General features: G+C 39.7%; 1 protein-coding gene across 2 annotated transcripts; it reads left to right on the top strand.

The window, feature by feature from the left end:
• The first annotated feature begins 23,888 nt into the window (after positions 1–23,888).
• LOC149172321 (putative prefoldin subunit 4) lies at positions 23,889–66,782 on the top strand. 2 transcript variants are annotated; one of them, XM_089424306.1, is made up of 4 exons: positions 23,889–24,024; positions 24,139–24,238; positions 24,410–24,520; positions 66,406–66,782. In XM_089424306.1, exons 2-4 carry the CDS (start codon positions 24,230–24,232, stop codon positions 66,664–66,666), a joined length of 381 nt encoding a protein of 126 aa, XP_089280432.1. In that variant the 5' UTR covers positions 23,889–24,024; positions 24,139–24,229; the 3' UTR covers positions 66,667–66,782. The 2 variants fall into 2 exon arrangements, with proteins under 2 accessions (XP_089280432.1, XP_089280431.1); XM_089424305.1 differs by having other exon boundaries at positions 23,913–24,238.
• Positions 66,783–72,089: the final 5,307 nt, after the last annotated feature.

Below are 72,089 nucleotides of genomic sequence, written 5' to 3'. Positions count from 1 at the left end.
TTGGCCTGCACCCAATGTTTAATGCGGACCACTTTCGACCATACTTTCCATCATTACTAAACACATATGACATTGCAGAACAACTCACACCAATGGATTTAAACCTAGACTGCATGGAACAGGCCACTACTGATCAACTCATGGACACGTAGATCAAGAACATTAGCCAATAGAGGATCCAGCTATATCGAGTCATCAAAGCAAGCCAAATCCTTCACCAGGGCAAGTAGTTCACCAAGGACCAGGTTCAACAGAAATTTCCTCACCTCATGGAGGATTTTCATGCAATGGGGATCATTGCTTCCTAAGGAGGGAGGACCAATCCAAGTGGATATTGGTGGCCACCCACCTATTCCATCTAAACCTCTAGTCGGTTTCATCAGTTTCCTTGTTTATAGCAGCATTTACTATTTTTAGTAGTTTTTGAGTCAATTTTTCGGGTCCTGAACTTTCAGAGTAGTTTTGACTTTGTAAATGACATTTTTTTGAGTTCTGCAACAAGCCCATAGCCATAGGCTAGGGCTTGTGACGAATTCTATAGTACTTAGATATATCTTTCCAACGAGGTATCGTACATGCCAAACAAAGATAATATGACTAAGTTACAACCCCGAGAAGTTGGTTGCCCAACTAACACCAATGGGGCCCACAAACTCTTGGCATTCGATCTCCAGGGGTTAGGGTTTTGGTTATTTAGTGTTTTCACTTATTATTTAATAATGAAAAGGCCCTTGAGCCTCATTTTATCATAGTTCAGAGGCACATATCCACCACATCTCTTCTCAGAGATAAGCTAGCATTGCCCGAGTTGGTTTGTTTCCATTCTGTATGTAAGCATCTTTCAGTTCTTTGATATTAAGGAAATTCAGTGTTATTTCTACCGCATCTTTGTATTTATGGTTATATCTTTATTTTTTTGTGTTTTTGTTTAAGTTCAAATCAACCTTCTTCTTGCATTGTTTCCAAAGACATCATGTTGAGTGCCACCTTAAAAAAACATCATGCTTTAAGGCTAATGGAATAAAGAACACTTGGATTCCACATGTAAGAAAATTGTAGTAGAGACCCAAAAGCAAGACCATAAATCAACAAAAAAATTGTGCATGAATCCTTTGCAAAGTATAAAACCCAATTTGAAATTAGCCACGGGCCTATGGGAGCATTCACAATACCTTCTTTTATAGAGTTTTCAAACACCACCACCTTCTAGACTTAATGAACTTGAATCATAGTATGAAGATTGAATGTGAGACTACAAGTCACAAACATTGAGACTAGGATAATAGATGTAAAAAGGTGGCCAAAATGGGTCATTGGCACACAACACTAATGACAAGAAAAGATTAATGGAGAACAAAGGGCATAGTAACCAACATTTCCAATGTTAAGATGCATTGCAACAAATGCAACTCATAGATTGTAGATCACCTTAGGAAAAATACAATCATGCTTTCAAAATCAATTAATAAAATTCATAGTATCAATGCCACATGTGAATCCGTGATCCGGACTTAAACAGGAATGCAGCAAACTACAGAGATAACCATAAACACAGTTATGCAGCGGAAATAATACTTCATTTCATTAATGTAAAATACTGAAATATGCTTACAAATATTAATGGAAATAAACCAACTAGGGCGATGGTAGCTTATCTCTGAGAAGAGATGTGGTGGCTACATGCCTCTGAACTTTGTTACAATGAGGCTCGAAGGTCTATTTATTGTTGAGAAACAATGGAAAACCCTTCACATTCTAAAACCTAACCCTAGAAGATGAAACGCCAAACTGTGGGCCCCGTTTGGGTAAATTAGTACATCAACTTCCCGGGGTCGTAACTTTGGCATACGATCTCCATTTGACGCGTACAATAGCTCGTTAGAAAGATCTATTTGAGCGGTACAATTTTGGGAAGGGAAACATCGGTCCATGGACCCATGTTGCCCCCAGATTTCCCAAAAAACGTCGTTTAGGGCCTCAAAATGGCTCCGGAAGTTCAGGACCTGAAAAACTGCTAAAAATAGTAAGTTGTGCTACAATTAAGGAAACTGAAAAATGTTGAGAGAAACAATGGTGGGGGTCCAGGTGGACTTGGCAGGTGGCCACCAATATCCACCTGGATCATTCCTCACCCCTTAGGAAGCAATGGTCCTCATTGCGTTGAGTTCCTCCATGAGATGAGGAAACTTTTGTTGAACTTGGTCCCTAGTGAGCCACTTGCCCTGGTGAAGGAGTTGTCCTGCTTTGACAACTCGATATAGTTGGATATTCTGTTGGCAAGTGTTCTTGATCTGTGTGTCCATGATCTGATCATTTGCAGCTTGTTCCATGGAATCTGGATTTAATTCTGTGGGTGTGAGTTGTTCTGCAATGTCGGATGTCTCTAGCAATGGTGGAAAGTATGGCCGAAAGCGGTCCACATTGAACACTGGGTGCAGGACAAGGAATGGGGGAATGCTGAGCTCAAATGCATTGTCTCCCACAGCCTTAGTAATGGTGTAAGGACCATAGTGGATTGGTCTCAGTTTCCGATAGGCTCCGGTAAGGCGTTCCTTTTGCAAATGCAACTAGACTTTGTCGCTCACCTAAAACTTGTGTGGCACCCGCTGTTGATCATGTCACTGCTTGTACTTGGCATTTGATTTCTCCAGAATGTCATGGACCTGCTGGTGAATATGTTGGATGTGCTCAATGAAGCTAGTTGCCTTGTCTGTTTCGGACTGGACATGAGCTGAATCTGTGTGAGTAGATGCAAGTGGCATGGCCACATCAATGGGGCACAGTGGCTGGAATCCCAAGCCCACCTGAAAAGGGCTATGGCCAGTCGAGCTGTGAAGAGCTCGGTTGTAGCTGTGCTGAACATAGGGGAGGCTCTCGTCCCATGTGCGTGGATGCTTTAAGTTGTACATGCGCAGAATGTGTACAATCATCCTATTAACAACCTCTTTCTGGCCATCAGTTTGAGGATGGAAGGTTGTGGACTTAGTGAGTTTGGTGTCCAGCATTGACCAGAGACTGGACCAAAATGTACTGAGGAACCGACTGTCCCAATCTGAGATGATAGACTGTGGGATCCCAAAGTGCATCGACACTCATTTAAAGAAGAGTTTAGCAGTGGCTTCTGTTATGATATTCTTCTTGCAGGCCGCCATAATGGCCATCTTCGAGAACCTGTCGACGACCACAAAAACACAGTCATTTCCATGCTCAGTGGAAGGAAGGCCTAACATGTAATCCATGGAGATGGATTCCCAAGGTCGACTAGGGGTAGGCAACGGGGTATAGAGGCCTTGCTTCTTGATGGTCGGTTTGGCAATGGCATAGGCAGTACATGTTCTGATGTACTTCCCAACATCCTGTCAAAGATTTGGCCAATAGAAATACTTTTGCAGTACTGCCACTGTTTTCTCAACCCCGAAATGCCCAGCAGCCCGACTGTAGTGTGCTTTCCAAATCATCTTGGCACACTCACTTGAAGGAACACAAAGGTGACCTAGGTGGCATAACAGGGCATCCTCGAGGTGAAATCTGGAACATGCCAACCATCCAAGAGTGTCTGGTATGTGTGGCTGAATTCTGGGTCGCTTTTGTAGAGAAGTGGCCAATCAGAAGTCTCGTGCCCACAAGAGTTGAGCACGGTGGTTAACACCATGATCGGTGGTCGACTGAGGCAATCAGCAACATTATTGGTGTTGCCCTTCTTATACTTGATATTCAAATGGAACTGTTGCAGGTATGTAGACCACTTCTGATGGCGATCATTCTGCAATTTCCCTTGGGTCTGTATGAACTGCAGGGGTCGGTGGTTTGTGTGGATGACCATTTCCTTCCCCAAAATGTAATGCTTCCATTGTCTGCAGGCCTGCACAATGGAATACATCTCTTTATCATAAATGGGATACTTCCGAACTGTGTCTGAAAGTGTTTCACTGTGATATGCCACTGGATGCATGTGTTGAGTAAGGACTGCCCCAATAGCATAGTCAGAGGCATCTGTCTCGACCTCAAATGGTTGTTGTAAATCTGGTAACGTGAGCACTAGTGCCATGTAGAGTCGATCTTTCAACTCTATGAATGCCTTCTGTTGAGATTCAGACCAAAATAATTTTGCTTTCGCTCCTCCCTTGGTGACTTGACTCAAAGGCCAAGTGATATGAGAAAACCCCAACATGAACCTGCGGTAGAAGTTGGCAAGACCTAGAAAGCTGCGGAGCTCTGTCAAAGTGGTTGGAGATGGCCAATCCCAAATGAATTGGATCTTGGCTGGATCCACATGCACCCCCTGTTCTTCAATAATGTATCCCAGATATTGAACCTAGGTCATGCCAAAAGTGCATTTCTCCAAATTAGCACATAGCTTGTGTTGCCGTAGTGTTTGGAGAACCTGTCGGATGTGGTGGAGGTGCTCTTCCCAACTCTGGCTGAAGATCAGAATGTCATCTAAGTATACCACTACAAATGAGTTGGTGAATGGCCGCAAGATGTCATCCATTAGCCTCATGAAGGTTTCAGGAGCATTCGTCAATCCGAAAGGCATAACCAACCATTCGAAAAGGCCCTCCTTGGCTTTGAAGGCAGTGTTCCACACATCATAGGGTTCGATTGGTACCTGGTGATATCCTAACTTTAGATCGATCTTGCTGAAATATTTTGCCCCCTTTAGTTGGTCCAGGAGGTCATCAATCCGCGAGATCGGGTACCTATTACAGACAGTGATCTTATTCAGCACCGGATAGTCAATACAGAGTCTCCAAGTCCCATCCTTCTTCTGTACCAACACGATCGGGCTCCCACAAGGCGTTGAACTTGGATGGATGTGACCTTTCTGCAGCAGCTCCTGAATCTGCCTCTTGATTTCATCGTTCTCTAGAACGGAGCGGCCATAAATTGGTCCATTGGGTAGTGGCGCACCTGGGGTCAGATCAATGGAGTGCTTGACCTGACAGTGCAGAGGAACCCCTGTGGGGGAGGTGAAGATGTCCACGACCTTGTCCATCTATATTTGTCATGCGGAGGGGCCCTGTCTAGAGGCCGTGGCCACCGTCTTCTTCTTTCCTTGAGGGCGTATCACCAGGAAAACAAATTTCTCAGTTTTGGAAATGATATTACTACATTGTTTTGCAGTAATCAAAGAGATGGCAGTAGGCGATGCTACCTCTGGTATCCTGTACAACTTATTTCCCAATGTAATAATAACAGCACGGGGCCTTGATTCATACATAGCATGTCGCTTCCACAAGTATGGTTGTCCTAATAATACATCACAAACTTCAAGGGGAGCAATGTCACACAATACCTCATTCGTGAAGGGCTTGATGTTGTATGGAAGGTGACACTGCTGGCTCACGCGAAGATCCCGTCCTTGGTGAAGCCACCCGATGGTGTACAGTTGTGGATGTGTTGTGGTCGGTAAGCCCAACCGCTTCACGACCTTTGCCGAAATGAGGTTCTTTTGGCTCCCACTATCGACAATGAACTGTAGTGGGGAACCCTTTACCCACATCTGGGAGTGGAAGAGACGCTCCTCCTCCTCTGATCTTCGAGTTCATTTTTCTGGATCTTGGCAGTAGCAATAGTGGCGTTGGGATCCACATCAATGATCTGCTTCCCTTTGTCATTTCCCTTGTCAGGTTCTGACTCAGAGTCAGAACATGCATCTGATTCTGAAACCTTTATCTCAGCCACTAGTGACTGCTTGGCCTGACACTCACTTGTGTTGTGAGTGGAGCTTTTATGGAACTCAAACCATTTCCCCGTGTCCTTTTTAGGCTTCACAACGCTGTTCTTTGCTTGCAACTTTGGCGGGTTGTCTTGGGCTGCCCGCCTTGGCTTTGTCCTTTGTTCTGTGGTTTAGTGGCACCTTTCCCTTGCTTCCGATTCGCAGATCCAAAGTCTCGCTTCTTTTGTTTAAACTTCTGCTTGACCTTGACGGAATATCGGTATGTTGTGCCGAGCAAGGAGATGTTTAGGAATTCTATTTCTTCCTGGATGTACTTGTGCAGGCAGCCACGGTATTTGAGTATCAAATGCTGCTCCAAATCCTTGATACCCAACTTTGTGCGAAGGGTATGGAAAAGATTGGTGAAGTCTGGCACGTCTTGGTCCCTTCCCTGCCACAGCGTGGTCCACTTTATGTATTCATCCTCATAGCTTCCGATAGGGTAGTACTGCTCCTTAATGGCATCCCAGAAAGAATTCCAGGTGGGTGCGGCTGAAAATAGTGAGCGAGCTGGTAGTTTCATCCTTCTGCTCGCAGTAGGTTTCCCACCAGTCCTTAACGTGGGGGGCTGCTTTGAGAAGAGTGAAAACAATCTTTTCCCGACTGAAAATTCATGAACAAAAAAATAACTCTCTAGCATATTTAACCATTTATCTACGGCACATGTGTCTATCTGACCCTCGAATATGGGGATTTCAAAATTAACTTGTACCTTAAAGGGCGTGGCATTTCCAGAGTAGCTGCTAGAAGCCGATGCGTCACTTCTGGGTAGCCGCTAAAGGATCTGGGCAAAGTTGTCCATCATCGCGTTCCGTTGTCACTCGAGAGCTTCTTCGAGCAAGATTTTCATAGGATCTCCTGCCCCCTCGTCTTTCTTCTCATGTGCCATGGGAGGCCGTCGGGATTTGCGAGGTTGTTCTTGCAAAGGTTCGACCAGTTCAAGCCCTAACTCCTTATATCTCGACCTCGTTGGAGACATGCAAAGAAAAACAGAGAAAAAGCAGACCGCTTTGATTCCACTAATCCGGACTTAAACAAGAACGCAACAAATTACAGAGATAACCATAAACACAGATATGCAGCGGAAATAATACTTCATTTCATTAATGTAAAATACTAAAATATGCTTACAAACAGTAATGGAATTAAACCAGCTAGGGCGATGGTAGCTTATCTCTGAGAAGAGATGTGGTCGCTACATGCCTCTGAACTATGTTACAATGAGGCTCGAAGGCCTATTTATTGTTGAGAAACAATAAAAAACCCTTCACATTCCAAAACCTAACCCTAGAAGATGAAACGCCAAACTGTGGGCCCCGTTTGGGTAAATTGGTACATCAACTTCCCGGGGTCGTAACTTTGGCATACGATCTCCGTTTGATGTGTACAATAGCTCGTTAGAAAAATCTATCCAAGCAATACCACTTTAATTTCCCAAAAAACGTCGTTTAGGGCCTCAAAACGGCTCCGGAAGTTCAGGACCCGAAAAACTGCTAAAAATAGTAAGTTGTGCTACAATTAAGGAAACTGAAAATGCTGAGAGAAAAAATGGTGGGGGTCCAGGTGGACTTGGCAGGTGGCCACCAATATCCACCTGGATCAACCCGTATATTGACAATGTTTAGATTAGGAAGTCTCTTTTAGCACTTGAAGCCATGAAACATTGCCTTGCCTTGGCCACAGGGGCTTCGCTGACTTGTGCCTACTATAATGAGACTATGCATCTCCACTTAAGTTTTGCCCACAACTTTTCCTTAGGATATAATATGTATTGTAACTAAGTCCTACTCAACCAAGTTCATTCAATAATAGGGCCTTTAAAACATCCCTATAATATGTATACTTAAGCCAATATTTCAATACTTAGCCAACAACAAAAAAAGCAAGGAATATTAACATCCAACATTTATAAGATTCCATAATGCCCATGTACAGGTGGGCACCTTAACTTTATTTCAATGAATAATGTTATAGATATGCAATAATGAAGTTGCATCCTTTCCCCTGAAACTATATTATAGATGTATAATGACTCTAAGGCAATATTCCCTTTTTCTTACTTCCCAATTGACTTACACAATCCAACCCTTGAAGCAATAGAAGGTCGACCTCGTACAAGTCTTGTATTCTTGTTCTTCTCACTTAGCTAGTGTTATTTGCCCTATTGTTCCTAACATTGGACTTAAAATAATTAGAAAACTCCTCTACACTCCTTATCCATGCCCAATCACTTAAGCCTTAACACTTTTGAGATGCACTCCTTTTATATGAAACTTTCCTTGCACTTGCAAAACCCTTCACTATAAGGTGGGGTACCCAAGTGCCATATGTCAACTTGCTTCCATTTGATTTCTTGTCCATTGGGCATTTGCATCCAACAAGAGTAGCCAATTGTGCCTAGAAGTGACACATGTATGTCCAAGTGTTTTCAAATGCACTTAAGTGTGTCTAAGTTTACTCAACATAAATGCACCAAATAAGTGCATCTTGCTATTATGCTTTGTAGATACTCGTGTTTGAAGGCACCTCTTTTTTCAATTGAAACAACCAAATGTAGATTATACAACTCCTTAGGTTGGTACTTAGCCCAGGAACTCAAGTCATTTAGGTTCTCTAAGCCAGTCTCATCTGTCATGCATCATGCTTGAAAATCAACGCAGTCATCTATCATGATCCATAAACTTTGGTGGATATTGCATCAGAATAATGTGTTAGAATAGATCCGATGAAATTACTATAATCTCTACTATGTTGGTTAATTTTCCCTTTAGATTTTAGATTCTATAATTAACTAATTTTCTGCTTAAATAAATAAAATAATTTAAATATGGAAATAGAGAATACAAATAAATATAGACACACCATCCACAATGGACACATTTTTTTCCAAGGGAAACTTTTATGGGAGAAAATCCAGTTAGAAGGTGAGGTTATTATGCTTTCTTTCCTTGGTATGGAAAATGTACAAGTACAAAGAAAGAGGTACTCTTTATGGAATTACTTGAGATTTGTAACCTATAAGAATGCTAGAGAATCTTGACCTCCTCAGTTTTTCTTTCTAATTTACCACTTCCAGTTGCTTTACTCAACTATGGAACAAAATACAATAGCATAAAAAGGAACCCTTGCATGTATTGGTGGCCTTGTATTTAACATATCATGATCGCCAACTAGGGGTAAGGTTTGACCCCCTCAACCCTCAAATAGAATTATGGGTAACCTTCTAGAGGCTTTTGCAATCTCCACACGTGGTTAGAGTTAGGTCCCTATACTACTAGTGTAACCCATTATTATTATTAGTGTAATCCCCTTACTATATTATTATGCCCATATAGTCCCCATGTTGTTATTATTATGCCGCATAGAAGCCCACTATTGTTATTGTTGTGCCCCTACAATATTATTGCTATGTAGGCTCTGATTATATTGGGACCCCTTAGAATCCTATATATAGAAAGGAGGCCTTGTCAATTGTATCATCCAAGAATTGTTCATTTGTGTAATGTAAAGGAGGTTGCCCCCTCGAAGAGGCTGATTTTTAAGTCGTTGATCTATCTTTTCTATATTTTTGTGAGCTAGTTTCATAATATTTGGTATCAGAGCTTTGGGTTCTAGGGTTTCGCTGCTCCAAATAGCATCGTGGCATTTTCGATATAACTTTTTCTGTACAAAGTTTCAAAATCTAAAAAAAAAATCCATTTGAGCCGAAATTGTTATGAACCTCAGGTTTGAATTTTAGATCTTCTCTCGCTATATTTTCGGAGATATGATCTGAGGAAGTTAGGTTTTTTACAAGCTCCATAATTTCGTCGCAAACATGTCATCGTGGAATTTTCGCTATAATTTGTTTTCTACGAAGGTTCAGACTCTGAAATTAAAACCCATTTGAGCCGAAATCTTGATGAAGCTCGGATCCAAATTTCAGATCTTGTTTCGCTATATTTTCGGAGATATGGTCCAAGACATTTAGGGTTTTTGCAGGCTCCCGAATTACATGCCAAATAGGTGACATGGGAAAAATCATCATAACTTTCTCTCTGAGCATCAAATTTAAATTTCGTCAAAAGTTACAGAAAGAGGACGACCTGTAGTTTTCTGTGTATCGGTTTCAGGTCCTAAGGTCGAAACAATGACACGTGACCTTCGTACAAGTTCGCTCTACTGAACCAGTCTATAATCAGGTCATCGTGGGAGATTTAGCATAACTCTTCCTTGGAGTATCCAAAATCAGACTTGCGGGGTTGGAAAGAGGACTCAGAGGGCTACCACAGGACGTAATTTTAGACCTTGAAGATCCAAAATTATAGAGATACAACATATTCAATATCGAGCTCCTACAAAGTGAAAAAAGGTGTGTAGTTTTTTAAAGTTTTGCATAATTTTGGTTGAAAAATTAGTTTGAAGGAATTCAAAGGGCGTGGAAGCTAAGATGGCTGGTATAGAAGAAAAAATTAAAGGCAACATGGAAGATTTGAAGAAATTGACAAATTTTCTACAAGAAATGCTTACTAATGGTGAAAGGGTAGTAAAGGAATGATCCAGGTGGATATTGGTGGCCACCCGCCAATTCCACTTGGACCCCCACCATTGTTTCTTTCAGTTTTTTAGTTTCCTTAATTGTAGCACAATTTACTATTTTTAGCATTTTTTCGGGTCCTAAACTTTCGGAGTCGTTTTGAGGCCCTAAACGACGTTTTTGGCAATCTACCACTAGCAACATCTGCTAAGTCATTTTTTTGGTTGTAGTCCTTGGAGAGATCTTTCTAATGAGATATCATGCGTGTCAAATAGAGATAATATGACCAAGTCACAACCCCGGGAAGTTGGCTGCCCAACTAACCCCAATGGGGCCCATAAACTCTTGGTGTTACATCTCCTTAGGTTAGGGTTTTGGTTGTTTAGAGTTTGCTCTTATTGTTCAATAATAAAAAGGCCCTTGAGCCTCATTGTAACACAGTTCAGAGGCATGTAGCCACCACATCTCTTCTCATAGATAAGCTACCATTGTCGAGCTAGTCTCATTTCCATACTGTTTGTAAGCATATTTCATTATTTGATATTAATCAAAGGAAGTGTTGTTTCTGTTGCATCCCTGTATTTATGGTTATATCTGTAATTAATTGCGTTCCTGTTTCAATCCGGATCAGTGGTATCAGAGCAGTCTGCTCTTTCTCTGATTTTCTTTGTATGTCCCCAATGAGGTCGAGATATAAGGAGTTAGGGCTTGAACTAGTCGAACCTTTGCAAGACCAACCTTGCAAATCTCAACGACCTCCCATGGTGGATGAAAAGAAAGACGAGGGGGCAAGAGATCCTATCAAAATCTTGCTCGAAGAAGCCCTTGAGCAACAAAGGAACACGATGATGGACAACTTTGCCCAGATCCTTTAGCGGCTACCCAGGGGCGACGCATCTAATAGCTACTCTGGGAACGCTACACCCTTTAAGGTACAAGTTAACTTTGAAATCCCCATATTTGAGGGTCAAATATATGAAAATGTCGTAGATAAATTGTTAAATCTGCCAGAAGGGTATTTTTTTGTTCATGATTTTTCTAGCCGGGAAAAGATTACTTTCACTCTTCTCAAAGCAACCCCCCACATCAAGGACTGGTGGGAAATCTACTGCGAGCAGAAGGATGAAAGTACAAACTCATTGTTTTCAGCTGCTTCCACTTGGAATTCATTACGGGACACCATCAAGGAGCAGTACTACACTTTCGGGAGCTATGAGGACAAATACATAAAGTGGACCACGATGTGGCAGGGAAGGGACCAAGATGTGCCAGAGTTTACCAATGTTTTTCATACCCTGCGCATGAAGTTGGGCATCAAGGATTTTGAGAAACATTTGGTACTCAAGTACTGCAGCTACCTACATAGATACATCTAGGATGAGATGGAGTTCATGGACATCTCCTCGCTCGGCACAGCATACCGATATGTTGTCAAGATCGAGCAGAATTTTAAACAAAAAAAGCGAGACTTTGGATCTGCGAATTCGAAGAACAAAGGACAAAGCCAAGGCAGGGTGACCCAAGACAACTCGTTGAAGTCGCAAGAAAAGAACAACACCACTAATTCAAAGAAGGACATAGGAAAGTGGTGTGAGTTCCACAAGAGCCCCACTCACAGCACAAGTGAGTGTTGGGCCAAGCAGTCGTTGGTGGCCGAGTTGAAGGCTTCAGAATCAGATGCATGTTCCGACCCTGAGTTAGAACCCGACAAGAGGAATGACAAAGGGAAGCAAATCATTGATGCGGAGCCCAATGCCACTATTTCCACCGCTAAGATCCAGAAGAATGAGCCTAAAGGTCCACAGGAGGGGGAGCATCTTTTCCACTCACAAATGTGGGTGAAGGATTCGCCGCTGCAATTCATTGTTGACAGTGGGAGCCAAAAGAACCTCATTTTAGCAGAGGCCGTGAAGCAGTTGGGACTACTGGCCATACCACACTCGCAATTGTACAACATCAGGTGGCTTCACCAAGGACAAGATCTCTGAGTCCGCCAACAGTGTTGCCTTCCCTACAGCATCAAGCCCTTCACATATGAGGTATTGTGTGATGTTGCACCTCTTGATGTTTGTGATGTATTATTAGGCCAACCATACTTGTGGAAGCGACATGCTGTGTATGAGTCAAGGCCTAACGATGTTATTATTTGTTTGTGTAATACATTATATAGGATACTGGAGCTAGCCCCACCTACCGCCACTTCTTTTATCTCTACTAAGAAAGGCAATAAGATCATCTCCCATACTAGGAAATTTATTTTCCTTCTAGTTCGCTCTCAAAGCAAGGGGAAGATCGCAGCCACATCCATGGCCCCCGGGAAGGGTTCCTTCACACAGCAGAAGCAGGTGGATACGATCATGAAAGGATACAGGGACATCTTCGCCTCATCGACAGGGGTATCGTTACACTGTTAGGTCAAGCATTCATTTGATCTAACTCCCGGAGCACCTCCACCCAACGGGCCAATATATCGTTGCTCCATTCTGGAAAATGCCAAGTACAAGCAACGACATGATCAACATCAGGTGTCACACAAGTTTCAGGTGAGCGACAAGGTTTGGTTGCGTTTGCAAAAAGAATGCCTTACCAAATCCCATCAGAAGCTCAGACCACTCTGATATGGTCCTTACACTATTAACAAAGATGTGGGAAACAATGATTTGCAACACAACATTTCCCCATTCCTTGGCTTGCACCGAGTGTTCGATGTGGATCGCCCTCGACCATGCTTCCCACCATTACTGGACACATCAGTGATTGCAGAACACCAGGGACCAAGTTCAGCAGAAGTTTCCCCATCTCATGGAGGCGCTCAACGCAATGGGGAACATTGCTTCCTAAGGGGGGAGGAATGATCCAGGTGGATATTGGTGGCCACCTACCAATTCCACTTGGAACCCCACCATTGTTTCTTTCAAGTTTCTAGTTTTCTTAATTGTAACACAATTTACTATTTTTAGCAGTTTTTCAGGTCCTAAACTTCTGGAGCCATTTTGAGGCCCTAAATAATGTTTTTTGGCAATCTACCGCCAACGACTTTTGTTAAGTCATATTTTTTGTCATAGTCCTCAAAGAGATCTTTCCAACGAGATATCATGCGCATCAAACAAATATAATATGACCAATTCACAACCTCGGGAAGTTGGCTCCCAACTAACCCCAACAAGGCCCATAAACTCTTAGTGTTACATCTCCCCGGGTTAGGGTTTTGGTTGTTTAGGGTTTGATCTTATTGTTCAATAATAAAAATGCCCTTGAGCCTCATTGTAACGCAGTTCAGAGGCATGTATCAACCACATCTCTTCTCAGAGATATGCTACCATTGCCAAGCTAGTCTCATTTCCATACTGTTTGTAAGCATATTTCATCATTTGATATTAATCAAAGGAAGTGTTATTTCTACCGCATCTATGTATTTATGGTTATATTTGTAATTTTTTGCGTTCATGTTTCAATCCGGATCAAGGAAACTCATGATGAGAAAAAAAGAAATGTTAATCATGATTTCATAGACTCTAACATTAGATTGAAGACCCACCATGTTCCAAAGATCGATATGAGGAAGTTTGATGGCAAGGATCCCATAACATGGATACTACAGATGGAACAATATTTCGATCTCCATAATGTGCAAAACACACAAAAGGTATGCATTGTAACTTTATATTTGGAACCAAATCAGTTTATATGGTATCGACAGCTTTTCTCTTGTAAACAATTTGTCACTTGGGCAATTTTTACGGAAGAAATGATAACACATTATGAAGATACAAAAAGCAACACCTTTTTTAGCCAATTGATAAATCTCAAACAAAAGGGTTCAATGATGGAGCACATTGAGGACTTCCAAAAATTGAATATAAGGGTAAGAGATATTCCAAAGGAGCATAAGATTGATTTGTTCATAGGGACTTCAAAGGAACATCCAACATGAGGTTCGCCTTTGCGAACCTGGATCATTGGAGAAGGCATTCAGGTTGGCAAGAAAAATGGAAAGCAGAATTATGGCAACAAGGAAGCCTACCACTCACAACTATAAATATGGAAGTGTTGTTTCTCCTAACCTTTCACAACCTACAAGGTTGACACCACAACAATTGGAAGAAAAAAAAGAAAAAGGGCTTTGTTACAATTGTGATAGAAAATACACTAGAGGTCATCAGTGTGTTGAGAAGAAAATAATTTACATAGATGGGAAAGAGGAGCAAGAAAAGGAACTAGAAACATCAAAATAAGAGGATATATACCAGGAACCAATCCCAGAGGAAGAAGAAATGAATATGACCATATATTGTAATGCATTGACAGGAATTACCACTCCTCAAAATCTCAAGATAAAATGGCATATCAAGAAGAAAAAGGTAATAGTGTTGATTGACTCGGGTAGTACCCATAATTTTATTCATTGCAAGATAGCTAAGGAATTGAATTGCTTCCTATATCCAACACCAGAGTGTCAAGTAATGGTTGCAATGGAGGAACCATAAATTGCTCTGGAAAGTGCCATAATATCAAGCTATCCATGGGATAATATGTTTTGAATATTCCAATGCTTTCCATTCCAATGGGTGGTGCAGATGTTTTTCTAGGATTCCAATGGCTACAATCTTTGGGTATGATAACTTTTAATTTTCAAGAACTTTTCTTTCAATTTTTTTGGAAAGGAAAGGAAGTTGAATTAAGGAGTATTGAAGGGAAACCGGGAAAGATAATCAACTCTAACAGCATGACAAAGCTTCTAAAGAAAGAACAACGGGGTGTAATTGCACAATTATGTTCACTAGAGGTTCCCACATTGAAATAATCTATTTCTCCATATCTCTAAAACGTTTTGGACAATCATTCCAAGGTATTTGAGAATCCTAAAGGCCTCCCACCTATTCGTGATCATGATCATGTTATTCATTTGATTCCAGGAAGTGTTCCCACAAACATCAGGCCTTACAGATATCCATATGCCCAAAAGAGTGAAATTGAACGTATGGTTACAGAAATGCTAGAGGTTGGTATAATTCAACCTAGTCAAAGTTCTTTCTCTGCTCCTGTGGTATTGGTACACAAGAAGGACGGATCATGGAGCATGTGTCCAGATTATAGGGAGCTCAACATGCTTACTATTAAAGATAAATTTCCCATTCTTGTCATTGATGAATTATTGGATGAATTACATGGAGCAACTTACTTCACCAAGTTAGATCTTCATTCAGGATATCATTAAATCAGAATGAAGACTGAAGACATTCCAAAAACAATATTTAGAACTCATGAGGGTCATTATGAATTTTTGGTCATTCCTTTTGGCCTTACCAATGCACCTTCTACATTTCAGGGTTTGATGAATTCCATTTTCAAACCCTTCCTTAGAAAAATTGTGTTAGTAATTTTTTGATTATATACTAATCTACAACAAGTCTTGGAAGGATCATGTTCAACATGTTGAGAGCGTGCTCAAACTATTGGAGGAGAAACAATTATATGCAAAAAACTCCAAATGTTTCTTTGGAATACAAGAGGTGGAATATTTGGGTACCCAGTTAGCTCATAGCTCATCTTATCATCCTCAATCTGATGGGAAAACTGAGATAGTGAACAAATGTTTGGAAGGATATCTTCGTTGCTTTGTATATGATAAACAGACACAATGGGTCAAGTGGTTGCCTTTGGATTAATGGTGGTATAAAACTTCCTTCCATACTGCAACAAAAATGGCCCCATTTATGGCACTTTATGGATATCATCCACCATCCATCACATCATCTATAGAAAATTCTAAGGTTCAAGCAATGGAAGATCACATCGAGCATCAATAACAAGTTCTGAAACTCTTAAAGGATAACCTCACTTTGGCGCAAAATAGAATGAAACAACAAGCAGATCAACATCGCAGTGAAAGAAATTTTGATGTAGGTGACTGGGTATTCCTACGACTACAACCATACAAACAAATGTCCCTCAAGCAAGCTAAGAAGGATAATAAATTATCACTAAAGTATTATGGTTCGTACAAGGTGTTACAAAAAATTGGTACTATGGCATACAAATTGGAGTTTCCTGCATCTTCTTGAGTGCACCTAGTTTCCCATGTTTCATACTTAAAGAAGGTTATAGGTGAGAATATCCCATTTCAAACAATATTGCTAGAACTTGACAAGGAAGGAAAAATCATATTGGAACCGGAAGCAGTCACAAAAACAAGAAATCAACAACTACAAAATCGATCAATTTTAGAGTATCTCATCAAGTGGAAGAACTTACCCATTGAAGATTCCACATGGGAGGATGAGAATTTTATACAGAAGCAACCAAAATTACTCAAGCGTTGAGGACAACACTTTTTGAAGAAGAGGGGCATTTTAGGTCCCTATACTACTAGTGTAACCCCTTATTGTTATTAGTGCAACCCCCTTATTATATTATTGTGCCCATATAGTCCCCATGTTGTTATTATTATGCCCCATAGAAGCCCACTACTGTTATTGTTGTGCCCCTACAATATTATTGTTATGTAGGCTCTGATTGTATTGGGACCCCTTAGACTCCTATATATAGAAAGGAGGTCTTGTCATTTGTATCATCCAAGAATTGTTCATTTGTGTAATGTAAAGGAGGTTTCCCCTTCGAAGAGGCTGACTTTTAAGTTGTTGATCTATCTTTTCTATCTTTTGTGAGTTGGTTTCATAACAGTTAGCCCCATATGCATCAGTAACGAGCACTAATGTCACATCCAATCATACCTTGGTGGTCAACACAATAGGTCAACTTGTTGGAGGGATAACTTTTATAAACTTTGTTTGAAATGATTCTTGCACCATTCGAAAGTTATTTGAATGTAGAATAGTGCTTGGGGATATTACACGAGTTAGAGTGTTTTGGCACAAAAAACGCTATTTAAAGCCTTAATTAGATCCATAAGGTTTCAGATCCCAACTCTCCAAACTAGAACCCACTAGTAAAAATGACCCTACACATTGATTTCTTGAGTTTTTCCACTCTAAAAGCATCGAGATATATGACAAATAATATAGTGATCTAATCTAGATCGTACTTCCCCATTTAGGAGGGATTTTGGTCCCCAAAATTTTTACTAAATGAGGTGAGGTAAAATTTCTTCTACCTTCTCCTTAGAGTACCATTTTTCTCTGCCTAGAAGTTGTCCTTTCAACCCAAAATTCCCAAGGTCACGCTACCTCTTTTGTGGTTCTATATCTCCTCTCAAAAATTGTGTCCTCTACCAACTTTACCTAGGCATCTAGTGTTAAGTCTTCTATGGAAGATAGGACTTGTCCCTCTTCCTAATCCAACATGGGAGCCTCATAGAGTTTGAGGTTCCCCACATTCACTACTAAGTAAATGTGCATGTATGGGGGTAGATTGAGTTTGTAGGTATTATCTTCCACCTTTACCAATATCTCAAAAGGATCATACAACAAAGCCTTAATCTTCTTGTTGGTACCTTGCAGTCTTTCATTGTTTAATTGTAACCATACTATGTCTCCACTCTGAATGAGTTCTCTATTATGTGTTGATCATTCCTAGCCTTATATTTTTCATGTGACGTCTTCAATGTCTTTGATACTTGACAAAAGAATTTTCCTAATATTATCAACAATTTTTTCCTAAATATCTGAAACATATTTCAAAAGGGGACTTACCAATTGAAGTGTGGGCTAGTTTGTTACAAGAGTGTTGTATATGGATTAAAAATTCATCCTAGGTCTTTGGATGCTTCTAATTGTAACCACTCAAGAGTTACACCAATGTCTTGTTGACTAATTTTGCCTACCCATGTGTTTAAGGATGGAATGTTGTTGACCTCTTCAACTTTGTGTCCATCTTCTCCCGCAATGTAGTCCAAAATGCACTGAGAAATATGTTGTCCCTATCTGAAATGATGCTCCTTAGTATCCTAGAGTGTAACAAAACTTGTTCAGATAACAAGTTTAGTGTTTCTCACCCTTTGATAGTCTTTTTACAAGACATAAGAATGCATATCTTGTTGAACTTATCAACTAGCACAAATAGGTAGTCATTTCCTTTCTTGGTTGCTGATAAACCTCCCACAAAATCCACGAAATGTTTTCCCAAGGATGAGTGGGTATAGGTAAGGGATGGTATAGACCTTGCTTCCTGTTACTAGGTTTGTTGATACAACGAAGTACACATCTTTTAATGCACCTTGCTACATCTTCTTGCATTATGGTCCAATACACATGCCTCTGTAAGTTGGCAATTGTCTTCCCAATACCAAAATTCCCTGCAACCTTAGAGGTGTGAACCTCTCTAATAAGCCACAATTGATCATCTTTAGGAACACAAAGCTTGTCCAACTTATAGTATAGCCCATTCTAGGGATGATAGTCAACTTTGTTGTTACCATCTTCTACATGACTCTAGCCCTATAGTTGTTGAAACACCTCCTTGAAATTCCTCATATTCTATGTATGCTTCTCTATATGCATCATGGGTGAAAGGCCCCATGTGCATTAGAGTCCCCAAATCTATAATTTTTTATGCGGGTGGCCTTGATAACATGTTTGCCAATATGTTTATGTCGTCCTTCTTACACTCGATGACTAAATGAAACTACTATAAGAAACCCATCCACTTGTAGCATTTGGTATATTGTAGCTTACTCTAGGTTGATAAGTGATGTAGTGAACAATGATTTGTGGGGATGATGGTTGTCCTTCCCATCAAATAGTGTTTCCACTTTTTGACAACTTGTATTGTGGCATAGAACTCCTTTTGGTAGGGAGGGTAGTTGAGAACTATTCCATGAAATAGTTCATAGTGATAACATATAGGCCTTCCTCCTCGCATCAAGATTGCTCTCGTGGCATACCCACTTGCATCTGTCTCCATTTCAAAGGACTTGTACAAGTTTGGTAATGCGAGAATTGGTGCTTGGCTAATTTTTTCTTTAAGCTCTTCAAAGGCCTTTTGGTAGTTCTTCCCTTATTGGAAACCCTTTCCACACAACATTATGACATGGAGTGGTGCAACTACTACTGAAAATGAAGCTATGAACTTCCACAAGTACCACTGAAAATGAAGCTATGAACTTCCACAAGTACCACTGAAAATGAAGCTATGAACTTCCACAAGTACTGTGCTACCTTAAAACTGCTCCTAACTTCGAAGTATTTTGTAGGTTTCAACCACTTTATGTTGATCTCCATCTTTGTGGGATTCATATTAAGTTCCCCTCCACTTATCACATGTCCTAAATAAACTAAAAACTATAGGGAAAACTCACATTTCTTAAGGTTTTCCAGTATTTGGTGCTTTTTCAAAGTCTCTAGCACTTGCATCAAGTGTGAGATGTGCTCCTCCCAAGTAGCATTATAAACTAGTACATCATCCAAATAAACTATAACAAATCTCATTTACATAGTTAGTGCATTCCATAAACCAAATGGCATGCCCAACCATTCATACAAATCTTGTCTAGTTTTGAAGGTTGTTTTCCAGGTGTCTTCCTATACTTTTGATATCTTGATTTTAAATCCAACTTGGTGAACTGTTTTACATGTTGCAACTGATATAGTAAATCATTAATCTTGGGTAGAGGGTATCAATTATCACGTGTAATCTTGTTTGACACTCTATAATTAATGCACTTTCGCCAAGTTCCATTCTTTTTTTGTACACTTATGATGGGTGGCCCAGAAAGTGAGGTATTTGGTTGAATCATGCCTTGCTTCAACAACTATTGCAAATACTACTTCACTTCATTAGCTTCAAGAATAAACTATATATACAACCCAATATTCTACAAATGGAGAGTCTGGAAATAACTAGATTTCATGCTCCACTTCTCTCTTGGGCAGTAACCCTTTAGGCTCTTGGAAGAATCCCTTGTATGCCCACAACGACCCTTCTAGTCAACATCTATGTTCTTTAGAACACCCCTCCAAGGATGCCCTTACTTTTATTGAATCATCATTGAACTGATTTCTCTTAAGAAAGGTAAAACATATGTCTTACTGGAGCTAATAAGCTTCTTGGCTTGCATGGTACTTACCAGTGAAATCTTTGACTTGCCTCTATGTGTGTTAATGATGAAGGATTTCCCATGCTTGATGAGGTGGTATTGGTTGGATCTTTGCATGAATATTTCATCCCTCATATACATGTAGGTACTCCCAAACATGACTCTACATACATCAAGCGATACTACGTCCAATTCCACTTCATCAATATAATCAACACTTACAACAAATTTTATCTTGCACTGTTTTGGTACCCTGATTTTTGCACCGTTATTTACCCATCTCAATGGATATGGGATAGGATGATCATGAACCTTCAATCCATGTTTGTTGACCATATTTGCTACTATGAGATTAACTTGTGAACCCAAGTTGAGCAGAGCATCTTCCTTAGTCTTCTTGATTTGGATATTGATGTGGAAGCATTTACTCATATTTTTTTTCTCCCTAGTGATGAAGGTTACTCAAATTCACCTCCTTTTGCACTATTATGCAAATAATATTCTCATCCTAGCTAAGCTACTTTCAACTTGATTGCTTGAATATGTGGTTAGAAGACTCTTTTTCTTTTCATCCTTTTTATGTTTCTTTGGGTTTATCTCTAGATGTAGTTACCAATTTCTTGTATTTATGGTTAGAAGGTTGTTTTTCTTTTCATCCTTTTTGTGTTTCTTTGAGTTTATCTCTAGATGTAGTTCTCAACACTTTTCCTTAGTATGACCATCAATGTTGTAATGGTTTGAATGGTTGTTAGGATCCTTCCATTAATGTGCAATGGTTATTGTCCTCTTATCCTTTCCCTCTTTCCACTTCTTTTTCCCCTCCTTGGAAGCTTCACGGTTCTCTTTTTTGCTTCAAACCACTTGATTTCCCTTTCTCTCGGCCTTTGCTTTCCATATGATGTGCTTTTGCACATGCCTCATTCACGATCCTCAACTTGAAAAGCATGACTTCCTTTCATAAATGGCTATGTAGACCCCCTAGATACTTAAGGAGTACATATGGGTTATAGGGAGAGATACTTACAATGATGGCCATATTTTTGAAATTAGTGGTGTGCTCCTATATACTCTGCCCCTGCCTTTGCATGAAGTAGAGCAATTAGATCCATTGGTTCTCTGCATACCCAATACGGTAGAAATGGGACTTAATGGAAGTTTTGAAGTCCTCCCACCTAGTTAATGGTGGATGACTTTCCAACCTAAGTGTTTTTGTATAGCTTTCCCACTAGGTTAGAGCATGGTCCTATAACTTCAAACTAGCAAATGATATGCCATGCTCTTCATCTATATGGTGAATGCTATAATAAACTTCTATTTATTGCAACCAATGATTTAGTTTTAATGCATCACTCTCACCTTGGTATGGCTTTATGGCCACCTCTTACTCCATCTTGAATAGGGATTATGAATGGTCGATGGCACTCAAACTTGGCTACTCTTTCTTGAGTTCTTTCCTTGGCTATTTTTAGGTGTCTTCCTAATATTGCGATTTCCCCTCCAATCCGACCCTTGAGTTAGAGTCTCCATCTTCTCTGATTTTGATCTTGCTTGCTAGAGACACCATAAGGAGGTTCATATTGTGACTAATGTCAACAACTTGCACTTTAGCTTCTCCAATCTCTCTTCTAATAGATCACGAGGGTTATTTTGAACAAACTCATTAGCCATGTCTCAAGTTTTGCAACATTATAATTAAATTGAGTCCAGAATCCCTACAAATTCCCACAAAATACACCAAAGAAACTTGCTCAGATACCAATATGATCTGTAAACTGTCCTAAATATTCCACTAGCATAGTTCATCACAATAGATCTTATGAAATTATTGAAATCTGTACTATGTTAGTTAATTTTCCCTTTATATTTCAAAATTTGTAATTAGCTATTTTTCTACTTAAATAAATAAATTAGCTAAAATGCAAGAAATAGAGAATACATAGAAATGCACACACACCATCCGCAATAGACACAAGTTTTTCTCTAAAAAACCCTTATGGGACAAATCCTAGCTAGAAGGTGAGGTTGCTGTGCTCTCTTTTCTCTGGTATGGAAAATGTGTAAGTACAAAGAAAGATATACTCTTTATGGAGTTACCTAAGACTCGTGGCCTATAAGGTTGTTACAAAATCTTGATCTCCTTAGTATTCCTCTCTAACTAGGGGGCAAGGTTTGACTCCATCAACCTTTAACCAAAGTTACAGGTTTGAACCTTCTAGAGTGTTCTTCACTATCCACACATTGTTAGCCTTATATGCATGAGTAACGAGAGTCAATGCGGCATCAACTTGTATCATGATGGTTACACAATATGCCAGCTTGCAAGAGACATTACTTTTGCACATGAACTTCATTTGATGCAATTCTTACATTGTTGGAAAGGTTTTAGAGTGAAGAATAATGATGGGGGTATTATATAAGCAAGAGTTGTTTGACCCCAAAAAACACTGTTTAATGCACTAAAAATGATTTGGAAGGTTTTAGATCCCAATTTTCCAAACTTGGACCTATTGGTAAAAATGACCTTGCAAGCTGATTCCTCCAAATTTTCCACGCTGAAAGCATCAAGGTAGATGATAAATATTGTAATCATCCAATTTGGATTATGTCATAACCCAAACTTTGCCATCCCTTGCAAGGTTCCCTTCCAAGCTTCTCTTGGTGCAACCAACTAATGCGAGTTACCAAGGTCCATGGTGTGCTTAGTCTTAGCAAGGGCACTTGATATGTACATGGTGTGCCTTGCCATCGTGCAAGGGTGTGCAAAGCCAACCATTCTAGCCATTAACCTTTTGTGATGTCCATCGATGTAGGTTAATGACCACCAAGATGCCCAAAGTCATTTAAGGCTAGGCCTTACACTGCCTCAACACTATTCTTGGCCACCCCTCATTCACCAATGCTTGTCAAATTGACTTATTTGTAGACACTTCCCATGTCGAGGAGTCTAATATATTAGAAGATGAATGATTACAAAATTGAGTTCTTTGCAGTGGCAATGTCAAAGTAAGGACCCCAAAGGTCAAAGGCAAAGGACAAAGGTACAATGCTATCCATATTGATATCAAACTATATTTAATACAAGTCATGGGTGTCAAGTCTAATGCTGAGAAGCATCAACATGTTGATACTCCCCCACCCAACAGTGTCATACTTGTAAAACTAGCCAATAGTTTTTTTATACATAGTGGGAAAATCTATCATAACTTAGTTGTCAAACCAATAGTGGGGACAACCATCATTGGCTCCTATCTGTGAATGCAAATTGGCTCATCACCATTATTAAGGAAAACCACACCACCTGGAATTACATGCTAGTGTTCCATAAGGATATGGGCTTTTACTCTTGTCAAATGCCTCAAATATTGAGTCGTTAACCTACTTTCTTATGTCAAAAAAAATGAACTATTAACCATATAAAAACATTTAAATGACATACTCCAAGCCCATACCACTAACCCATGATTAAAAACATAACTGATAAAAAAAAACCATAAAAAATAAAATTAACATAAACCTCCACTAAAATAAACCATAACTTTAACCCCTGCTAAACCTTAGTAACCCATGAAAATCAAGTTCCCATTAGATGAATTACTACAACACATAGCTAAAACTATCCGTTCCAATCATACATTAACAAGAACTTCTTCCTAACATCATCAACTATAATCCTCTTATAAGCGTCTGAGAAATATGTGATATAGAAACTCGTCCAAACTCTACGCCTTTAGCGCTGGTGATTCCCGTTTGCCTTTTTTGGATATTTTTTTGCAACGCTCCGCCTTTCAAACGCTGGTGATTACCCTTTGCCTTTTCAGTATTTATTTTCCAACGCGACTTCCCCTCCGAGCAAGCTATTTCTAAATCTGGAATTGCTTGAAAGCACATTTTTCTGTGTGCAATATACAGGGATAAGTCTCAGAGCGAGGGCTCCTGTTCTTGGCTCTAGTATTTATCAGATTACTGGGTCTCCAGGAATACTCGACAGGCCAAAGGCAACATGCAACAGGTAAGATCAGGCCTAATTGTTGCTATTCTGGTTTCAACATATATAATTTATCTGTAAAGGCTTTTAAATTTGTTGTCAATAGTACACAAAGGGCTCGAATACGCAAGTGGGTATGTGTTTTTTTTTCTATATTGGGAATTTTTTGTAATCGTTTTTTATTTTTATTTTTAGGGTGGAGCAGGTGATACAGAGGTGACATGGGAGGATCAGCAAAATATCAATAAGTTTGGTAGGCTTAATAACAGGTTTCATGAGTTGGAGGATGAGATCAAGGCCAGAAAGGTACATTTTCCTCTGTATGAATACACGCACAATTGTATATTTATATTGACACACATTGTTAATATATATACACATTTGTGTTTGTATGTATGTAATGTATGAACGTATGATACAACACGACTATACAATTATTACAGTCAAATTTAAAGGTTATCAATTTCTTGATGCCGATGCTACACAAGGATAGCGGCAATTGAGCACCTCTGGAGTCAGGGGTAGAACGACTCACCTCCATGTTCTGTTTCTTTTGCTTGTAATTTTTGCCAGAGCAGATTGCAATTCTAACGGAGTGACAGCATTCCAGGAATAATCATTTTCTTGTTTGACAGAAACTTCTATTATAGAATTCCTGAATCTGGATGTATGGAAGTTCATAGTACGTACCAACCTGAAGTGAGGGAATCCATTGTAAACTGAACTAGCTAGATCATTGTCCTTAGCTTCGAATGATCTGGTACATTTCCTGTTGATGAAAATGCCAATGTTGTGTTGTGCGTCGAAGAAACATGGCTCCTATTTTGGCTTAGTGTTGCTATTTGCATTTACAATATGCCAAACTTGTAGCAAAGTTATGTCCAAGGCTCATTCCATGGAGCTGAACCTGGCTATCGGCTATGACCGCAACTTGTCTTTGCCACTTATCTAATTCTCAGTCATGGGAATACAATAGATTATTATTTTTTGTTCGGGGAAAAACATCCTAGAACACTAGACCTAATAAATATATATTAATGAATTGAAGCAGAAAAACACCCCTTGTGAAATACATACACATTATACACTGACCTAAAAGCTGAAGTCAAGGATGGCTGCATGTTTACAGGTTTGCAACACAAGTATAGTGTCTGCTTTTAGTGATGATCCCTGGCATTTAGCATATATAATGGCTTGTTTACCTTTTGTTGTTGTTTTTTTTTATTTACATGGAAAAAGAAACATATTCAGAGACAGTGAAAATTACATTGTTCAGGTGCACAGTGCACTGTCCAACTAATATCTTCCTAAAAAATCATTTACGATGTTCAACAAAAAATAGCATGAGCTTTTTAGCTCATCAATAGTAGTTAACCCTTGAGAGATAACTTTAGTATGAGTTTTATATCATAACTGAACATCCATAGTCCTTAAACATAGTACAAAAAAACTTTCAGCATATTAAAATAGCTGTCTATGCATCATTTCAAAAAAGAAAAGAAAAATGAATGCACTGTGGAAAGCATTCTTCAGATATGCTGAATAGTCACAGAAGTGACCCCGTCCTGTGTCACTGGTATCAACTGTCTCATCCAGTCTTTGACCTTCCTTCGATAGCAAGTCTGCAACTGTGTTTAATTCTCTGTGACACGACTATAAGAGATAATCTCAAACAGTGAACTAGCGAACTTTAAACTGTCATCCAAGGGCTGAGATTCACATTGTGTAGGAGAGAGTCCCCATTCATCCACTTAATTTTGAATCTCAAAATACTTGAGGTTTTGTGATGTTCCTATCAAGTGCACGTTTTAACAACAATTTTAGAGCCAATAATACATTGGTATTATACTATATTAGTAGCCACCCTGAGATCAGCTTTAACATTAATATAGTGAGCATCTGAGATATAGATCACTCCTTCAGCTCTTTCGTATTTCTGTTCTCTTTGGCATGCTCCATGCAAAAATCCCCAGCATACAGTCTGGTTGATTAAAAGCTCAGGAATCTGTCTTTGTGAATTAACTGTGTCCTCAGATAAACACCTCTGTGCCAAAGCTGAAACGTGCAATTGTAGCTGGAAAGGTAGATTAAATTTATCATAAAAAATGCTAGAATTCCCTCACCACCCAAACATCCCACAGAACCAAACATGGGATAGCCCTGAGTTCTTTTTTCTCAAACCAAGCTCTTCAACTGTGTTACCAAACTTACCATTCCATTCATTCTCTATTCCTGTAATGTTTTCCACTTCTTTCCACATGCCCTGTGTATGTGCACACTGGATAGACAAATGAACATTAATTTCACCATCATTTCTGCACAACAAACAAATGCCTGGACCATGTTTTTTCTCACTTGCATCTTGTTCCATGTCAAGACTTGATTCATAAGTGTCAACCTAAGAAATATTCTAAATTTTTTGGAGCTTTTAGCGTCCAAAGGTGTGGAACCCTAATTAAGCAATTTAACCAGAGAAATCATTACAAAATGTAAAGCCCTAAATTTAATCATTCATACAGAACTGAAGCCCTAAATTTAGGAAGCATCCAGACATTCTTAATTTTAGCAAAACATCAGCAAGTACTTCCCTGTAATTTCTTTTGCGGGTGTTCCTGAACTTATTGAAATTGAAATTTTGTTTGATGGTGTTTCTGGCAGTTGCTGCTCCCGCTTCCATTGCCAAATGACCAAAGTCTTCCAGCCAAACTGGGCACAATCTCGGTACCCAGCTCCAAAGTACTTCACAATTGAAGCACTCTGCCCCCGTGCCCAAAAACCGAAGAACAATTAAGGCTTCAGTCTCTTTCTCTGTCTGTGGCTCTCTGCTGTAATTTTCCTCCTTCCTGCAAGGTCCTCTCCTCCCCTCTCAGTCGTACCCCTTTCCCTTTATATTTCTCCGAATCACTGTCTTTCTCCTCTTTTCTGTCTGTGTCTTTTGGCCTGGTTGCGTGGAGCTCCGCATGCTTATAGATTTGATTGAGTAGGTTCACACTTTTTAGAGGATAGGCTACGTAGGTTTTATTTGATTAGTTTACTTAATATTAACTTTATTTAAATATTTAATTAATTTAATTTACTTTATAATTTTAATTAAATTAAATTATTATTTTATTTATTTAAACAAATATAGTTTGTAACTTAAATTATATTTTCATTTGATTAAGGATTTATCATATATCTGTATATAAGGGTGGTATACATAACAAGTACCCAACTTGATATATTCATTATATTTTGGTAAGTTAGAAATTTACTTCAATAATTGATTTATTAACTTAAGCTTAGATATTTTCCAATATTAGTTGGTATGTATACTATTGCAATACATGCGGGTCATTCTGTTTGTAATTGTAGGTGGGTCATTACAAAAGGAGTTTCCACCACCAGCAAGTTTCTGTGGTGATTGTTTTAAACATTGCTTTATATCCCAATTTAGCTGTGTATTCTCCACCAACTTTGTTCCTGGCTAATCCCAAAGAATCAGGTTCATCCTTTAGTCTAATATGGCCCTTTTTAAGATAATCTAAATAGGCATTCCATTCATTTGATTGTTCATCTTCCAGTCCCAAGAAGTTGGCTAAGTGCCAACCGTGTTGCCTAATGTTAGTCGTGTCTCCATTTGCAATTTGATGTAGCCTGAACAGACCCTTTTGCTGAAGTATATCATTTTTATCTTTTGACATATGGAACCTGTCTCCACATTCCAAGATAACATCAGGATTCAGAACACAGTCTTTTACCAGGAGCCCACTTTCCAAGCTAGATAGTCACCAATGATATGAAGGGATCTTACCAAAGGTTTCCATTGATTAGACACATTCTTGATTGATTTCCTGGGATTCCTTATCCAATCTAAGATATAACCTGTAGCAATATATTTCTGTTCAACTGTCTCTCCAAAGCCCCTCTGGTCAATAGTTTCCAGAGATTTTTAGCAGCCAAGGAGGGACAAAAAAAATTGGACATTTTTAGACCCCAGTCCCCAAATTCTTCAGGCAATTCTATCCTATTCCATTTGACCAGTGGAATGTGGTTATTCTTGCATTTACCAGCCCTTCAAAAATTAAAACATGGCTTTCTTATTGTTTCTAAGACTTCTTTAGGTATAATATCTAATGAGTGCCAGAAGATGGGGATTGCCTGTAGGACAAATTTAAGCAATGTCAAACGTCCTCCCATTGACAGCCACCCATTGCTTCAATGATTAATCCTGGCCTCAGTTCTTTACAACCAGTCCCTTTTTTCATATCCATCAAGTTTTAATAAAAAGCCCAAATGCTTAAACCTTGTATTATAATTTAGAACTTTGAATGGAAATCAGTAATATTCTCTGTTCATCTCCAGCTTCCAAACTGTTGAAACTAAGGGATGATGTTGGAAAATTAATCTCCATTTCTATTGCTTTTCCATGCAAGTCTAAAATTTCCTTCAACTTGCTGGATTCTTTAAAACTGCCGTTTAGAAACAAAAGGAAATCATTGACAAACAATGGATTTGGAAGAGAGCAGAGTCTTCATATTTTTACCCCTGTGATTACACCAATTCTTTTAGCTTCCAAGATTGCCCTACCAAGCCCCTCTGCAACCAAGAGAAAGAACAGTGGTGATAACAGGCACCCTTGATGCAGTCCTGTGGAAGGAGTAAAAAAACCTACAGCGGAACCATTAATCAACAGAGCAAAGCAAACTGAAGAAACACAACCTATTATCCATTGAACCACAAGGTAACTGAAAACTATGTGCAAGAGCAGAAGTCTTAAGTACAGCCAACTTGACCTATCATATGCCTTCGACAAATCAAGCTTTAAAACAATAGTTGCGTGATCAATGGTCTTATTAGTGAATTAGATGAATCTCAACCATTGATCTCAAGTGGTGTTGAGATCTAATCTCAACCATCAATCACTTTGGAGATTAGGGTTGTGGATCCGGTCAATAACTCAAACTTATAAAAGGAAGGCAAGGCTAAGGGAGAAGTCACACATCTTAAAGACAAGACACAGTGAGAGAGATCTCAATGGTTGGGTGGAGAAGGACATCCATTCAAGTGTGTAGGGTTCAAGGAAGAGTGCAAGGGGCAGCAAGGGAAGGATCCAGATCAGCCAACAGATTGAAGGAATGATCAAGGGTTTGATCAATTGGATTAATTCCAGGCTTATTGTTGTATTTGTATTTTCCTCAGAGGGCCATTATCCCAGGAAGATAGCCCTTGTATGCTGTAGATGATCATTTAATGAAACAACATAATTTTGAAGGGAAAAAATCTGTGTGCATGTGTGAGATTGGTGTTTAAATTTTGCTTCCACTATTATGTTTGTTTAAGTGTTAAAATCCCAGTTGTGTCTTTTATTCAATAGACCTGCCTAGTAAATAAATGTTACTGCAAGGAATTTGCTAGGTAGTAATTGGCTAGATTGCTGGGTCAAAGAAAAATTAACATGGTATTAGAGCTTAGCCTCTGAGAAACCAGTCTCTAAATATGGCAAGGTCTATGTAATTGGGCCAACGATTGTATAAGGCAACAAAGAAAACTGTACGATGATCATACAACATTGTATGACTGCAGATGTGGGTGCAGAGATTGTACATGCGGGAGAGGTAGAGCCATATAGTGGTAGAGAGAAATAAGAAAAGAAATCTGCTTGAAAAGTGATGCAGGGTGTCAAGTGATAATAAAGTAAAAAATAAATGAAAATAAAAAGCAGTTGGCTGTAAAGGGTCAGCCGCCAAGTTTGTTAACTGTCAGGAGCCACATGTGGTAACAGTTCGTAGGTCAGTAGGAGCAAGGGTTGTAATGTTCCCCATTAATTAATTGTCCAAAGGGGGATGAAATAGCCTATCCAACACTGTAGTCTATAGTTATTGATAAAGGGGGAACCTATTATCCAATGTTTTGGGGCAACATTGGGTAAATTTGGGGTAGCTGGGGCAAAAACCCAGAATTGGGGGCTAAATTCATAACCCTTCACATCAAAATAAGGAGAAGAGCCCCATAAGGAATATATAAATGAGAGAGAGATGGAAATCATTTTCTCATCATTGAATTGGATTGGAATATCTTTGTTTTCTTTGAGCTGTGGATTTGAGGGTTTTAAGACCCCTTCTCTTGATTAGTTTTGGTGGAGGTGATCCAACCCTAGCTAATCCTCTTCTCCATTTCTCAAAATTGTTTGACGTAACTCTTCTTGAAACAGGCTTTCGTCTATTCCACGGGCAAGCAAAGAAGGAGATTTTGTGGATGAATTGGAGGAGCTGTGATCAATCTGCCTTACCTTGGGTTTTTGAAGCTAACATCAAGAGCAGCGAAATTCTACCAGGATAGTGAGAGTCTTCTAGGGCAGCGGCTGAGGCTAGCTCTTCCTCCTGAAGCCATTCAGGACAGCGAGGGTATTCTTGGTCTGAGGCTGAGGCTATGGTAGCAAAGTTGTCTGTGGGTTAACCCTGGCAGCAGAACTTTCCAAGTCGAGATTGAGATCATCCCAGGGTAGCGGGTTGTGTATCCATGCACTGGTCGACCTATTTTTGTGGGCCCACAATCTGATTAAGGGGAAACAAGAACAGCAGAGGTCATGTTGTGCCCTTGTAGGTCAGCGACTTCCATCATTGAGCTACAGAGAGATGGACTTAGGGCAGCAAATCCCTCCCATTGCCATCCCAGGCGTCCCAAAGACTTCTGTTGGCAGCAATTCATCCAACAACAAGTGACAGCAAGGAGGCAATCAATTGATCGATTTCTGAAGCTGGTTATAAGGTCAGGCAGATCGATAGGCTAGTAGATTAGCTAGTAATCTAACAGTCATTTGTACTTCAATTGCTGTGTGAATATTGAAGGATTGTGGGACAAATCCCATATGGATGAAGACCTGGTTTATGTTCATAAATTGTGAATGGTTTACAATGAAATCTCTGGTATATTACTGCTCCTAATTGTCCAGTGCTACAGCTAGGGAATAAACCTGTGAGAATTATTAACTGGTGTATTCTATTGATAATGCTTATTTGTTCATCATTGCATTTTAATTGTCATTAGGAAAATAATACTGTAATTTTGGTGCAATATTCTCTCGTGTCCTTAAACCATAAGGGCAAAATTCCCTAGGGACCTTACAATTGTGCTACGGGGATTGGAAAGGAGGCAGCTTGACATAGTTTCCGTCAGTTGGTAAGATAGCCATTGGTTGTCAGACACAGCAGTGTACGAGACAGGAAGGATAGGTGGCAGGCTGGCAGCAGTTTGTCGAAATGGATCCTCTTAAGAGTCTTTTCTTGCTATTGAGGAGTACCTAAAACAGGGCGTTAAGAAGACTCATTTTCTTTGGGAGTTGTTGTTGAGGAACCTCTTGTTTTGGTTCCCAGTTTTTATAATTCTGGCTTCTTTAAGTGTCCATAAGGAGCTAATCCCTATACTATTCTTTTAGAATGAATAATTTGGTGTAGATCATAAAACCAAGATTCTCCCTGTGCTAGATTTAAATTCTTTAGCATCTTATCCACTTCCTGTAGGGTTGATCTTGCATTGACGATGAAAGGTCCAACTTCTTTTTTCAATTTGAAGGTGGTCTGCTGCTTTGAAACAAAATGTATTTAGTTGGATTCTACTATTCTAGCCTTTGTCTGATGTACTCCACGGCAAAGATTCTCATAGTGAGAAAAACAGGTAACTGATATGGAGGAGACTCACATCCATAAATTTTGATTTCAGTATAGTTTTCAAACACGAACCAGTCGCCAACCCTGGAATTTGGAATCAATTGAAGACCTTTTTCATCTTTGGGAATATTCTAGGGGGAGACTCTTTATAAGTGATAGCATACAATAGACATGAATTTATTGACAAATTCAGAAAAACCTACATTTTGGGGTTATTTCCTAACAAGAGAAGTCTAATGGATGATAGAAGAAGGGTTTCCAACCACATCTTGTAGATTTAGGTTAAGACTGGCACATTTAACTTGAAAATATAGAAACAGATAAACTAAATCGGATTGAAACCTAAAATACCCGGTGATACTGAATTGGATCAAGTGAAGGTTTATCGACACTATCAAATACCTACTATAATCAAGTCTTATCAAAGGTCCATTATTGGGACAAAGTGCCAACCTGAAACCTAGAATTGTCTCATCAACCACGTGGTTATTATCATATCCTAATAAAGAACACATCATAGTAATGATTTGTCTTGAAATTTCAGGGAAGACACTGGTATTGTAGGTTGGTGGATTTTCAGGAACATCAACACCAGGGGCAGGGAAGGATTGAATCAAAGTATTCTTGTTCTCAATAGACAATTCTTGATATGATGTTATTAATTATTCTTCTTACAGTGGTTTAGTATCATATGGCACGACTAGCTTAAGCATTTCGAAGGTGGAGTTAGGGTTTATTTGAAAAAAAAGTTACAACATTCTGTGAAATAACAACTTGCTTGCTAGGTATGTAGTTTTGGGAACACCACATGATAAATTCAGGAAATGGGAATGTCTGTGGGATGATAAATTTAGCCAAGTTTGACTCTTAACCGTGGAAAAAATCTCGCAGGTTATTAAAGCGGGTGTAAGCTTGCTTATGGGGGTCATAAATGTTGAATTCAGAAATTACAGTCTTGTAGACATCACTGTCTTTGTCTACGAGACTCCTTTCCTCAGGAGTTGGTGTGCAGTGAGTTCCAATGGTTGCAGAGCTTGATTTCTTCATTTTCCTTATAAAAATGAGAAAAGGACAGATAGAACAAATACCCAGAGTCAAGCAATGGACAATTTGTACTGGAATGTTAACTTGGCGCCCAAAATCAATCCTCTTTTCTTTTGGAAAATAAAAAAGTGGACACATAAAACAGTTTCATACATACACGTAATTTCTCCTTCAAAATCAGCGTTTCATTCTTTATTGAAATCTTGCAAGGTAACCTCCAGAGTCTGCTTAAAGCCTGCAGCTACACAGTTATCAAAATCACCTCAAATTGAGCTGGACGGCCTGTACAGAGAGTACAGTATGCGCTAAAGGGAGGACAACAGTTGTATGGCCTTTACCACTGCTGTACTGTAGCTGCATGGATCTGTACAATTGTATGAGCATGCTGTATGGATCCCTACAACTGTACAGATCTTCTTTATGGCTTCCTGTTTACTCTACTGAAAAGCTGCAAGTCAATCCTCTTCCTGTTGTGTGATATTTTCTTTCCTCTGGTTGCTCAACCTGCATAATTGTTCAACTGTGTTGTGTTCTCTCTATCTTGTCTTATTTATGCTTTAGGATATTTTTCAACCCAAATCTGCCAAAACCCTAACCTCCAAAATCAAATCTGATTTTGAGATGAACGGTTATGATTAATCATTAAATCTAATCTAATTCATTAATGCATTAAATGCACTGTATTATAGCCAATTGAAAAACATAAGATACTTCATTTCATCCTAAGCATAGTATTAAAAACCGGAACCGTTGACCAGACCGGTCCACCTAATAAACTGGGTTTGAAACTGGAACTGGTCAAATCGGGACGGGTCAGATCTCAATGAATCGGTTTTAAAAAAAATACATGAAATAATTAATATTTAATGAAAGAACTATCTTTAAGATTAAAAACCATGATTCCAAACTCATAGAGACAAAATATGCAAAGTTTGCTCATTTATATACCATGTAAAGGTGAATATATCAAAATGGCACTGAGTGCAATACATATCATTGACAAAATACATAAGCAATGAGGCTCTAAATGGCCTATAAAGTCCAAAAACAATGCTACAAGCTATGGGGCCATTGGCCTACTACAAGACTACAAGTCTAGACTCTACAAGTACATATCAGTGATCAACATGATCATTCCTCATCAAAATAAACTCATCACCACTACTAGACATAGGATCATCAACAGGAGCTACATAAACATCATCTAGATTAGAGTCTGAGGATGCCTCAACCTCATCTGCAACCTCAGTAGTAGCACCAATAACAATAGAACTGGACCTAATGGAAGCACGAGTTGGTCGAGCTGCATGACTAGTGCCTTCCATTGGTTGTTTGCCTTTGCTTGATGTGGCTACTAATTTTGGTTCTGATGGCGCTACCAAATCTGCATTGGGATCAACCCCCCCTAACGCCATGTCAATATCAAAATCAACATCAAACTTAGGATCTTCAATCTCCTCCACCCATTTTGATGTTGGATCAATATCATCCAACACAATGGGATCTAGATCAGGTCTTTTGTTCATCATTTGGTTGCACCTTAGTCGAAGGTTGTATTGCATAAAGACAAGATCATTGAACTATTTTTGTTCCAAACGGTTTCTCTTTTTCGTGTGTATGCTCTCAAAAACAGACCAATTGCGCTCACAACTTGAAGCACTGCAAGTTTGGTTGAAGACTCTAACTGCAAACTTTTGCAATTGAGGACATTGGCCGCCAAATGACTCCCATCAATGTGCTGCAAAGAAAAATACATTAATTAGTAACTTAGTTCATTTCATTACTTATTTACAGGTATTTACAGACAATGTGAATCGTAAATTTTTAAACAATTGAACTCCAAAAGAAAAACAAATTGGAATTGCTTACTTGGTTGATCCACATCTCTTGCCATCTTTGCCAAGTTTTTTCTAATGGTATCCGATGCCAAACTAAAAAGAGTAAGTTGTTTATGTATTTCCAATTGGTTGGAATGGTTAGGGACCATGCGCTCCAAGTAATCATACAATCCATCTCTGACCTCCCCAACCTGCAGATCTCCTAGCCAAGCTTTATAATGATACTTTGGGTTCAAAAAATGCCTAGTTGCATGTATAGGACGATGGAGTTGGTTGTTCCATCTGTTATCAATGATCTCCCAAATACGCCCATATTTAACTAATTTATCCTTGTAAGTTGCTCGTATCTGCTCCTTTGCTTGATCCATAGCCTCATAGATGTAGCCCATGGCCAATTTTTCCCCATCCACCATCCATAGCACCTTAATAAGGGGCTCGATAATTTTCATAAGCTCTGCAATCTTTTTCCAAAAATAGTTGTCAAAAACTTTCTTGTTGGTGTCTTTGCCATCTTGTCTACGAGCCCACCAAGATGAAGTCCAATCATTAGAAGAAAACATTTTCTACAAGTTTTTTTGTTGAGAATTGAGACATTGCAACATAAGGAAGTGAGTTGCAAATCTTGTAATTGCAGGTCTAACAAGCTCTTTGCCCCTAGTGTTTTTCATCATTAGGCTCAATAGCCATGAGTGGTTGTAGATGTATTTTGTAATGCACTTGGCATGCTCTACAGTGTTTTTTACCCACTTCACTTTGCATATATCCTCAAGCATGCAGTCTATGCAATGTGTAGCACATGGAGTCCAAAATATGGTCTTATATTTGGACTTTAGCATCTTTCCAGCAAGAACATAGTTTGAGGCATTATTTGTGATGACTTGCACAACATTTTGCTCCCCCACTTACTAAATAATGTCATCCTAACCTTTACTACAAGGTTGTTGATGGTGATCCTTTGATATTGGTGTTGTATGTTGATGATTTGTTCCTTACTGGGGTAGAAAGGTTCATTTTTGGGTGCAAGAGGGAGTTGGCTTAGGAGTTCGAGATGAAGGATCTTGGCTTAATGCATTATTTCTTGGGATTGGAGGTGTGGCAGAGGCTAGGTGAGATCTTCCTCAGACATGGGAAGTACATCGTTCATATCTTGGGAGATTTGGTATGATGGATTGCAAGTCCATGGCTACACCTATGGTGACAAATGTAAAGAAGATAAATGATTCCTCTCTAGATTCAGATATGGTGGATCCCACTATGTACAAGCAATTGATTGGATCCTTGACGTACTTGGTTAACATCGGGCCAAATATTTGCTTTGTAGTGAGCACCTTGAGCTAGTTAATGGTTGAGCCGTGGCATGTACATTGGGTTGCAACGAACCATGTGTTAAGGTGCTTGCATGGTATAATTGGATATGGTTTGAGATATGTCTCATGTGGTGAAGTGACGCTGCAAGGATATGTTAATTTTGACTAGGCCATGAGTGCAATGGACAGAAATAGCACCTCAGGAATTACTGAAAACTAGGCAACTGAAATCAAATTTACTTTCACCAAGATACATGAGTTTCTTAACAAATTAGAAGCAACAAAATAAAACACCAGAGTTAAAAACACATGCACACAAATTGACACTTGTTTTTTTGTTCCCTTGCTGCCTCCTTGACTTGCCCTACCTCTCGCTTGATCCTGCTCCTTCCTTGTGCGCTTGGAAATCCTATTTCCTTGTGCAAATTGCCTATTTCCTAGCGAAAGTGTGGTTCCTATTTCTAAGTGCAAGTCCTCCTATTTCCTTGAGCACTTCCTGCCTCTTATTTCTTAGGACACCAACTCCTCAAAATTGTGCACAATCAACCTCCTAAATTATAGTGCACTTGTGATCTCCTATTTCTTAGGACACAAGCTGTACACTCTCCACAATCGAGGATACTCTCATAAACTTGTGAGCTGTCTTGTCTCACAAACCTTGTGCACAAAACTTATGAATTCGTGTTCCTTCGTCTTCCTCTTTTTAGACCCAATTTGAACATGCAAGAAGGCCCAGTTCTATTTTAGAAGTCGAGTTCTAATTGAGAGCTAACTGAGAGTTCTTCTCGTTCTTTCTCCAATCAAAATTGGAGTTCTTAACTTGTTCTCTCTCATATCAACACTGGAGACTGACTTGTTCTTCCTTCAATCAAGATTGGAGACTAAATCACTCTAATTGAATTTGTAATTGCCACCACGTTCTATAATCAAACTAATGAATACTCAACTTAACTGAAGCTCCAACTCTATGCATGTTAACTTGATGATTATTCTAGTAAACTAGAAATAACTCATCCTGACTGAAGTCTAACTCATGAGCTCGCAGTCATACTGGGAGAAAGATAATTTGAGGTCTTCAGTGTTCACTGGCTAAGGCACAAGCCAAAAGACCTTGCTTGCTACATTTTCAGCACTCCTTTGCGAGGAAGGTACTTCTGGAAGAACCTTGTCAACCTGGATCTGTCTTCAACACCACCACATTATCCACTATTGTAGTTGCTCCCTCTGAAATAGAATACTTCCCTGCTTTTTGTTGTGGAATCTGATCTAAGGAACTCTTCCTTCCAACCATGCTCCTATTCTCTCCACGCTTCACCTTGTACACCCCATCTAAGCCTACTACTGATTTGTTCTTTGTTTCCAAGTCTATCAACTCAATCATTAGTGCCATATACTCGGTGTACCTCTGTGACTACTCTGCCTAAACACAGAGCTAGGAGTCTCAACTCGCTCGTGGGCCTCCTGATCGCCCCACTTGGCTTTCCTCCTTCCTATGCTTGGAATTGCTAACTGAGTGGCTGCCTCCACTCGTCCTGGTTTCTCCTCCTTATCATCTTGTTAGTGGTCCACTTGCCAACTAGCTGAGACTCAAACTGTGATACTGGCTGAGGCTCCTTCTTGGGAGCTATATTATGCTCTCACTCTAAGGACTTCCTCAGAGCTTTGCTCTCCTCAAACCTCACTTCTCTATTTGGCACACTTCTTGCTCAAGGCTGCGCATGTCTCTATTTGGAACCTATAGAGATTCTTCATCCTCACACCTTTCTGCTTCACACATCTAGAAGCTAAGTGGTTAAGGTAAGCCTTACCTCCACTAAAGATGACATCATAACCCTTCTCCTCAAGGGTAGCTACTAAAACAGGATTCTTCTTCAGGCCTAGAACATAGAGGACTTTTTTGAGATGGAGAGAGCTACTTGACTCCCTCTCAAAACTGATAGTACCAACTCCCCTAGTCGCATACTTGCCATCATCTCCTAGCTCAATCTGAAACTGCTCCTTTAGGTGGGTGAAATATTTCTTGTTCTTGTTCATGTGGAAGGATGCTCTTGAATCAAAATGCCATATACTGCTGTCTATTGAGCTTGCCATGCAAGTTGTTGATGAGAAATCTTTCTCGAACTGATAAGAAAATGCATCTACCTCAACTGATGAAGCCACATGATCCTTAATGGACTTCGTCTTTTGATTAGGACACTTAGTGGCATAGTGCCCGAACTCATGGCATTGGAAACACTTGATCTTGTTTAGATCCTTCTTCTTCTTCTCGCCCTTCCGACTGGACTTGACCACTCCTTGGATCTTCTCGCCCTTGGCTTTGTTACCTTTGTTTGCCAGGGCAAAGTTCTCCTCGTCCTATGTTGTAGTTGATATCCCAGCTTTTGTCCCTCTTCGGATTTCTTCTTGGACACAGTCACTCCATAACCTCTCCCATCCTAGTATATTTTCTTTGCCACCGTCTGCATCTTGGAAATTTTGCCACGGCGTATGATGTCCCAATAGCGCAAGACTCACAAGGTCTTTATCTGGTACAGTCTCACCCACTGCAACTAGCTTATCCTGAACTTGGGTGAACTTGGAAAGATACATGATGATTGGCTCTTCTTTGCTCATTTAGATATTTCTTAGCTTGTCCTTAAGAGAAAGATTCCTAGCATCACTGGAACCTGATACAGATCTAAGATGTCTTTAAACATCTCATATGCTGTCTTCTTCTCATGGAGATGAGGGATAGTATGATCTTTGACCCCCTTCTAGAATGATCCTCCTTGCCATGTCATTCTTGTTATGCTAGATCAACTGTTGGGCATCTTGAGGTGGAGCTATCTAGCTCTTTACAAATTCTAGCACCCCATTATCTTCCAACACCACCGAGATCCGCTCCTTCCATGAGTAGAAGTTCAAGGCTCCCTTTAAACTGCGATCTAACCTTAGTCCTTAGAACGCCATTATGTTATCCAAAGATTTTTCTCTTCAAACTATAGTGCGAGCCTCTTGCTTAATCTGCGCTCTTCACTAACTGACCAATTTGGTGTTGGTATTTATGTTGATCTCTGATTTGATTCCATGTTAAATTTCCATGAAACTCTGTAACTACTTGTGAATTACTAAAAACTAGGCAACTGAAAACGAAAACCAAATTTACTTTCACCGAGATACAAAGTTTTTAACAAATTAGAAGTAGCAAAATAAAACCCCAGAGATAAAAACACATGCACACAAATTGGCACACTTGTTTTCTCATGAAACAGAACAGGGAAAACTCGCTTCCTTGATGTGGTATTTTATTGATTGTTCTTGAGCAATTGAATCTATTACAAAGCACTCAGCCTCTTTGAGAAAACATTCTGCTTCTTCTCACAAATCTTAGCTAATACAATTGATCTCGGCTTGCCTTGATCACTGCTTGATCTTGACCCTCTAGCGTGCAACCATTCTCCTATTGCCTCCTTGACTTTCCTTGCCTCTCGCTTGATCTTGCTACTCCTTACTTGGGCACTTTGCAGCCCTATTTCCTTGTGCAAATCGCCTATTTCCTAGCGCAATTTTGACTCCTATTTCTTAGCGCAAGTCCTATTTCCTTGGCACTTCCTGCCTCCTATTTGTTAGGACACCAACTTCTCCAAACTGTGCACAATCAGCCTCCTAAATTCTAGCGCACTCGTGATCTCCTATTTCGTAGGATACAAGCTCTATGCTCTCCACAATCAAGGATACTCTCACAAACTCGTGCGCTGTCTTGTCTCACAAACATTGTGCACAAAACTTATGAATTCATGTGCCTTCACCCTCCTCTTTATAGACCTAATTCGAATGTGCAAGGAGGCCCAATTCTATTTTAGAAGTCGAGTTCTAATTGAGAGATAACTAAGAGTTCTTCTCGTCCTTTCTCCAATCAATACTAGAGTTCTTAATTCATTTTCTCTCCAATCAACATTGGAGACTAACTTGTTCTTCCTTCAATCAAGACTAGAGACTAACTCGCTCTAACTGAACTTGTAAATGCCACCTCGTTCTGTAGTCAAATTGATGAAGACTCCACTTAACTAAAGCTCCAACTCTACACATGCTAACTTGATGGTTATTCTAGTAAATTGGAAATAACTCATCCTAATTGAAGTCTAACTCATGAGCTCGTACTTATATTGGGAGAAGGATAATTCGAGGTCTTCACTGGCTTAGGTACAAGCCAAAGACCTCGCTTGCTACATTTTCAATAATCAACTATGATATCTTGGTTTAGCAAGAAGCAGACTTCTATCACACTTAGTACAACATAAGTGGAGTATATCGCAGTTTGTGTTGCAAGTCAAGAAGCATTGTGGCTTCAGAAGCTTCTTGTAGGTCTATTTGATTAGGCACAAGAGACGACCTTGATATATTGTGATAATCAAAGCTGTATCAAGCTTTTGGAGAATCCAATGTTTCATGACAGGTCGAAGCACACTAAGATAAAATATCACTTCATTCGAGACATGGTACAAAAGGGAGTAGTGAAGCTCCAGTACATATCCCTAGACGAGCAGATTCTGTACATTCTAACTAAGCCTTTGTCTAGGGGGAAGTTTGTATTCTTCAAAGTCAAGCTTGGCATGATGCAAAATGTCTCCCTCGCTGAGAGGGAGTGTTGATGTTTCTGCAATTTGTAGCATCGGGTAGGCATTCTCCCACGGGGTCATGCTGATTTGACTAGCAGGGAATGATACATTCACTCATGGGGCCATGTTGATTTGGCTAGGAGTGAATGGCTCGGGGCAGTGTTTTTCCCATTAGCTTTGGTGTCTAGCTCGGGGAGATTGGCCCATGGTACTCACATTGCGTGCTCTGGGATGGAGTGATCTATTTTTTATAGAGCAAGTTTGATTTGTTTATTTAATGGATGTTTTCACCCACTAGTGGGATAAACAATTCTAGTATAATGTTGAGTTGTAATATAGGTTGAATAAGTAAAGGAGTTTCTTGTGGCGAGGGGCTTCTTAATGGGTCTCTACTCAACATTAGAGCTCTATATAAATAGACGTTCATGTGAGGAGACACTACATCAACATAAAAATCTCATTTTATCTTTTCCAGTGGAGGAGAAATTTCAACTGAGGAATCTGTTCTTCATCATTTCACTTATGCTCTTAGAGGCCACACGTGTGAAGGTTTAACGAAGTTTGAGTAGCGAGTTGACTAATACGTACAACCGAACGTGTGAAGGTTTGACCAAGTTTGACTAGCGAGTTGACTAATTCATACAACCACATGTGTGAGGGTTTGGTTGCAATTTAAACAATGATTTGACTGATTCTTACAATTGCAAATGTGAGGATTTGATTGCAATTTGACTAGTGTTGACCACAAGCAATTTGACCATAATTTGACTATAGTTAAATGCAAATCTCAAAGTTGACTATTGATGGGTTTGACTAGCATTGACCAACAATTGTTTGACCAAGTTTGACTAGTGATTTGACTTTTAATGTTGGCACAAATTTCTAGACATTCTGATTTGTAAACCTTGCTGAAAAGACAATTTCTCCTTAAGAAAAGTTGGTTTTCTCCCGGATTGGGTTTCCCATGGTAAAAACACTGTGTCTATTGTGCATGGCTATCTTTCTATGATATTTATTGTTTCCGCTGCATTTATAGTTGAGATTTTCTTGGTGTAATTATTCAGTGATAACATTGGCATGGAAAATACTATTTGAAAACTCATTAGGAAGTAATTATCAGATCAGAAATTTGCATTCTACTACACATGCTATATAATTTCAACATTTGGCATGCTTATCTAAAAATGTTGGAGGATGCATGAACAAACCTCTGTTAAATCATAAATATTAAATTGTTTTGTGGCTACGTTGCATAGAACACGAAAATGTGTACTAGTTTTGGAAACGAGAATGCTTGGAAACACGACCCCCTAATGGGTATCTTGAAAGAAAATAAAATTGATAGTTAATTTGTAGTTAGGTTTAGAAACAAATAGGAGGTTCTTTTGTCTTCATTTTCCATAGATTAGGGTTTTTTTAGACTCCTATTAATTCCATGCCCCTCATCAACATTTGGGTGTTTCCAAGAAGTTATTGAGGTGTTTATGTGAGTTTCTGGCACTGGTATGTGGGCAGTGTAGGAGTTTTGTGCAACAGAGTTTTGTGGATTATGAAGCATGATTATCTGCAATTGAGTTCAATTAGAATATTAGAAAGTTGGTAATGTTTCCACACAATCTAGCAGGGATCCGAGGAGGGGAGCCGAAGGGACAACTACTAGACCAAATGAAAACGATAGGACAAAGACCCATTGTCACCTCAGTGAGTGTCCCTTGCTTTTTACGGGCTTTCACCGATGGGAGGAGTGTCGGTAGATAGGAATCACTTGTGAAAGGAAGGATCAATGGTCTATGTGAAGTGATCCCACTAGGCCCATTCAATAAGAGGCTCAATTTAAGCTCGATGGAGTAATAGGCTCCCTGAGAAAGAGCTAGGAAGGAGGTCAAGATCTAGGGCTTGAAATATGCCATGAGGTTAGGTATACCTATAATCAAGATCTCCAATGAGATAGGACCTCTTAAGCAACTTGGCAATAAGATTTGTCACTTGCAATAAGGTTTTCGCTTCACTTGAGAGACCTAGAAAGAGCCCACGTAAGACCTAGGGTTTATGAATAATCGTGGGAGAAGTTCCTCCAATGTGCTCACTAGGTCAAGGTAGGAGAAGGGAAAGGGTCTTGAATGATTTATTCCATCGAATACCAAGTTCATATAACCCTTGAGAAGACCACCTTATCCAAGGAAGACTTCCTAGGTCTCCTTTCAAAGGCACACCTAGGGCATAAGATTTTCGTAAACCCTAGGGTATAGTTAACAATGGTATGTTCTATGCTTAACACAATTACTTCAATGTTCCTTTAGCAGCCCAATGACAATTTCCAATAGTACTCACATTAACCATAAATCACATTGACAATAATTGTAGATAGAATATAAAATAAAATGCAGAAGACAAGCCAAGACAAGAGGACACCAGATTTGGCAGATGCTAGGGAAAAACCCCAAGATAGGGAAAACCCTTTGATCATTTCTTATTATTATATCAAATGTTCAACAAAGAGAGAGAGTACAAAAAGTCAAAGTTGATTTGCCAAATCAAAGTCAAAACAACCCTGTCAAATTTGTAGTCAATTGCAATCAAATTTAGCCCTAACCAGAAAGTCAATGTTGGTCAAAGTAGCAACAAAATGTCCTTAAAGCAACTCGGTCATACCTAGTCAAACTCAGGCTGAACAGGAGGTCAAATTCAGCCCAAAACAATACCAAAGTGAGTGGTCAAACTTGGTCAAACTTTGTCTTGAAGTCTGTGGTCAACCTGCAATTTATCTCTGTAGTCAAAGTGCTCAAAACACCTCGGTTTCTGTGCCAAAGAGTGTGGCCTACACAAATAGAAAACTGCCCAAAAAATTTGAACTCAAAATATGCCTAGAAAGTCAAAGTCAACGCTGGTCAAATTGCAGGAAAGACTGAAATTTTTGGCCTTGTAATTTTGTCTAAATTTGTTCTCCTTGCCACACGTGTGAGATAGAATTTGCCCAATAGCTGTATGAACCAATGAGAGAAGGAGAGAGAAGAATGTGTGAGTGATGATGATGCCAAATGAGGTGAGAGGTCACTCATATTTATACAAGTTGTTGAGGGTGAAGTGACATGTCTCTTGGGCTTCATGAGCCTACATGATGATGTGTCTCTGACCTTGACAATTTACACATGTGGGCATAAATTCAAAAACACGTTTCTGCTTTTCCAAATTTGATTATCTTTAGGTCGATTTTGGTCCTCTCGAAAAGAGGAATTCAATGCAATAATCATCTCCACTAAATGAGATGTCCAATAGTGGAATTTGGCCCTAGTTGCCAATTTTAACACTTCCTCTCAACTAAGGAGAATTCCACCTGCCAATCCATCCATCATCATCGATCATCATGTCTTCTTGTTGTCATGTACCATTTCTATATCTCGTCTCAACTCTACTGAATAATGATGTAATAATGAAGAAGAATTGATCGAGAGTGAGTCACAAGATCTTGCCACTCTCCACTAACAAAAGTCAATCCAGGGGTAGAACCCTAGTCAAATTTGATCCTGAATGATTAAGTTGTTGAACACCATGCATCCTAGACATAGGGAGTATGACAGTACACAATGCGCCCATTTGTAGTGCTATGGTCCCTATCCAATTTTCCCAACTCATTGGCCAGATGAGAGGTACTTCCCATGAGTCCCGAACTACATGGGTAGGATGTACGCTGGGGCATCAGCAGGAGAAGGTGAACCACTCATCTTGCTCATATGCCATAGGAGAAGGTGAACCACTCATCCTATGCATATATCAATCGTAGGGGAAGGTGAACCACTCACCCTACACACGTGCCATTAATTGTAGGGGAAGGTGAATCACTCACCCTACGCACATGTCAACCATCATGGTGTATCATAGGGAATGTAAACCACTGTTTTAAGATTCGGCCGACTCAGAAACGACTTGGTCGAGTTGGTTCGAGTCAAGGCCTCATCGGGTCGACTCGGCCTGTGAACCGGTTCGGCCGATCGGGTTATTACCAAGCCGGCTGAGTCCGAGCCTACTCGGCCGGGTTGGAGACAACAGTATAAAAGTGATATTTATGACATATGTTTATGACAATATGGCTTGACAGCAATATAAAAGTGATGCATGGTTATGATGTATGGTCAGTGATCCATGGAAGTGATGCTTGGGCAGTGACTGTAATGCAAAGGTTGAGGTATGACAGTCATGTTTCTCTTTTGAGGTATGATACAAATTGATATGGCATTGACCTTGTTGACATAGCAATGACCTTGACACATGATTGAGTGTCCTTGAAACTTAGTAGTAGGTCAGTCATCCATGACTTGGCCTGACAATGATACATAGGGCAGTAATCTTGTATGTAACAAAAATCTTGTGATATAGCAGTAACCTTGTGATATGACAGTAATCTTGGCAGTAATTTGTATGATATGTAATGACAAGTATGACAGTATTGTGTGATTAGACTTGACAATGAAATGTAATGGTAGTCACCTTGATATATGACAGTGCTCTTGATATGACAGTGCCCTAGACATATAACAGTGACCTAGTATATGACAGTCATCTCTATGTAATCTTGAAATGATATGACAGCAATGAATGGCTTGTCCCTTTGACTTGATAGTGATAACAGTAACCCCATATATGATGGTCACCTTGTTATATGACAGTCACCTTGGTGTATCTAATTAGATTGTTGAAATTTTTTGACTATAGAAACTTGGTAGTTGATTGCACATCTAGGGATACATCAACAATGGTTGGATACTTAGATTGTCTTGAAGTTTGCATTGACGGATATGACAGTGAAGGTGTATTATGCTACAACTAGGGTTTGTTCTACAGGGTGAGATGATGAGGCAAAACAACAAAATTGTTGATAGCAGTATTTGAGCATTGATAACAAGATGCTGGGGTTTACATGTTGAGCAAAGCTAACGTTGTGTGTTTGGAAACATGAATGAAAATTTTTAAAATTATGTTTTTTTTTTTTATAAAAAAAAATATTTAATGTATTTTTTACAACGACCGAGTCATTGAAATTGAGCCAGTCGAGTCGATACCGAGTCGGAGTCGGAGTCGGAGTTGACCCTCGGCCAAGTCGGAGTCGGAGTCGGAGTTTTAAAACATTGAGGTAAACCACTCACCCTGTACACAACGTACCAATAGGGGAAGGTGAACCACTCACCCTATGGTCGCTCATAGGTCCAAGAAGTACCCCAAGCCCCCAGGAGCTCCCAAAGCTCAATGTCCAACCCAAGCGGGACCCTCATGGGAGGGTCTTTCCAACGACTCCAATTCTCTCTCATAAGGCTAATAATTTAACCTTCCCTAAGGGCTTCGTGAGGATGTCTGCAACTTTCTCATCCATCCTGATGTATTGGAGCCTTATTGCTCCCCATTGTACCATATCCTGGATGTAGTGATACCTAATATCAATGTGCTTGGAGCGACTGTGGAACACGAGATTCTCTGAAAGGCGAATCCCACTTTGGTTGTCATATTAGATCACGGTGGTATCCAACAGGTGCTCAAATAGCTCACTAAAGAGCTTCCTCAACCAAATAACTTCACAAGCCATACTAGTTGCAATCTATTCGGCCTCTGCGGTGCTTAGAGCAGCCAATTTATGCTTCCCGCTCATCCAAGAAATCGAAGCAGACCCCAAAGAGAAGCAACATCCTGACGTGCTTTTTCGATCCACCACACTGCCAACCCAATCAACATCAATATATCCATGTAGTCTCAAATTCCTGACAGTGTATCTCAGTCCATAGTTGATTGTGCCACAAAGATATCTCAATAACACTTCCACATAGATTTTTGAAGTTGAGTTCCATCAGAGTAGACACAGACTTGCAATCTACCATCCCACATCTCTCGAGTAGCTTTACAATGTATTTTACTTGAGAAAGTAAAATCTCACCTAGCTTTTGCCATACCTCTAGGCCTAGCAAATAGTGCATCAGACGGAGATCCTTCATCTCGAACTTGAAGGTCAACTCCCTCTTGCATTGATAAATGAGAGGGTCTGCACCAGTCAGAAATAGATCATCAACACAAAGGATCAAAATGACAGGCATGTCCTTTTCAACCTTGAAGTATAGGTTTGGATAAGCATAGCTCCTCGTAAATCCCAGCTTCATAAGATAACTGTCAATCTTCTCGTACCAAGCCCTAGGGGCTTGCTTCAACCCATAGAGGGCTTTCTTCAACCTGCATACATGTGTCCTTTGATCTTGAACTTCGAACCCTTGTGGTTGTTCCAAGTAGACTTCCTCCTTAAGCGAGCCATGCAAGAAAGGAGTCTTAACAGCCATTTGATGTAGGCTCCATCCTTGAGTGGAAGCGAGAGCAATAATCAAACATATAGTGGTATATCGAACAACTGGTGCAAATATCTCATCATAGTCCATTCCTTCCTTTTGAGAGAAGGCTCGAGCAATGAACTTGGCCTTGTATTTTTCCTCCCTCCCATCAACTCCATGTTTGATTTTGTAAAGCCATTTAGAAGTGACCACAAACTTGTCCTTGTGTTTAGGAATCACATCCTAGACATCATTCTTCATGATAGATTCGTACTCCTCATTCATCGCATCCTTCCATACTTGGTGTTTCATGGCTTCTATGTACGTACATGGCTCAGATTGAACAATAATACTCATAGTATCAAGGTACCCTTGATACTTGTTTGGCTTCTTACTTTCACGAAATGTCCCTCTTGGAGCAATATGCTTTTGAGCATCTTCGAGAGTGTCTTTGAGCCACAAAGGTCTTTTTCTTGAGGAAGAGGGATCACTAGGAGGTGGATCAATGGGATCCATCAACATCGGGCATAGGCTCATTGGACGAAGGTTCATCTTGCTTTCTTGTAGCATCATCGTTCTCTTTTCCTAGAATGAGGAGATCTTTGGCTTTCCCAAGAGCAATGTCTTCATCGAATGTAACATCATGGCTTACTTCCACATCTCGTTGACCAGGCACATAGATTCTATATGCCTTTGAATTTTCATTGTAGCCCACAAATGTTCCTTTCTTCTTGCATGCTCCCAACTTGTTTCTCTTTTCTTTAGGCACATGAAAATATATGAGACAACCAAATAATCTAAAGTGAGAAACATCAGGTTTCTTACCAGTGAAAACTTCTTCGGGTGTCTTGAAATTTAATGCTTGATGTGGACACATATTTTGAACATATACGATAGTATTGGCAACTTCCCCCATAACAACTTCGGTAGACCTAAATCACGAAGCATGGCACGGGTGGCTTCCATGATTGTTCGATTTTTCCTTTCAACAACTCCATTTTGCTCAGGAGTGTATGCAACGATTGTCTTCCTCTTAATGCCAGCCTCTTTGCAAAAGTCATTGAATTCATTTGATTCATATTCGGTTCCATTGTCGGTCCTCCATATTTTGGTCTTCTTCCCTATTTGATTCTCCACCAAGGCTTTGAAAGAATGAAACCATTTGAACATTTCATCCTTTTTCTTCAAGAAATAGATCCATGTTTTGCGAGAGAAGTCATCCACAAAGATAACATAATATAAGTATCCTCCTAATGATGTTGCAGGCAACATACCAGCTAGGTCAAAATGGACTAGTTGAAGAATATCAAAAGTTTGACTTTCACTTGAAGGGAATAGTCCCCTTGTAAGTTTCCTAGCTGCACAACCCTGACAAACACCTTCATGATTCATGTTGAAATCGGGCATACTTGCGACCATCTTCCTTACCCCAGGTAAGACTTTGTAATGAAGGTGCAAAAATCTTCGATGCCATAATTCAGATTGAAGAGAAGTATTGCAAGACATGGCTCCCAAGGACTTCCTCCAATTCGATTAAGACCATCAACCCTAAATCCAAGTGTAAATGCATCTTTAGGGTTTGTTTGCCAAAGACTTACCTTTCCATCAATGAATGCTACCTTGAAGCCTTTATCTTCCATCGCAGAAATAGATACCAGGTTCTCCAAATCAGGCGCATACAATACTTCTTGTAGATGAATGGTTTGAGCTTGATTCAAGTGAAGAGTGGCAATACCTATTCCTTTCACAAGATAGGTGGCATTATCTCCAAGTATGATTTCTAAGTTAGTCTTCCTTTCAACCAAATTTGAGAGGGCCTCTTTGTACCCAGTGAAGTGCCTTGAGGGTCCATTATCAATCAACCAATGATGCAATGTATCCGGAGGAGAGGCAGTAGATAAAGCAGAAATAAGATAAAATTTATTTGTTTTTCTACAACATTAGTTTCCTCATACCTGGAATTTCTTGATCTTTTGGGAGGTAGACCATTTCCATATCGAGCGACGGGAGCACTTCTCTTTCCTTTATTATTGAACTTGTTCCTTTGATCGCCTTTGCCTTTTTAATTGTTGTGGTTGTTGTTGTGATTATCCCTTGGAGTATCCTTCTTGTGAGGACACTCTCTAGCATAATGGCCAAACCTGTTGCAATTGTAGCATCTTCCTTTTCTTCCTTCTTTGAATCCCGACTTAAATCCTTGACCTTGTTTCCTTGGACCAGCATTGTTCTTCCTCTTAGCATGAGCGGAGAAAGCAGTAGGATCATTTCCATTTGAGGGCTTATCTCTCTCCATCATCCTTGTTTCTTCTTGAGTGCATCTAGCCAATAATTCATCAAAACCAGGAATCCTGTCATTGTTGAGGATGGTGGTGTTAAACACATCCCATGCTCTTGTAAGACCTCCAAGTGCAATGAGAGTGAGCTCCCTGTCACCAACAACTTCTCCAACAGATAGAAGATCATTCTTGATTTCAATAATCCTCATGAAGTAGGGTTGAATAGACTCTCCTCTATCCATGTTGATGCCCTTCAACTTGTTCTTGAGAAAGATGATTTGATTTGCATTGCTGAAAATATCGGTATCAGCAAAATATCGACGAGGGTCCTGAAAACATCTTAGTTGCAATATCGACAAACATAAAAGATCATTTTTTTCCTCTAGATTTTTAAACATATTCGATATTTTCAAAATATGGTGATATTTGGCCGATATTTTCAAAACGGAAAATATCGCAATATTTACTCGACGATATATCGTTTTGCTGAAAATATTGCGATATTTTCAAATATCTCCGATATATCGGTGATATTATCAACACTGCTTTGAACATCCCAACCAGCTTATCATACATCTCCTTAGATGTTTCCAAATTAGAAATATAGGCAACCAAATGCTTTTGAATGGAGTCTATGATAATTTTCTTAGCTTTGACCTCACCTTTCTTGTACTTTGTCTTTGTAGCAACAGGGGCATTTGAAAGAGGCTCCACTACTCTTCCCTTTACATATTCCATAACATCATTCTCTTCCAAAGTCATCCTCCATGCATGATAGTTGGATTTGTCCTTGAGCCTATCCTCGGATTTGAAGTATGATGTAGTCATCATTGAGGCTAGACCAAATATTCTTGTCCAACAACTTTCCTTAGTGATTCCTTTTCTCACTCTTGCTTGGGCTTTGTCTTCACCTAGGCTCGGATACCATGTTAATTTTAGTTAACAATGGTATGTTCTATGCTTAGCACAATTACTTCAATGTTCCTTTAGTAGCCCAATGACAATTTCCAATTTAGATTTCTAGTAGCAATCACATTAACCATTAATCACATTGATAGTAAAAGTAGATAGAACATGAAACAAAATGCAAAAGACAAGCCAAGACAAGAGGACACCAGATTTGGCGGATGCTAGGGAAAAACCCCAATGTGGGGAAAACCCTTTGATTAATTCTTCTTATTATTATATCAAAATGTTCAGTAGAGAGAGAGTACAATAGTCAAAATTGACTTGCCAAATTCAAGTCAAAACAACCCTGTCAAAATCTATAGTCAACTGTAGTCAAACTTCAACCCTAACTAGAAATCACAGAAGGTCAACGCAACAGTCAAACTCCTCCTTTGAAGCTTGGTCAAAGGCAGTCAAACTCGGCCTTCAGTAGTGGTCAAATTCAACCCAAAACAGTCACAAAATCTGTGGTCAAACTTGGTCAATTTGCTGTCAAATAGGCTTGCAGTCAACGCAGGTCAAAGTCCTTTTTCCTTGGTTTTTGTGCCTAAGAATGCGTCCTATTGAGACAAAAATATACCTAGAAAATCAAAGTCAAATGATGCCCAAAAAGTCAAAGTCAACGTCGGTCAAATTGTAGAAATTTCTAAGATCTTCAATCCTGCACTTCTGTCTTGTAATTTCGTCCTCCTTGTGCCACACGTGGGAGAGAGAGAATGCCCAATGTTGTACAAACCATTGAGAGAAGGAGAGAGAATGTGTGAGTGGTGAAGATGCCAAATGAGGTGAGAGGTCACTTGTATTTATACAATTCGTTGTGGGTGAAGAGTCACGTCCATTGGGCTTCATGAGCCTGTTACCACTCAAACCAATAGGGGACCTAAAGGGGTTCCTAAGAGGGCAACTGCTAGGTTAAGGGCAACTGTGGAGGCTTAGCCCACTATCACCATAACTAAGTCTCCCTGCTCTTTACGGACTTTCACCGATGGGAGGAGTCCCGGTAGTGTAGGGATTCACTTGTAAAGTATATGTCAATGGATAGGTGAGAAGTGACCTCGAAAACCTTTTCCCAAGGATGGAGTGAAGAATGGAGCTTGCTTGCTCTTTAAGCAAGGGACTTGGTCCACCAGGGATAAGGGGTGAGGATTGGAGGGTTGAGGGAGAAAGGATAGGCTTATGAACAAGTTTCTCAATCCCTATAATCCTTGGGAAACTTGGATTCCCAAATGGTCCTTGACAAATAGTCTTTATTGAGAAGTGGGACCACACGGGGCCAAGTGGACCCAGCCCAGGTTCGAGGATGGAATGTAGCAACCAATGATGTTCCTATCTTGGACAAGGTGAGGGGAAAGGACCAAACAAGAATACTTTCTTCAAAAGGTTGAATTGATCCTATTGAGGTCTAGCCTTGGGGATGCCTAGGCACAATTCGATCCTAGAGCTAGGGCTTGAGATTCCCGGAGATTCCATCATTAGAATTGCCTCAAATTTGGAGGAGAGGGAGGGGACCCACCCCACCAACGTAGTAGCCTATAGGAGATCGAATTTTTTCCTTGGGTCAATTCTTGGGAAATTGATGCCTTAGGTGACCTAATGGGGCTAGACTTGGGGAAAAAGGGAAAATGGTTAAAAGAGGGTTGAGATGATCACCATTTTTGAGGGATTAGTGCCTAGTTCACTTGGGGATATGGAGTCAAGGATAATGATGAGTAACAACTTGGTTTTTTGATCAAGGAGGCCCAGAAAGTCAACTTCATCCAATGTTGAGAGAAAGAAAAGAAAAGTGATCTTCAAGCACCTACTCCAAAGCAAATGATGCAAGCTTCTCGAGATAAATAAATCTCTAGGACATTTCATTCATATAACATCCGCCCATACATTAAACTAGCTAAAACATGTTCAATTCCACATTTTGACAATGCAACAACTAGCCCTAATTTTAGCAGTGTGCAACAACAAGAATAATAGCATCAAAATTTACTTACAACATTATAGAGTATATGCAACTAGCATTTTGTTTGCTCAATAAAGCTCCAAGACAAGAGAAATAACCCAAATCCATGCATCAAAATTCATCCATCTCCAAAAATATCCACCAAGGAAAAAGTGCGAAAATTATTTATGATTAGAGAGATCCCAAGTCAAGTGATGATACAAATGAGTGTATCTAACATCAATATATAGCCTCGTAAGGAGTTCGAATTAGCCTATGGGCCTACATTAGCCCCTAATGATAAAATAATGTGCAAATAAAACCCTTATTGGTGACAAGCCCACCAAACTAGCTCATAAGTGTAAAAATAAGCCTCACAAGGGGCGAAATAATAACATGTGCATGTCGTAGGGTCCTCTTAAGGGTCAATAATATCCTGAAGTGCCATATTGAGGAATAAATTCCTCGAAATATGATGGACAAGGGGGTGGCCCCTTGTTCTCCAAGTAGTAGATTTGTGGTGCTCCCATTGGGTATGAGGGCACATAGATGACCCATGGGTCTCCATATGAACCGGAGATCCTTTGCAAGGGTCCAAGTGGTGGAATGATTGATGCCATGACATCATACAAGTCCTGGGACACCTGTCAAGAGTGTGGGGCTCCTGTGGGGGCCTGCTGGGCATAATGTAGCAAGCATATCATCATCATCCCAAAAATGGATTGCTAGTAATCTCTAAGCATTCATGAAGATCCGTGGAGTGCTGTTTGCTGCTATGGAGGCCCATGGCTGTAGGTTTTAACCCCGTACAAAAATTATCTGCATACGAATTCTAACAACAGAAAATAACCAATGCGAGAGCATAACACATAGAACACATATACACAGAGATTTTCCCCTGGATCCCAAAACCGGGACTACTAGCTTGATTTTTCATTATGTTCCTTTCAATGTTTTAATACGTATTTATACATGCGGAAGTATCCAATACCATGGACCGAAAACCATGCACAAAACCATAAGTAGGTTCGCCCAACCTAATATAGGGTCCAATTTTTTTTTTCCCGGGGCACTGCCCTAGATCCCATAGAGGGGGGCTGCCCACCCCCCTTGTGACCCCCTTGCTGTGCGATCGGTGCAATGAAGGGGGGGCTCCGCTCCCCCTCTAACCCCCCTGTTCACTACGTGGGCTAGTCGTGGAAAGAATATAAAACAAACCAACATTCTCCCACTTCTTGTTTTCTTTCCACAGGAGGCCACATGAGAGCTTAGTCATTTATCCAACCCTATAATGCCCATTGTTTCTTTACACCAAGAGAACTTCTCAGAGCTCATAGATTTTGTCAATGCATCTGCAGTATTCTTCAAAGTGTCCACCTTTACCAGCAACACCCTTTTGTCTTCTATCTTATCCCTCACAAAGTGATACTGAACATCAATGTGCTTTGTCTTTGAATGGTAAGCAGGGTTCTTTGCCAAGAAAATTTTACTTTGGTTGTCACAGTCTATCCTTATAGCTCCATGTACTAACCTCATACTTGAACACAATCTCTGCAACCAAACTGTTTCCTTGCTTGCATGAGTGCCTGCCATGTGTTCTGCCTCTGTAATTGATAGTGCCACTATAGATTGTTTCTTACTCATCCAACTGATTGCACCTCCAAATAGGTTAACCACATACCCACTTGTAGATCTTCTCTGATGCAAATCTCTAGCCCAGTCTGCATCAACAAAGCCACGGATATCCAAAACTCTGTCCAATCCCGGTGTTCCTTGGTAGCACAAACCATAATCACTAGTGCCACGCAAATATCTGAAAACCCGCTTCACTGCTGTCCAGTGCTCCTTCCCTGGTTTTGACATAAACCTGCTCAATACTCCCACTGCATGTGCAATGTCTGGTCTAGTACAGACCATTGCATACATCAGGCTATTGACTGCACTTGCATATGGAACACGGGACATGTCCTCTTCCTCTTCTTGTGTCTTGGGACAATGTTCAGCAGATAACTTTACACCTACAGGAATAGGAACCTTCACCGGTTTACTATCTTGCATATTAAACCTCTGCAGTATTGTCTCGACATACTTTCTCTGGTTTAACTAGAGCTTCCTCTTTGCCTGATCTCCTTTAGTTTCCATGCCCAAAATATAGTTTTGCAGCACCAAGATCTTTCATGTCGAATTTGGAGGACAATTGGGTTTTCAAATCTTGAATAATTTCTTTGTCGTTTTCAACCAACAACATATCATCCACATATAAGACTAGATAAATAACATGGTCACCAATTAATTTAAAATACACACAGTGATCTGCTTTGCTTCTGGTTCAGCCAAGTCCCCATATAAATGTATCAAATTTCTGATACCACATCCTTGGTGACTGTTTTAACCCATACAAAGACTTCTTTAACTCGCATACCAGTTCTTTCTTACCCCTCACTGCAAAACCTTCAGGTTGCTTCATATAGATTTCCTCTTCCAGATCCCCGTGAAGAAAAGCTGTCTTCACATCCATCTGTTCTACCTCAAAATCAAAAGCAATAACAACAGATAAAAGTAATCTAATAGAAGCTACCTTGGCAACATGAGAAAAAATATTACCAAAATCAATTCCCGGCACCTGAGAATACCCTTTTGCTACCAATCGAGTTTTGTATTTCTCCATCTTTCCTTCTGCATTTGTCTTCTTCTTGAACACCTATTTGCTGCCAATGGGTTTCCTTCCAGCTGACAACTCCACCAGATCCCAAGCCTCATTTTTGTGCAAAGATGCCATTTCATCAACCATGGCCTCTTTCCAAAGTTTTCCATCCTCTGAATCTATTGCTTCCTTCACAGTTCTAGGATCATCATCAGTAATAGATAAAGAAAAAATTGAACAAAAAGTAGATGGACTGTACGTTTTTGGCTGTCTTCTTTCTCGAACTGATTTTCTCACACCTGGAGTTTGTGGCTTTTCATCTTTTGATTCCTTTTTTGCTGTAGAGTCTGATTCTCCCTCCTTAAGCTCAAACTCTATCTTCTTAGGTTCCTTTGGTTGGATTTCATGTTTAATAACATTTTTCACTTTTCTGAACACCACATCTTGACTATACACAACCTTCCTTGTTACTGGGTTCCAAAGCTTATAACCCTTTAAACCATCCTTATACCCAATAAAGATGCACTTTTCAGATTTACTATCCAACTTGGTTTTTTTCTCCTTTGGAACATGTACATATGCATCACATCCAAATACCTTCAGATGTGAAAGAGAGGGTTTCTTACCAGTCCATACCTCTTGTGGAGTCTTATCCTCCAATGTTGATGAAGGTGATCTGTTGACCAGGTAACATGCTGTCTTCACTGCCTCTGTCCAGAATTCCTGTCCTAACCCGGCACCACTAAGCATGCTTCTTCCCCTTTCCATCAACGTCTTGTTCATTCTTTCTGCAACTCCATTTTGCTTAGGCGTGTATGGAGAAGTCTTCTGCCATGCTATACCACACTTCTTACAAAATTCTTCAAATTCCTTATTGCAAAACTCTCCACCGTTATTTGTCCTCAACACCTTTATCTTCTTCTCTGTCTGGTTTTCCACCAGAGCCTTAAATTCTTTAAACATGTCAAAGACTTCACATTTTCTTAAGGAAATATATCCATGTATTCCTTGAGAAGTCATCTATAAATGATACATAGTACACAAAGTTACCCAGTGATAGAATTTTCACAGGTCCAAACACATCATTGTGCACAAGTTCTAATATCTGTTTCACCCTCTTACCACCAGAGGGGAAACTCACTCGATTTTGCTTTCCATATACACAATTATCGCAGAAATCAAAATCCAGAGAGCTATTACTCATACCTACTAACATACCTTTACCATGAAGTATTCGAAGGCCCTTCTCTCCAATATGTCCAAGCCTTAGATGCCACAGCATGGTCTTCTCTCCAGAGACCACTAGATTTTCTGCTCCACTTTCAGGAACCACAGAACTGTTGCACCCATCAACAACAGTGCTACCTTGCAGCTTGTACAAAGTTCCAATTTGAACTCCCCGCATCAATACCAGTGCTCCCCGAACCATCTTGCAGGTAACATTCTCGAACACTGTTTTTACACCTGCATCATCCAGCTTGTTTACAAAAATCAAATTTCTGGCTAATGCAGGAATATGTAGAACACCTGGAAGTGTTCTAACCCTTCCACCTTGCAATTTCAACTTTACTTTTCCGCGACCAATGATTCTAGCCTTTCTGTCATCCTCCAAGAAGACATCACCACCATCATATTTCTCATACTCGCAGCACCACTCTCTATGGGGAGTGAAGTGAAAGGATGCACCTGAGTCAATCAACCATGCCTCATGATCTACATGTGTACTTGAAGAAGCCACTCTTATCTGAGTTGGTTTTCATCTTTGCAGAAGGAGCATCATCAGATCCCTTTCCTTTGTCAGGAGCTTTAGATTTACAACCCTTTTTGTAGTGCTCTTCCTTTTCGCATTTCCAGCACACCACCTTTACAGGTTTTCTTGGAGATTTAGATTTCCCACTCGATGACTTATTTTTGTTTATATTCTGGGACTATCCTCGTATAGACAAGGCATCACCATTCTGGCTCTCCATATTTTTCTGTCTCATCCCCTCCGTCAGCGAGGATGAGACTATTTCATCAAACTGCAAGGCAGTTGCATTGCTACCTATTGCAATAACCAGACTATCCCACGAATCTAGTAGAGAACACAACAAACTGATGCACTTATATTCATCTGAAATTTTAATATCAACAGATAATAACTGACTTACCACAGTATTAAATGCGTTCAGATGCTTTGTCACCGAGTCTCCATCTTTCATCCTCAGGTTATACAACTTTTTCTGTAGGAACAGTTTATTCACCAGAGACTTAGATTGGTACAAAGTCCTTAACTTGTCCCACAAAGCCTTAGCTGTAGCTTCCCTTGATACATTTAACAATACTGAATATGAGACACACAACTGTATTGTGCTCTTTGCTTTTCGATCCAACTTCCATTCTTCGTTGGACACTCCTGTTGGTTTAGTACCCGAATTTACTGTGATCCACTGATCTTTGTCCACCCACAGGTCCTCCATATTGAGTTTCCACAACTCAAAACTCTGACCATTAAATTTCTCGATCTCTATCTTTCCACTACTCGCCATCTTTTTTCACCACCAGAATCGATCTTGCAAATCTCCCACTGAACAGGGTCTACCACGGGCCTGAGAGAAACCCCTCAGCAACAAAGGCGTCCCCTTGAAGCCAAAACCTAGCTTTGATACCAAATGTAGGTTTTAACCCCATACATAAATTACTTGCATACGAATTCTAACAACAGAAAATAAACAATGTGAGAGCATAACACATAAAACACATATACACAGAGATTTTCCCCTGGATCTCAAAACCGGGACTACCAGTTTGATTTTTCATTATGTTCATTTCAATGTTACAATACATATTTATACATGCTGAAGCATCCAATACCATGGACCGAAAACCATCATGTCCAAAACCATGGACTGAAAACCATCGCACCCAAAACCATGTGCGAAAACCATGCACAAAACCATAGGTAGGTTCGCCCAACCTAATATAGGGTCCATTTTTTTTTTTTGCCTAGGGTGCTGCTCCAGACCCCGTAGAGGGGGGTTGTCCACCCCCCTCAAACCTCCCAGACAGAGGGGGTTGCCACCCCCCCGTGAGCCCCCCGTTACGCAATCGGCGCAACGAAGGGGGGGCTCCACCCCCCTTCTAACCCCCCTGGTGGCCTAGTCGTGGAAAGAATATAACACAACCCAACAGTGGCCCTCTATGCACACCCTACATGTGCCAATGTAGACCTCTGGGGGTTAGGATTCCATATAGGGAAACCAAACCCAAATGGAAACCACCTGTAATCCTGCGTAAGATCCAATGTGTCCCCTAGACTTTCAGTACAACCAATTATTAAAATAATCGGGTAAAAGGCTTACAAATCATGGATAACAACATGGGTACTGCATAATGGCATGCCCTTCTGTAGTGGCCTTTGTCATGTGAAAGTGTCTCCAAGCTCCAAAGGGGGTTAGCCAAGTACCTTATTAGGTGTTTTCAGCCCTTAAAGGGGATAATATGTCCAAGGTACATCCCTCTAATGGGGGTGGCAAGTGATAAATAAGTGGAATGGAATAGGGAATGAGAGGGGCAATCCTGGGCCACATAGTGGGGCATAGGGGTAGCTAGATAAGGGGAAGCCCACACCTGGGTATGTAATGTATAGGAGGGAGCAATCGTGGTACATGAGGTGCCTCGACCTTGATTTTTCCACCCTTCTTCATATACCTTTTGCCTTTTATGAATTTTCTTTAATTAACTGCTCGGGGCTCAAAGGACAAGAGCATGATGTGCAAGATATAACAATGATTACCCCCTTTAGGTAGGGTGGTTTATTGCCCTCCAGGGGTAGCTAGATAAGGGGAAGCCCACACCTGGGTATGTAATGTATAGGAGGGAGCAATCGTGGTACATGAAGTGCCTCGACCTTGATTTTTCCACCCTTCTTCATATGCCTTTTTCCTTTTATGAATTTTCTTTAATTAACTGCTCGGGGCTCAAAGGACAAGAGCATGATGTGCAAGATATAACAATGATTACCCCCTTTAGGTAGGGTGGTTTATTGCCCTCCAGGGGTTGGGACAATCATGGGTTCCTGAATGATAGAGGAGGCTCATCTAGGGCCTATGGAACCAGGGTGATGGCCAATGATTGGGGTAGAGCTCATGTAATGGCTTTTGCCCACGTGCTAATTATTTTTGTCCCGACCATCTTTTGCATTTTGTGGTACAATTTCCTGTTAAATGTGGCCATTTATGCTTTTCACTTTTTCTTTTAATTGCTTCAACCTTCGGGGCATCATTCTAGCCCTGACCTAAGGTGGGGGCAAGGGGATAGGGAGGCTAGCCCTATGTGGAGCTAGGTGGGAGAAAATATGAATGGGGGTATAGTGTGTGGAAAGGGAGTGATATGTGTGGATAAAGGAGCGGGACCACACACCCAAAATTAGGGTTTCCCAAGTAGTACCACCCTAGAACCAAATGGTCAATAAAGGAGATCCCACAGGACTAAGATCCAAAGGTAACAACCAAAAGAGATCAAGGGGACAGGAGCACAAACTAAGCCCACTCTTTCCACAAAACACCCCCATCAATCCATACCCATAAGTATCCATGATAAGTAAACCCAATACTCAATTACCAAATGACAAGACATACCTTTAGATTCATGAGGCCCACCTTCAAACATACGATCCATACAGGTGGGTGAGGGATCACATGGCTGGCTTAGGTGGCAGAGAAATGGCACAATGAGCTAGTAGGAGGCATCAAGGGGCTGCTGGCTGAGGCTTATTATGGAAAAAAATTTCTCCTGGGGATATCACCCACGAAGTGATAGGTAACAAATCCTAAATGTTGATGTGGCTGACCGAAACAATTTGCACATGTGTGGGCATAAATTCAAAAATGCACTTCCGCTTGTTCAAATTGGATGACCTTTATATCAATTTTGGTTCTTTCGAATAGAGGAATTTAATGCAATCATCATCTCCATCAAATGAGCTGTCCCAAGGTGGAATTTGGCCCTAGTTGCTAATTTTAACACAGCTGAAGACAAATCTAGGAGAAAAGTTCTCCTATGGGGTCACCCACTGGTGGTGGGTAATAGGTAAGTTGGTAGTTCAGTCATATTCTCTAAGAATATGTTATTTAGACTGCAGTTTATAAGATTTAGGCTGCATATTGTCAACATGTTAGTGAGATACTATGCATATGGAAGATGTCAACAGTTACAGAAATAAACAGCCACAAGTGCTGCTACTAAATGCAATCTAATTTATAAGCCACATGCTAAGCATAGTGGCATTGATGAATACAATTTCCACATTGCTCATCTAAAAGAACAATTTGATAACAAGCAGTGGGTTTGTACACAATCATAGTCAAATTTTCATTGCAAACTAAAGATATCCAATCATTATGCTCCACTATTGACATGAAGTTATAAATGTCTATTTCAAAACCTTCAATATAGAACAGCAGGTTGATTGCAAGTACAGATTCAGGAAGTTGTAATGGTGACATTCCACAATTTGGAGCAAGGGGCCCTTTGTAGCGCTTTACAAGAGGAGGCCCTCATAAAAATAACTATTGTTAATTGCCAAATGGATTCATCAACCAAAGGCGAATCTATAAGCACAATGACTTAAATTTTGTTTTTTAAGAACTTGCATATGCTATTAAAAAATAAACATGATGTACATGCATGCAAATGTCAAGTATTTGTGGCTTTGAGATATACACTGTGTAGATGCAATCATGGATACAGATAAGTTGACAACAAATAATTGAAACTCAATGCTATGAGCCCAATACCCATCATGCTGTATAACTGTATGCTATAAGCCCCAAACCCATCATTCATCATGTCACCAATTTTGGCTTAACATTGCCACAAATGGGCTCATGGAAGGTACTAAAAAATTGAAATGTTGTCTGCCTGAGACCTGGTGTAGTGATCAAGATTTAAGACTAGTCCCAAGAAGTATTATCCACTAATAACATGGCTTAATCCTTTATTGAATGATTATCTGATAAGATGTTTCTAATGCTGTTGTAACTATAAGAACTAAATCATTTGGAATAGTATCCTTGAGACTTACTTCAGCGTTTTAGATTACAGAATGCAAAAACCCGATATATTGATTTTAATTATGTACAATGGTATAAAGAACTATCTCATATGCTTGGAAAAAGAAATTTGTTCTCCTAGGCAGAATTGGAGTTTAGGGGATTAGGAGCACCTTTAGGTTTTAATGTTTCCTTTTCAACACTTTTTATTGTGGATTTTATTTGTATTTTGTTATGTTTAGAGCACTTTTGGCCAGAGGAAATATGTCAGGACAACTTAGAACTGGGATGGTGGGTTTCCGATGAGTTATGCAATTAATTTGTCATGATCACATTGATAAAACACATTAAGCTTGTTTGTCATTCTAATTCACATTATTAGTAGGAGAAGAAGACAATTCTTGAAGTAAGAAGAAGACATCTTGATCAAAACAAATTTCAGCAGCAAATAGGACAACAAATAATATTTCCTTATTTCGGCAACAAATAGGACAACAAATAAGATCTCCTTGTTTCAGCAGCAAATGAGACAACAAATGAGATCTCCTTATTTCAGCAGCAAATAAGATCTTCAAAGGGGAAACAAGTAAGATTTCAACAACAAGAAATGAGCGACAAATAAGATTTCAGCAGCAAGGAGCAACAAGTAAGATTTCAGCAGCAAGGAGCAGCAAATAAGATTTCAGCAGCAAGGAAGGAGCCGCAAGATTTCACCAGCAAAGAAGGAGCAACAAGTAAGGACTCCTTATTTCAGCAGCAAATAAAAAGTGACAACTTTTTATCTTCTTGGGCTTGTCTTCACCAAAGCTATGATACCATGTTAAAATTTGATGTTCTATGATGTAACATTCTCTTATTACAAAACTTCTCTATCTTGCAATATTAGTTAAACAATTGTAGATAGACCATAAACCAAATGCACAATGGAAAACAATCAAGAAAAAAATGAGATAGAGAATTTAAGTCCAATGACCAGGGAAAAACCCACAAGAGGAAATCCCAACCAGATTCTTCTTGTATTAGATATCAATTGTTGAGCAGAGATACAAAGTACAATGAGAGATCAAGAGAATGGGTAAGTTCACCCAAATCTAAACAAGCTGTAGCATGAATATCACTAATAGCAACAATTGATGCAAACTGTGAATCAACCTTCAAGTTCTGCTCTTACTCTCCAACATAGTTATCAGAACCAGACCAGTCATTGAACCGGTAGACTCCCCGGACTGGGAATTGGTCAGAATCAGACGGAAACCGGTAAAAAAATTAGACCAAAAAACCAGTCAACCAAAAACACATAAAATATTCAAAATTTAAAGAAAACCATATATATTCATGTGCATCCATATGAATCCAAACCATTTATACACAAATAAGCAAAAGTTCTCATTTATACAACATGTAAGGGTGCACATAACCAAAATAGCACCGAGTGCAATCCATCTCTAAACCAAAAATATATCAACAAACAAGCTCTACATGGCTTCTGACATCCAAAAAAATCATGCTACAACAAATACCTACATATCATCAAAATCATTGCCTATATTGGGATCTTTGTCATCAATAAAATATCACCCTCTAAGCATTAAAATAAGATTAAAAAACATAGCATGTTAAGTCAAGATTTTATTTGAGTGATGGGTACATTGTTTAGTAGGTTCATGATAGAGGAGTACGGCAACCAATGCCACTAACATCAAGGTACATAGAGGGCTTGGTACTCTTGATCAAATACTAGTTCCATACCCTCGTACAGGACAAAATCGAATGTAGCATTGCAATCCCCCCAATCTTGAAATCCCGGAAAATTGTTAAGTCTACTGGATTTTGAGTGAGATCTAAAATTTTACTTTCACCATATGAAATCCAATGAGGTTAGAACCACTCATACATCCCGAGTCATTTCATGGTAATGGTAAAAATTTAAGTAAAATGATGAAAACGAAAGATAAAGGTGAATGTCACTTTTATTTTAAGAATTAACATTACCATGAATTGCATAGCATTAGTAGGGCAATATGGTCAAATACTAGGCTTCCCTTGTCATAAATCATTGCTTTTTTGAAAAAAAAATTGCGTTCAAAGGGTCCTTGGCGGTAATGTATAAAATTGGCCGCTTCAGTACTGAACCGAACAGTTCAATGAAAAAATGTTAGTTTGGTACCAAACCAGCCGGTTTCGTCCAAGAACCACCTGGTTCGGTATCGAACCGGCCAAAAAAGGTTCAGGTCACTGGTCCGAACTGGTTTTGGCCTCAAACCTTGGGTTTTGGCCTCAAACCTTCGGTTCGGTTTGGTTTTGATAACACAACTCTCCAAGTCTTTCTTTTTCACAATCTTCTCCAAGTCTCTCTCTCTCAATTTCGAATCCTTCTTTCACAATGCACAAGTAGTGAGGGGAGAAGATATGAGGCACATATATAAAGGAGGAGCAACGAATTCATGCCATAAAGGAGCATGCCTTAAGAGTAACTTGTATGCCAAATAGGGAAGAGTAACTTAAGCCATTATGGAGAGAGGCAACACATGCCTTCGAAGGAGGAATCTCGCATGCCTTGAGGAGTGTAACTCATGCCTTTTTAGGAAGAGTAACTCATGCAATTAAGGAGTGGGTAACAAATGCCATTTAAGGAGAGGTATGCATGCCTTTGTAACTTATGTATTTAAGAGAGAGTGTAACACATGTTTTAAGAGTGCGCAAGAGGAATCTTTTATGACATGCCTTCAATGAGTGTGTAAGAGGAAAATACCAAGACTTTAATGAGAGAGTAAGAGAGAGTGTAACGTAGAGTCACATGAGACATTAAGGAGAGGGGGTGCAAAGTATGAAGGTAAGGTGACTTGATTTTTTTTTTGATAATAATATCATAGCATCATAAAGATAATGATAATAGTAGTGATAATATTGATAATTATTTCAAATTTGAACTATGATGGTTGATTAATGATAAATTGAGTGATTTTCCATCAACTACACTTGATTTCCAATTGATACAAAGTGATTTACTATTTTTGTAAAGTCATATTTGAGATGCTAGACATGACTTTCTATTTTTAGAAAGTCACTCCGGAATTGTCAGAAATGAAATTTTATTTAAGGAAATTCATCCCTGAGCTGCCAATTTTCAACAAGTCTGAGGCTCATTTTGAGGACAGCAGCCCATTGATCAACTCTTCTAGGGCTGTGGACGTCCATAGGAAGGCAGTCAGACACTACTACGACTTAAGGATGGATTAGGGCCTAGAATCACCTGTGGTCAACCTATTTCTGGGCATTGTTGTGACAATGAATTAGTGTAGGGGTTATACTTAAGACTGTTGAAGGATAAAGCTTAGACCCCTGTGGCAGAAAGCTCAGATCCCCTGGAACAGCAGATACACTGCGGCTGATTAAGGATATCCCCCCTGGCGGCACCTGGTTAGGGTCCTGTACGGCAACTAAAGAAGACCCTGTCATCCGGGGATTGTTACAGCAGATCAGACCAAACAGGACTGTAAAAGCAGCAAGACAGCTCACTAGGGTAGTCATCAGTGTAGCAGAATCCAGTTGTAGATTGAAGTTGTTGTGGAACCAGTTGTGGATTGAAGTTGTTGATTTACACTACTGTAAGTTGTTGGTAGAAACATTTGAATTGACTAGGGTTAATTTGTGTTTGCAACTATATTATCAGTATTGAAGGGATTGATACTGTTAGGGTGTAACAGCATTGAAGGGATTGATACTGTTAGGGTGTAACAGCCCTAGTAAACGGTTGTTAAATTGGAATTGATGTAAGCTACTGAAGTTTCGGGCTGATTATACTTATCTGTTCACTGTTGCTTTCTGATTGTCATTTGGAAAGTTGCAAATGATACTGTGTAATTAGTGCAATATATTCCTTACTTTGAAACCCTATGGGCAAAAATCCCCTTGGGACATTACACTACGGTATGTTGGAGTGCCTTGTAGGAAGTAAGCTTGTGAGGGAGCAATTTGTGCAGTGACGAGCACCATTGAATGAAGGGGTTGAGATTTTCTGTAGCAGCGAACTCAACATCGCTATTACTGAAGTCAGAACCATAGAATTAGGGCTGTAGGGTCTGCTGTAGCAGCAACCATCAATTGTGTATTTAAACCTTGGTATGATATTGGAGAATCTGTGGACTTGTAATCCTATTTTGTATGGCTGGGTTGGCTATATTGCATGAAATGTTGATGGAAACAACTACTAATTGTTCTGTTGAGAATTCAATATTATCTCTAATTGCATAAGAGTAGAAATACTGCAGTATCTTATGCTCCTAATAACCCTAAGGGAAAATTTTTCCCTGGGGATATTACAGACAATAGTTGGGAAACACAACCCTTAACCCATTTAATTAGAATTCCTATCGATGTCTTCATGATGATGACTTGGTGACTTAATTCACAACTTCGTCATAAATGATTGAAGTACATCTGTGATCAAGATGTAATAGTTATCTGTCAATTAAACGAGAAAATACACTTAAAAGACAATACATTATAATGACTAATTTAGGTTTAACATTAGCTCTTGTAACCATGCCTCAAGCACAAAGTGCAAAAGATACTAGTTTTTTGTTTTCCTGGACACAGCGTAACATGGGTAGCCTTTTCATTGAATCGGCCCTTAATTTGGCTTCTTGTCATCTCTACGGTGCCCCTTGGCTGGTGTCTTCTAAGGGTTGTAAATCGTTTAAATAATTTATATCTAATGCTGATGATGACTTGGTGACTTAATTCACAACTTGGTCATAAATGATTGAAGTACATCTGTGATCAAGATGTAATAGTTATCTGTCAATTAAACGACAAAATACACTTGAAAGATAATACATTATAATGACTAATTTAGGTTTAACATTAGCTCTTGTAACCATGCCTCAAGCACAAAGTGCAAAAGATACTAGCTTTTTGTTTTCCTGGACACAGCGTAACATGGGTAGCCTTTTGATTGAATCGGCCCTTAATTTGGCTTCTTGTCATCTCTACGGTGCCCCTTGGCTGGTGTCTTCTAAGGGTTGTAAATTGTTTAAATAATTTATATCTGATGCTGTCCTAGATCCTATAATCTTAATTGGTACCTTAGTTTTGAGTGGTAATTCGAAGAAAACCTGCCTTGGCTATTTCTAAGGGCTTTCGTTATTTTCTTTTGATTGCAAATATGATATAGTTCATTAATTTAGAAGGGATAAGAAATATTTTAAATTTGGCCATTGTAAACTGTTAGTAAAGGGCTTTCGTTATATTGTTTTGATCTCAAAGATGATGTAGTTCTGATTAATTTAGAAGAGATAAGAAATGTTTTAAATCTGACTATGTTAAACTGTGAGCAAGTCCGATACATTTTTGATAGGAGACAGACTTAATACTATGAACTGTTTTTTTGTAATGCATAATTGAAATGTTGTATTATGTTATTGTGATTAATACCCTGTTTAGTATGCTTTGTTTTCCAGTGTACATTTTCATTGTCATAGAATCGAATGAACCTCAATAAGGAATCATATGTAAGAAGGGCCTTTTATACCCTACCAAATTGTTCTCGTTGCTGTGTTCTTTCGTATTGACTTTGAGAATATGTGAAAAATTGAGTTTCTTCTTTTCTTCAATGCAGGAAATGACAGAGAACCTTGAAGATGCAAGCAATGAACTCATACTTGCAGATGAGGAAATAGTGAGATTTCAGCTTGGAGAAGTTTTTAGCCACATGCCAAAAGAGGAAGTTGAGAACAGGTTAGAATCAATGAAGGAGGAAACCACAAAAGAACTTGAAAAATTAGAGGAAGAAAAGGAGTCAGTTCTGGCACAGATGGCTGACCTAAAGAAAATTCTCTACGGAAAATTCAACGATTCTATTAATTTGGAAGAGGACTAATAACCGACATTTATGTGGAACTTTCGGTTTGCTATTCCTTCTGTAAGAATGACAATCTTCATGATGTTTTTTCAAACTTTTGAGTTTATGCTAAATGATATTAGGTCTATTGCACATATGTTATCAATCGTGTAGTTGTGATTTTCAAGATTGACTGCTTAGTCACCATACTACACATTGTTACATTGCTAGAATCGTGATCTAAAATGTCAAGTTTGGGAAAATTCATTATAGAAGCAGCCAGGTCCTATTCTAAGTTTTACATTAGTAGGACACGTCATTGTCTAATTCTAAGTTTTACATTAGTATGACATGTGATTATCTAATTAAACTGCAAGCATCCAAATTTGTCAATTGGTAAATGTAGATCATGCATTAAACCTAAAATCTATGTTTTTGCTTTATTTTGGTATCATTGCACCCTAACTATTTGAACTCAATGGCATAATTTCTTGGCATTGACCATAACTTTTCTTCATGCCTCAAACCTGAAGATATATTCTATATTCTAATTATTCACTCAATATTTGAGTTGTTACACCTACTTTTCAAACTAAAGGACCAATCTTACAAAAATACCAAAATGTGTGATTTTTAGTTTTAAGCAATACGTCATTGGTCTCTATTACTAATTTTTATTTGGTTAACCCTATAATGGCCACATTCTACAAAAGGATTGAGTGTAAACACAACTTTGGTAGAGTCAATTGTGTTTGACTTAGGTAGTTTGAGAGGAAGAATTATCTTCAGTACCCATGTTTAGATCTTGCTTGTGACATGTTTGTTTTTTTGTGCGCTGTGTGTTAGAAAATCAGAAAGGCAGAATTTTTTTTCTTAAACTTGATAATTACTTGTGATGTTCTTGACTTCTTATTAAGTTTTGTTTATATCTTCTTTCTTTAGTTCATCAAACAATTACCAAAGTGAAAACACATAAAACAATGGACACCAGATATAGGCACTATGCCAAGGCAAAACCCCCCTCGAGGGGAAAACCCAGTCAAAATTCTCTTCCTTTCAATAGTATTCTTTGAGACTCTTCACCCTAGACAAAGACCAAACCTTCCCTCCACACCAAGTCAGCCTCCCAGATCTTCGACCTCTCTTCCAACAACTTCGACTATGTAGCAGCGTCCAACATCAGGCAGCTTCCGACATCAACAAAACTTGGAAGACTTCGATCTCCCAAACTAGGGCACGAAACAAAGAGAGAGAGGCACCAAAATTTCGTTTTTCTTCTTCTCCTTAGACTCCACCCAACTCACACTTCCTTCCCCTTCTTCTTCTACTTCGCACTTCTTTCGGCAATAGTGAGATTTCAGCTTGGAGAAGTTTTTAGCCACATGCCAAAAGAGGAAGTTGAGAATAGGTTAGAATCAATGAAGGAGGAAACCATAAAAGAACTTGAAAAATTAGAGGAAGAAAAGGAGTCAGTTCTGGCACAGATGGCTGACCTAAAGAAAATTCTCTATGGAAAATTCAACGATTCTATTAATTTGGAAGAGGACTAATAACTGACATTTATGTGGAACTTTCGGTTTGCTATTCCTTCTGTAAGAATGACAATCTTCATGATGTTTTTTCAAACTTTTGAGTTTATGCTAAATGATACTAGGTCTATTGCACATATGTTATCAATCGTGTAGTTGTGATTTTCAGCATTGACTGCTTAGTCACCATACTACACATTTTTACACTGCCAGGTCCTATTCTAAGTTTTACATTAGTAGGACACGTCATTGTCTAATTCTAATTTTTACATTAGTATGATATGTGATTATCTAATTAAACTGCAAGCATCCAAACTTGACAACTGGTAAATGTAGATCATGCGTTAAACCTAAAATCGATGTTTTTGCTTTATTTTGGTATCATTGCACCTTAATTATTTGAACTCAATGGCATAATTTCTTGGCATTGACCATAACTTTTCTTCATGCCTCAAACCTGAAGATATATTCTATATTCTAATTATTCAGTGAATATTTGAGTTGTTACACCTACTTTTCAAACTAAAGGACCAATATTAAAAAAATACCAAAATGTGTGATTTTTAGTTTTAAGCAATATGCCATTAGTCTCTATTACTAATTTTTATTTGGTTAGCCCCACAATGGCCACTTTCTACAAAAGGATCGAGTGTAAACACAACTTTGGTAGAGTTATTTGGGTCTGGCTTAGGTAGTTTGAGAGGAAGAATTATCTTCAATACCCAGGTTTAGGTCTTGCTTGTGACATGTTTGTTTTTTTGTGCGCTATGTGTTAGAAAATCAGAAAGGTAGAAATTTTTTCTTATACTTGATAATTACTTGTGATGTTCTTGACTTCTTATTAAGTTTTGTTTATATCTTCTTTCTTTAGTTCGTCAAAAAATTACCAAAGTGAAAACACATAAAACAATGGACACCAGATATAGGCACTATGTCAGGGCAAAACCCCCCTCGAGGGGAAAACCCAGTCAAAATTCTCTTCCTTTCAATAGTATTCTTTGAGACTCTTCACCCTAGACAAAGACCAAACCTTTCCTCCATACCAAGTCAGCCTGCCAGATCTTCGACCTCTCTTTCAACAACTTCGACTATGTAGCAGTGTCCAGCACCAGGCAGCTTTCGACATCAGCAAAACTTGGAAGACTTCGATCTCCGAAACTAGGGCACGAAACAAAGAGAGAGAGAGGCACCAAAATTTCGTTTTTCTTCTTCTCCTTAGACTCCACCCAACTCGCACTTCCTTCCCCTTCTTCTTCTACTTCACACTTATTCCAGCTTCAAGAGATAGCAAACTTCCTTGTGAGAGAGTTTGTTATAAATGAATTCGACTTGCTTCTATTTATAGGCTTCAAGGGAGGTCGAATTGATGTCCTTAGGCCGAATTGATCTCTTCTGGGTTGACTTGATGTGGAGGATACATAACTTATATTTGAATCAATAATAAACTTTATTACATGATTCAAAAGCCCAAGAAGGGTCTCTTTAAAAGTACAATGGCTCTATTGACTCAGAATAAATCATAGAAGTCCTCAATGGTGACTTTGACCTAAAACATGGTGACCCAAGCATGAAACCCATGCTTTAATAAGTCACAATAATAAGAATAAAAATCCTTTTCTTTATTCTTTTGACAAGTACATTACAAGAAATGGGCATTTAATAAGGAAATTGAGTGAGAAATTCGCAGAGAGGACTGAGAGCGAGGGTTTGGCGGAAAATGGCCCGATCGAAGCAGAATGCCCGTAAGTCCTCAGGCGGGAAGGCGCCGAGGAAGCAGCTTGCAACCATGGCTACTCGGAAATCTGCGTTGACGATAGGTGGAATGAAGAAGCCTCACAGATTCCTTACAAAAAAGCGAGTCATGGACGCGATTGCTAACTGTGATTTTCTGAGAAGTGCGAAGTCTCCTCCGTCGGCTTGCAAGTGGGAGGAGCTGCCATGGCTGAAGGCCAAGGGTTATTACGGCCTCGCTGCTTTCGTGGCCATCAAGCTGGAGCTCTCGTTGAGGCTCTCGTGGCTTCATTCTCACGGCAAGAAACGGAGTTCCAGGACGAATTCTATGGCAAAGAGCCATGAAGTGCACAAAAATGGAAGAGATTTGGCAGGGATTGCTTCAAATGTGTTCTGGAGGAAGAGAGCCTGCGTCGATTGGTGGTCTAAGGTGAACGAGACGACCAGAGCTGAAGCATTTAAGCTTGCCGTTGCAAAGGTCGCCAAATTTGAGGAGGATGCAGGGCATATGTTTGACAAAACGCCCCTTCGAGATTTTATCCCAAACAGGGGCCTGTTCTCTGTTTCAGCTCAAACGGAATGCGCTGGAAAGGTTTTAAGTCTCCGGCTTAAATCCCAAGACTCAGCGGAGGCATGGCCTAAGCATAACCTTGCAAATCTAACATCCGTGAGTCTCAGGAGTGCCTCCCTCCCAGACAGATGCGTGCTTACCAGTTTTCCTGGCCATCAGGGTTACAGTAGCCCGCAGAGAACAGAAATTTCAGAACCATTCCAGATTATGATTGTACTCATCTCCGGTAAGTCAATGCTGCTTTGGGTGAGATCTTCAGATCTGGTACAACACCTCAAGCTACTCCTGGAAAATAAGGCGGGGATCCCGACAATCTTCCAGCGTCTCCTTTATGAAGGTAAACAATTGGAGGATACCTGTCCCCTGTCCTGTTATAATATTCAAAGAAATGCCTCCATTACCCTGTCCATGCGTCTGAGAGGGGGTGCTGTTGGACAGTCCTCTTCAGCTGCAGCCTTTTCCTATAAAGATGCGGTCCATTCTCAGAAGCCCAAGGAAAGAGCTCCTCCTGCTCAAGCTCCCAAACCCTTCTTAGTGGACAAGCTGGAGGATTCCCCCACCATTGAAATATCACATCCCTTGTTGGAAAAGCAACACCAGGTGTTTGCAGAGAAGGGCATCATTTGCAGGTTCAATGGTCTTTGGCCTAGTACAGCAGATCTGTACCAATGGATTCATGCAAATTGGACCAACAATTGCAAGGTTATTTTCTGTTCTAAAGGCTTCTTTATAACTCTGTTTGTTGACAGTGAGGATTACCAAAGAGTCTTGACTGGAGGCCCTTGGTTTTGGAATTCTGCGGGTCTGTTCCTTACTCCGTGGTTCCCAGAGTTCGATCCTTCCACAGCAGTCATCACCAAACTCCCGATCTGGGTTAGACTCCCTAACCTTCCGGCGCATCTATGGAACTTTGTTGTATTTGAAGCTATCGGCAATTCCTTAGGTCGCTACCTCGACACAGATCCCTCACGAGGGCTAAAAGGAATTTATACCTACGCCAGAATCTGCGCAGAAATAGACATAAGTAAAGGACTTCCTGAGCAGATCATTCTCAAAATAGGTGATTTCCATTGGACTCAACCTCTGGATTTCGAGAATACAACATTTCGGTGCCGAAATTGTCATCTCACAGGGCACCTTCAAAGTTCGTGTCCTTCAATGCCTTTCCAAAAAAAGAAAGCTAAATCCAAGCCAAAATCCAAAAGCTGGAAACCTCATGATCCTCCCCCAATGGATGTTTTTTCCAGCTCAGATGAAGAGGACGAGGAGGAAGATGAGGAAGTCATGGACGAAATGCCAGAACAGGTTTCTCCTTCAGCGCGTCACGAGGAAGCAACAGTTCCTCCCGTCTCTCAGAAACGAACTCATGAGTCATCTCCTTCAGATTCAGACAAGGAGCTTTCGCCTCCAGCCCAAAACAGTTTACAAATCGTTCTTGACCAACAAGATCCAACTGGTTGGGTCAAAGTCGGTAAAAAGAAAGGGAAAAAAGGTCGACCAAATGATTCCACCCTCGTTGTGTAGAATCTTTGGTTTGGACCGGTCTTCCTTCTTCTTCTGGTTCTGTTTGTTCAGCTCTGCTCTAGTCTCTTCTTCTCTTGGGAGCCGAGGTGGATATTTTATCCTTTCCG

Source organism: Pinus tabuliformis, chromosome 4_2 (genome assembly GCF_031772625.1).
Source record: "Pinus tabuliformis cultivar Carrire ecotype Pingquan chromosome 4_2, CPIR1, whole genome shotgun sequence".
In the NCBI taxonomy this organism is placed as follows: Eukaryota; Viridiplantae; Streptophyta; class Pinopsida; order Pinales; family Pinaceae; genus Pinus; species Pinus tabuliformis.
The sequence above is the reverse complement of the archived record's forward strand: the minus strand, read 5'-3'. Positions and strand labels throughout refer to the sequence as shown.

What these genes read in the sequence shown, in the direction of transcription:
- LOC149172321 (XM_089424306.1), top strand. An exon ending in ATGAGATCAAGGCCAGAAAG is followed by an intron (nt 24,521 to 66,405) that starts GTACATTTTCCT and finishes TCTTCAATGCAG; the next exon opens with GAAATGACAGAGAACCTTGA.